The sequence below is a fragment of the Leucoraja erinacea genome, chromosome 26 (assembly GCF_028641065.1).
Source record: "Leucoraja erinacea ecotype New England chromosome 26, Leri_hhj_1, whole genome shotgun sequence".
Lineage (NCBI taxonomy): Eukaryota > Metazoa > Chordata > Chondrichthyes > Rajiformes > Rajidae > Leucoraja > Leucoraja erinaceus.
In genome coordinates, this window is record NC_073402.1 from 19,348,216 (window position 1) to 19,420,304 (window position 72,089).

General features: G+C 42.0%; 2 protein-coding genes across 4 annotated transcripts; one reads left to right on the plus strand and one right to left on the minus strand.

The window, feature by feature from the left end:
- Positions 1-689: 689 nt before the first annotated feature.
- Positions 690-46,929, minus strand: stpg1 (sperm-tail PG-rich repeat containing 1). 3 transcript variants are annotated; one of them, XM_055656306.1, is made up of 10 exons: positions 46,499-46,929; positions 37,584-37,712; positions 30,366-30,444; positions 27,475-27,596; positions 16,385-16,486; positions 15,172-15,351; positions 13,813-13,924; positions 12,109-12,289; positions 9,531-9,721; positions 690-1,311 (listed from the first exon to the last, which is right to left on the minus strand). In XM_055656306.1, exons 3-10 carry the CDS (start codon positions 30,442-30,444, stop codon positions 1,238-1,240), a joined length of 1,041 nt encoding a protein of 346 aa, XP_055512281.1. In that variant the 5' UTR covers positions 37,584-37,712; positions 46,499-46,929; the 3' UTR covers positions 690-1,237. The 3 variants fall into 3 exon arrangements, with proteins under 3 accessions (XP_055512281.1, XP_055512279.1, XP_055512280.1); XM_055656304.1 differs by having other exon boundaries at positions 30,366-30,513; positions 46,499-46,928; XM_055656305.1 differs by lacking the exon at positions 37,584-37,712 and having other exon boundaries at positions 30,366-30,513.
- Positions 46,930-49,815: 2,886 nt separating this feature from the next.
- rrm2 (ribonucleotide reductase M2 polypeptide) lies at positions 49,816-65,109 on the plus strand. Its single transcript, XM_055656307.1, has 10 exons — positions 49,816-49,954; positions 49,999-50,103; positions 52,545-52,691; positions 53,018-53,134; positions 53,648-53,781; positions 55,007-55,101; positions 57,487-57,620; positions 59,939-60,043; positions 61,793-61,906; positions 63,498-65,109. The coding sequence occupies exons 2-10, from the start codon at positions 50,020-50,022 to the stop codon at positions 63,648-63,650; spliced, it is 1,083 nt and encodes a 360-aa protein (XP_055512282.1). The 5' UTR covers positions 49,816-49,954; positions 49,999-50,019; the 3' UTR covers positions 63,651-65,109.
- Positions 65,110-72,089: the final 6,980 nt, after the last annotated feature.

A 72,089-nucleotide genomic window follows, 5' to 3' on the forward strand; every position in this document is an offset into this window, starting at 1 on the left:
AGCTTACAAGATGCACCTCAAAGCATGAGAGAGGTATCACCAATGCTCCATTGGCAAAATCTTCCAAATCCATTTGGCATCCTTCCTCTTCCAGGGCAACACTCTCAGCTTTGCTCAACCAACCTCGATAAGGCCGGTGTTCACCAGAGTTTAGCAGAATGAAAGTTGATCACATTGAAAGTTTCAAAATTCTTATAGGAAATCAATGCAGCAGGAAGGATTTTTTTGGGGACATATTTAGAACCAGCTAATCAAGCTCCAAATGTCAAAAGATTATGTGGAGACAGAACAAATTAGGTTCTTATAACCTCACTGAAGAAAGGTAACATCCTTGTTTCTCATGGTCCCTGGCCCATGACTAATTACAATGGAGAAGGGAATGCACTGAAGACCAAGTGTCTCTATTTGTTGGGAACGCCAAACCCAGAAAAGACAAGGGAAGAGTGTACCTCCTCGTATACTTCCTGCAAACCCACCTGCCCATCTGTGGCAAAGTCTATAACTTCAGGCATCTCACAACCTAAAGAAATAGATTGGAGTAAGTTATCGTCACCCAGAAGGGCCGAGGAGCACACTCTGATGCTTTTACTTTCTTCTACCCTGAAGCGAGATTTTGTTTCCTAATCACTAAGGCTCCTATTTGTGTTTTTCTTCAAGGATAACAGGAGTGATGAGAAGAAATGACGGAATACTGTATTCATATTTATTAATTTCATATTATACATTTTTGTTCCTTGGCTACTGGGCGCGCTTGTCAGGTTTTTAAATAATTTACCTGCAATATATAAATTGACCAAACTTGATTGCGACTGCCTCGATTGTAGCAAAATACAAGGGGATCGTTCAAAGAACTTGAAAGCTTAAAGCTTTTCTTAGGGCTAAACTAAGCCATACCTTTATAGCTTCAATACATTGACAAATGTTAAAAATAATAGCTTCAGTGAAATATTGCCAAACTGAGCATAATAACTGATTGCTACAGAGCTGTACATTTTACCTGGAGGGATTCCTATACAGTCCATGCAGGAACAACATATTGCAGGTGATGCAGCCTCCAATCCAAAATCATGAATAACCTTCAAATTCTGATTACGATCATTTTTTTTCTACAACTCTATCTAGTTCAACAAAAATAGTACATGTCCCATGTGTGATGTAAACTGATTTGAAGTACAGCCAACAGTAAGTAGTCCCATCTGCCCTTGAATGGGCTCCAGCCTGGTTTTTCCATCCATATCTACAATGGCACCCACTTCCTATTAACATTGTACAGGAATGAATGTTTTTCTTTTTTCTTTGGCACATACGAGGCTGTGAAATGCAGAACAGATAAACATCCCATAAATACATGTTGTTTTCATATATATACACATTTAAATTAATTGACTACAGCCCAGTGGTATGAATATTGATTTCTCTAACTTCAAGTAACCCCGGCATTCTCCCTCTCTGTCTATCCCAACCCCACCTCCAGCTTCTTGTTTTCACCCAACAAACAGCTAACAATGGTCTGTTTCCTTCATCAGCGTTACTTTTTGGCATATCTTTCATTCATTGTTCTTTATCTCTACATCATCGACTATATCTCTCATTTCCCTTATCCCTAACTAGACTGAAGAAGGGTCTCTACCCAAAACATCACCCCTTCTCTCCAGAGGTGCTGAGTTACTCCAGCATGTTGTGTGTTTATCTTAATTATTTCAAGGTTGGCAGATATGGAAAATAACATCTAGGATTAAAGCAATCACCACGGGATAAAGGCACTTAATTCAAAACTGTGTTTCAATCTCAGTTGGGAATAACTTTTCTACTTAGCCTATGAATGTTTGTTTCAGATTTTCTAATAGTGGCATGTTTCAGAGGTTATTTGCAATATCGGGTCCCAACACAAATGTGAAAGGTTTTTTGAAGTTAATGCAACATCCCACTAAAGACACGATGTGTTCTGAAAAGTCAAGGATCGCTTCAATTTCTAATTAGGAGAGAAGATCAAAGTGAAATGATCCCAGTCACTCTTTGTCACCCTTCATCTCTCTGAAATGTGCAACGATTAGCAAATCTGAAAACCATTCAAAGTCTAAAGTAGAAAGGTTATTCTCAGCTGAGAGTGAAACTCTGTTCTCTTAGATAGAATTTAAATGCCCAAAATATGTGACTATTGCTTTAATCCTGGGTATTATATTTGCTATTTGCCAACCTTGAAATAGTTGGCAAATATCAAGTATATATACTCAAATTAATTGACTAATTATTTCCAGGTTGTCAAATATCAAGTCTAATACCTAGATTTAAAGCAATAGCCGCAGGTTCAGTGCAACAACCCCTAATTTAAACTCACTTTGTTTTCTCCATAGATGCTTTTTATTTGCTGGGTATTTCCAGCATTCTCTTATGTTTCAGATTTCCAGCACCTTGTGTTCTGCGTTTCACAGTTCAAAGCTCTCTGTTCCTCTCCTGTTCCCCTTTGCCTTCCTCTCATTGCACCTGCACTGGACAGATCAGCCAACAGGTCTTCACCACTCTGTCTCAGTTAGTGCAGCTTCTCTTGGCCTCCAGTCAACCTTAAACATCCCCTTTGTTCTCTGCACCTCCACACCCTTCTCTGTAATTAAGACATGCTTGTTTTCTAACTTCTCTCACTTCTGATGAAAAGCCATTGACCTGAAACATTAAATGCGTTTCTCTCCTCACAAAACACTGCCTGTTCAACTGGGTATTTCCAACATTTTTACTTCAGGTTTCACATATTCACAGTTTTCTGCTGTTCACCCGTGCTAATTTTGTCATGTCATTTGGCATGAATAAATAAACATAACTCTTGAGGCCTTACAGGTATACCTCAGTGAAACATAAGTATTAGCGGGGGAAGTTGCCAAGGGACTGTGTCTCCTGTTCAAGGAGTCTAGATCTGACAATCAGAACTTAAGATAAAGTATTTCACAGGGAGACGGAATTGTGAATCTTTGAAATTTCACGTCCCAAATGGGTATGCATGTAAACAAAAGCTTTTGCGCATGGAAAGCACACAAACAAAAGCTTTTCACTGTACCTCGGTACACATGAAAATAATAAACAAAACTAAACTACGCTAAATAACCATGAATGCAAAGTCATTATACTCAAAGCAGAAATAGATTGCTGCAGTTTTAAGAATCAAGGATTGTAGGGCTGGGCTGAAGCGTGCAGTCAAGACAAAAGATCAGAACAGGCATTGAATTATTGAATAGCAGAGGAGGTAGGAAGGCCCATGAAGCCCATTCCTGCTCTTATGCCTTACGATTATATATTCTCAGGATTCATATTTTCATTCCAATATTGGAATGTGATAGCCTATCCAGCTACCCAGACCATCACATAAATCATGAATTATGTCTCTAAGAGAACAAAAATAGTGAATAGTGAAAGGCCTGGATAGAGTAGATGTGGAGAGGATGTTTCCACTAGTGGGAGAGTCCAGGACCAGAGTCCAGCCTCAGAATTAAAGGACATCCCTTTAGGAAGATGAGGAGGAATTTCTTTAGTCAGAGGGTGGCGAATCTCTGGAATTCATTGCCACGGAAGGCTGTGGAGGCCAAGTCAGTGGATATATTTATGGTAGAGATAGATAGATTCTTGATTAGTACAGGTGTCAGGGGTTGTGGGGAGAAGGCCGGAAAATGGGGTTAGGAGGGAGAATAGATCAGCCATGAATGAATGGTGGAGTAGATTTGATGGGTCGAATAGCCTAATTCGACTCCTATTACTTATGAACAAAAGTAGATAGAAAAGGACCCTGATGTCCATTTTAGGATGTCTTCTATATGTTGGTCTTCATTATGCAAAATGCTCTTGTATAAACCTCCAACAATATTTGGAGGTTTGCTTTAGAAGCTCCTGCATGCCTCTAAGACCAGCAGCATTGCTGAAACTGTTGCTGGCTGTCTTTTGATTGCAGTTTTGCTCCTCTTCCAGGAACTACTTCGGGGTCATGTTGGGAAGGAAGGAAACCTAAAATTGACACCCTTACAATAAGCAAACTGTAGCAGAAGGCATAACATGTCCTTTACTCAACAGTTATCAATTTAAGACCTGAGCTTTAGGATGGAGGCATGTAGTTGCCTTTGAGCCAGATGTAGTAGTATTTCCAATGCAAATATTATCCCATGAAACTTACTTGCATTGAGCAGTGATGTGAAGGTTATTGTAATTTTCCCATAACAATAATACGCTGTTACAAGTCTGATTCTGTGCAAATGCTACAATTTCTCTGCAATAGGTGCAAAGCTTATCTGCCTCTCCCCACACTGTTGTGTTTAGGATGTGAGTCTTATGTTGACAAAGGATATGGGTAGGGATTTCCTCAATTAACAATGGCAGGAGCTAAAAGATGGAGTTGAATTCAGGTACATGCTGGGTTTGCTGTGATTTCCAGTCTCTTGACCAGAGATTTGTCTCAGTGAAACATTGGACATTTATTGACTTCCTTCCCAACACTGCAAATTGCAAGTAAATATCTAAAAACCAAAATGTTCCTTGATTTGGTGCTAATATGGCAAGACAGAGACCAATAATTCCATGCCAAGTTGCCATATTATAGGTATGTTGCAAAACCTACCTGAATCGTCGCTGAGAATCTGCCCCAGCCCGTGTGCGCGATTTTGGCGCTGTTTAGAGGGGGCGGGTTTAAAACGCGATTTTTACTAGGCTGTTCCAATCGAAGATGTTCAGCCTAGTAAATCATTAACGGAAAATCGCTGAAAGACCCCGTCGCAAAATGTATTATTAGTTTTATAGGCCTCGAATAATAGTTATAATAGTTTTAAAATCACTCTCTCAACCCGCGACCTCTCGCAGCCCCAGGGTTTTATAAAGCAAACAATTAAAGGTATGTACCTTATTTTTACATTAAAAGGGGCTTCTTAAGACCCCTTTATACAAAGTTTACTATAGCGAGTAGTTCATTTTGGGCTCTTTATATCCCGCAGTATTTTTCTGGGCATTTGAGGGCACAAATCCAGCGCAATGTGAACGTTCTAAACCAGCGCGTTCACAGGAACCCACTAGAAAGCTGATTTAAAATGGACTTTAATTTACAGCAAGTGAACACTAAATTCCTTCCATTTGGCCTATAAATTGATGTAAATGAGATTTAAAAATCATGTTTTATTGTGAATTATTTGTGAACATTATTTGGACACTTAGGCTATTTAAAAATGTTAATCATTTATTAAGAAATGGATAGATGTTTAGATCTAGTAATTGAAGTTTGAAATTAGCTACAATTGGGTAACTAACTAATTATATGGTAACTAACTAATTATTTTGGTTTTTAGATATTTACTTGCAATTTGCAGTGTTGGGAAGGAGGTCAATAAATGTCCAATGTTGGGAAGGAAGTAAATCTCAAGATTTATAATGAATGGTTCAGAACAATAAATGTCTTCAACAATTTCACACTACCCTGTAATGTTGTTAAACCAGAACCACTAGTTTCCCTTTTCTAGCTCAAGCTAATTCTAATTTGCTTTAATATAACCTCAGCACTCCGCAAAATCCTTCTGCTATATTTCAGAAATGCAACTCATTAGGTTATATGTTTTAGTAAACGACTTATCTTCTATACAAAAGAAAATCAGGGTCCAAATAAATGTCCAATGTTTCATTGAGACAAATCTCTGGTCAAGAGACTGGAAATGTATGTGGCACCTTATCGAAGGCCTTCTGAAAATCTAGGTAAACAACATCTACAGCTTTGCCTCTATCTGCACTGCTATTTATTTACTTCCTCAAAGAACTTCAGCAGATTCATCAGGCAAGATCTTCCCTTCACAAAACCATGCTGACTTTGGCCTATTTTATCGTCAACTGCCAAGTACAGCTTCTCCTCGACCTACGATGAGGATAGGTTCCTATAAACCCATCGTAAACCGAAAATATCGCAAGTCGAAAATGCATTTAACACATTGTGATCGCTTGACCGGACGTGACATGCGGCTCGCTGCCATTGCCGAGCATTTGCCGATCGTAAAGTCAAAATATCGCAAATCGAAGCATCGTAAATCGGGGAGCATGTGTACTGTGTATCCTCATCCTTTATAATTGGCTCTAAAATCTTATCAACCACTAAAGTCAGGCTAACTGGCATACAGTTTCTGCTCTCCTCCTTAGCCTCCTCTTGTACAGCGAGGTGATACTCGCACCAATCTTCAGAAACCACTCCTAACTCTAGTGACTCGAGATATCATGCAGTCCTGCCTTATAACCAAGTCTACTGCAGCAAGTTTTGTGTGCAGAAAGAGTTGGCCTGGTGTGAAACAAATTTTCAAACTGACCACTCTGTCCAGGCATCCTCCATTGCCAGAGTGAGGCCACATGCAAACTGGAGGAACAGCACCTCGTATTCCTGTTTGGAGGCTTACAACGCAATGGTGCAAATGTTGAATTCTCCATTTTAGATAACCTCTACAAACACCCCCTTTCCCCTTTTCTTTCTTCCCCAATCCCCCCACGTCCCTCACATGAACCCTGGCTGACTTTGCACTGGTTTCTCCCCTCTCCCACCACCTCCGCATGCATTCCTTCCTCCGGTTTCATAATTCACAACTTTTCTATCGTCCAGCTTCACTCTTACCCTTTTGGATCACACCTATTTTTTAATCTCTGGCCTTTGTCCAACAATGTGCCTATCATGATAAACCATAGCTTGTGTTTAACTATTACCGTCCATTCTTCATCCTGCCATCCTTCATCCTGTCTCTCTTCTAGCATTCGTTCCTATACCCCCCCTGCAATCAGTCTGAAGATGGGTCTCATCACAGACACCTCTCCATGTTCTCCAGAGATGCAGCCTGACCCACTGAGTTACTCCAGCACTTTGTGTCTTTCTTTGACCTTGCGTGAGTTAGCGTGATTAGCTCACTCAATGCACTGATTGAACACATTGGAAAGGAATTTGTCACAGTTGCACGTTATCTCATCGTCCTTTGTCCCAAAGTGTTGCTAAGAAATTCGTTAAAGAATAGGCAGCTCAAGGCTTTTTCCTTTCTCCCTTCTAACCCTTTTTTCAGGAAATAGTATTTGAATATTCGAGAGCCATTCCAGACTGTGCGGCAGGAAATAATTGACAGGTTAAAACCATAGGGAAATCAAACATGAATCATCAGGAGACATGAAGTACACTTTGGTGAGGTATCGCTTGTAATTCCTCCTACACTCCAAAGATGTATAGGTCTGTAAGTTAATTGGCTTGGTAGAATAATAAATTGTCCACAGTGTGTGTAGGATAGAGTTAGTGTGCAGGGATTGCTCATCGGCATGGACTTGTTGGACTGAAGAGCCTGTTTCTGCACTGTATTGCTAAATTAAACTAAAAAAAGGCAGCAAAACCGAAATTTTCCCAAGATGCAAATGACTTTGGAGGTGAATTAAAATAAAGTGCTTCCTCAATACAGTTCCAAAATACAGAATTTACATATTAGCTATATTTACACAATAGATGGCAACATGTAAAGGGAAGATCACTGAGGATCTACTACAGTAAACACAAAAGAATGACAAATATATACTGACTATTTTCTTTGTGCATTGACCTATCCTTGCAGCTGCTTTGCCTCGTGAAATAGCTGTGTTGAGATACCATGCAAGATTTTGGAACTTTCCAGGTAAATTGGAACAATGAGTTTTGATTCCTTTTAATTTCTCTTTATTTTTGCAGTCCTTCTTCTTGTGACAGCTCACAAAATATGAATTAATTGTTTAATTGATTGATTGATCAATTGAAAGATGCAGCGTGGAAGCAGGCTCTTCGGTTCACTGACCATCGATAACCCATTCACATTAGTTCTATGTAATCTCACTTTCACCTCCATTCCTGACATGTGTTGGGAGTGGATTTGAAAGTGGGATAACATAGAACGGAGGTGAATGAGTGATCGATGTTCAGCAGGAACTTGTTGGGCTAAAGGGCTTGTTTCCATGTTGTATCTTTTAATTGATTAATACAATCAAAATAAAATTGTGATCCTTAGTAAAGCACTTATGATTGTCACCAATGATAGAGCTATGTTTTCATGTTCATAAGTAACAGGAGCAGAATAAGGCCATTCGGGCAATCGAGTCTACTCCGCCATTCAATCATGGCTGAACTATCTTTCCCTCTCAACCCTATTCTCCTGCCTTCTCCACATAACCTTTGACACCAGTAACCAATGTGCATTCTGCCTTTCCCCCAATTTTCCGTCTTTCAATAAGGTGCTAACACTGCCAACAACACTCATTCAATTGTGCCAATTTGTCAGCATACTTTTTATAGATTCCTGAGATATCATAAATCAACTCTAGACTTTAAACTTTGTCGCAGTGTGATGCCAGTTTGGTCGTGAGTAGTCGCCCAAAGAGTCGTACCTTTTTCTGGTAACCGCTGGATTTTGAATATTTGGATATTTGGTAACATTTTGAATATTTTCGGCAACCTGCTGTGACTATGCCAGATGCCGGCAAGTCGCCGAAAAAATTGCGTAGGTGGGACAGGCCCTTGACTAATCAAGAACTAAGAATCATGCTGAGACTGAGGTCAAATTTTATTCGATGGACCTTCTATTATAGTGGTGATCTCATTATTTACTTGACTTTGGGCAGTTCCGGGGGACTGCTGAACACTAATAAAAGGTTGGGGCATAGGTAGGTGGAGGAGCTGGGGGTTGGTTGTAGGAGTGGGGGTGGTATCTGTCCCCACCTCCTCTTCCAGTGGCTTTGCTTTTAATTATCTTCCCAGGAAATACTTCTCTCAGACTCCAACGCACCCATTAAAATCTTCTACTTTCAAAAACAGCCCAGTGGTGCAGCTGATAGGGCTGATGCCTCATTGTGCCAAAGTGTGAAAAGATGTATCTCCAGACTCGGGGACAGTTTCATCCCAGCTGTCATCAGGCAACTGTAATATTCTATCACCAACTGGGGAGCTATCCTGACCTACCATCTCCCTCATTGGACATCTTCGAAATATCCTTAATCGGACTTTACTGGACTTTATTTTGCACTAAATATTATTCCCTTTATCCTGTATCCGTATACTGGGGGCGACTTAATTGTAATCGTATATAGTCTTTTTGCTGACTGGATAGCGCGCCACAATAAAGCTTTTCACTGCACCTCTGTATATATGACAAAAATAACCTAAACTAAAATGGTGCTGAATCAACTGATTGTGTGGAATGAGAAAGGAGGCACAAGAAACTGAAAGATGTACTCCTGCTAAATAATTGATTGAATTGCTAGAAAGATATAGCATGGAAACAGGCCCTTTGGCCCACCGGGCCCGTACCAACCATCCTGTTTAAACAAAGACAATATTTGGATGGTGTTCCATTCATGGCTGAAACATGATTCCTCATGGAAGCTAGAGTGGAGCCCTGTGTCTGTCACACTGAAGCTTGGGAAGTCGCCTCTCATTAATTTCTAAGAGTTCTATCAGCAATGAAAAACAACATTTTTTTTTTAACAGTGATAGATTACCCTTTTGTTCCTTATCTATGACAGCCAGAGTATCCTACCTGGCCCTGGAATATCTTTGTCTTGGACATTTCCAGTCCAGCGACTAGTGTTGGACACAAATGCTGCGCTGGTCATGTAGTGCTTTGGTGGATCATGAAAATTGGCCACTTCATAATAGCCGGGGCCCGGGGGAGTTGGGTCTCTGTTCATTGGGAACGGAGGTGCAGAAATACACATGTAATGTTTCTTCCTGGAGAATAAGTGAAATGCAACAGAACAAAATGATGAACAAGAAATATTCAGTCACATCATAATAAGCCCACTTGACGAAAGTAGTAAATTAAAGTCAGAGACTTGTGAAGCTGTTCACAACTCATTGGTTTTGCACTCAATCCGAGCTGTAGAATTTATACAACATTTATTTCACGGCTGTGCCGTTCTCCAGTGAACGAATTAGTAAAATACAGCAGGATCGTCACACTCCATCTGTCACTCGATTCTCTCTTCAGTCACAAGCTGCACACTGCACCAGAAAATTCTGGGGTGAGATTTTCTGCCTGTCTCCTGTTCCTTAAAAAATCTCTTTTAGTCATATGGTGGTGAATCTCTGGAATTCTTTGCCAGAGAAGGCTGTAGAGGCCGTCAATGGAGAATTTTTAAGGCAGGGATAAATAGATTCTTGATTTGTACAGGTGTCAGAGATTATAGGGAGAAGGCAGGAGAATGGGGTTAGGAGGGAGAGTTAGATCAGCCATGTTTGAATGGCAGAATAGACTTGATGGGCTGAATGGCCTAATTCTACTCCTATCAATTATGACCTTACGATCTTATCTTGTAACCCTATCGTTCCCGCGGGTTTCTGGCATGTTGTAGATGCAGAGCATCTGCCTGCTCCAGGGCTTTCACTATCTCAGGGTCAGTCGTGATTTGGTATTCTTGATTAAAACGGGTGTCAAGGGTTATAGGGAGAAGGCAGGAAAATGGGATTAGGAGGCAGAGATCTGCCTTGATTAAGTGGCGGAGTAGACTCGATGGACCGAATGGTCTAATTCTACTCCGATAACTTGTGAACGTCACTTGTGTACATCTTTCTGTGTGCCAGGTATACTGAGTAAGTTGATGTTCAATGGCCTTTAGAATGGTGATAGAAAAGATCCCACTAGTGGAACGACAAGCAGGAAAGTGATCTGAATCGCAAAGGAGGTGATATTTTATTTTCAAACATTTTTTGTGCTTTCCCCTCACCCAGCTCCACTCCCTTCCACTCTTCATTCTAACCCTCCCCTAAAGGGCCTGTCCCACTTGGGCGACCTAATCCGCGAGTTCTGGCGAGTTTGCCCTTGATTCATACTCGCAGTATGGTCGCCACGAGGTCGTAGGAGGTCTTCATAACTCTCCTTGACGCTCGAGAGTGATCTCCGCGTACTTGAGACCTCAGCTAGGTAGCGGCGTTTTTTTCAATATGCTAAAAAATGCCTGTGAGTAAAAAAAAAAGGTCGCATTGGAAAAAATCGATACTTTTTTTACTTGTAGGTTTAGTCGTAGTAGGTCGACATGTTAGATAGTCTTCATCATAGTCGAAGGGAGGTCGAAGGAGATCGAAGGAGGTCTCCACTATTCCGTGTCCAATTTTCCCGAAGTTAGTCGTGGCTGGTCATAGCTAGTCACAGTTTATGAATAAGGAGTTGGCCATTTAAGACTGAGATGAGGAAAAACGTTTTCACCCAGAGTTGTGAATCTGTGGAATTATCTGCCACAGAAGGCAGTGGAGGCCAATTCACTGGCGGTTTTCAAGAGAGAGTTAGATTTAGTTCTTAGGGCTAACGGAATCAAGGGATATGGGGGAAAAAGCAGGAACGGGGCACTGTTTTTAGATGATCACCCATTATCATATTGAATGGCGGTGCTGGCTCGAAGGGCCTAATGGCCTACTCCTGCACCTATTTTTCCATGTTTCTATATTTGTCTAATTTACCTGATCACTTACTGAAATGAAGATATTTTTGATGCCTATATACTTAGATACTCCAACACCCATTTGTTTTAGATACCCATGCAAGGCACTGTATTAGATTTTTAAATTGTTTCATATTTTCAAATATTGTACAATTCATTCTGTTTTACTTTTCACATAATGTATTACCTATTCATTTGAGGTGCTTGCATAAAATATATTTTATTTTATACTATATTTAATATAATTAAATCCATATATAATCCACATTGCACTGTCCATATATACAAAAAAGTTGAAAAGTAAATCAGATGTCATTATTAAGATTGAGATTAATATAATCTTTGCTCACATTTGGGCATCCAAGTACCTGGAACAAAGGCAGGTAAATGGAGTTCAAGTCTAGTTCAACCACAATAAATTTAAAAGGATAGATGGTGTGAGTTTCTATGCCATGCATATACCATTGACAATGTGGTTTTGATTCTCATGAACTGTACTGTGTACTTGGTCTACGCCATAGTTATTCTACACAGTTCACTAACTCCCAACCCCCAAATATTTAACATACACAAACAATAAAATCTTCTCCCCTTGAGAAAACTCATTGCACACAATTGTTTCTCACAGACCATTGTATTCATACCGAGAGCAACCACAGAAATGGAGTCAGTCACCCATACCAAGGATGCAAATATGCAAAATGTGTCCTGGCTTCTGTCATTGATTTGTACGGTTGATAGGTGGCCGGCCCTGGGCTCCTTGACTCGGTTGGATGCTGCAATCGCATGGTCTTGGATTTGAAAGAAGAAATGATTGCCTTTGGTGACTCTCTGGTCAAGGTGTGGTTGATTCTGTAATGGCCTGAAAAATAATTTTACAGCTGACGCAAAACATTGGAGATGATTAAAGCAGATATGTTTTGTTAATTATTGCCGAATAATAATTACAACAAAAGAATCTTATTATGCATAAAACTTCTTTAGCCTTTAGAGTTACAATGCGGAACCAGGCCCTTTGGCCCACTGAGTCCATGCCGACCAGTGATCACCCCGTACACTAGTACTATTCCACACAATGGAGACAATTTTTTACAATTTGCACCAAAGCCACACATCTTTGGACTGTGAGAGGAAACTGGTGCACCAGGAGAAAACTCATGCGGTCATAGGGAGAACGTACAAACTCCATATAGATAGCATCCGTAGTCAGGATTGAACCCGGGTCTCCAGTGCTGTAAGGCAGCAGCTCTACTGCTGCGCAACTGCTAGTAAAACTAGAAAATGTCTAATGCCTAATATCTTGCCACACAGAGGCAAAAGATTTTCCTGTTCAGGAACCATTTTGCCTGAGGTATAAAGAAGACCCAACGTGCTGAAATAACTCAACGTGCCAGATAGTATCTCCAAAGAACATGGATAGGCAATATTTCAAGCCAGGAACCTACTGAAGAAGAATCCTGACTCACAAAGTCACCTGTTCATGGTCTCCAGAGATGCTGCCTGACCTGCTGAGTTACTCCAGCACTTTGTGCCTTTTTTTGATAAACCAGCATCTGCAGTTCCTGATGTTACGTTCGCTATACACGGGCAATTAGTACACCCTAGACAATGTCATCCACATCCCAAAAACAAACAAAAACCCTCCAGAAAACTGATGTTATTCTCCATGGACTTTTCTTCTGTCCAATCTAACAATGATGCATTAATAACTATAATCAGCGAATGAACAGTCCGGCAGCAGAGATTAAGTAGTCAGAAATGAATTGACAATTTTGTAATTTGGCTCAGATTTTTGGCAAGTTTGGGTTCCTGCTCATTAAGAAACCAAGTAAGGAAAATAAAAACTGTTTATATTGTATCAGTGTGGATTCCAATTTTATTTAGGCATTCAGGAGAGATTAATGTTGGCCATCTGACTTCACAGTCATGTTCCATGAAATCATTACAGATAAAATGTCAAAACATTTCATAATGGGGGTTCTTATTGATTTAGTGTGAAAAATGGCTTTCAATCCTTTGCCACTTGTCCAATTTCTCTCCACAGCTCTACAACTCCCTCCATTAAATGGAAAATGGTTAGCAAATTTATTCTCACACATAAAAAAGTTACTGTGCAATAATTATTACTTTGTGGCAGCAGATCTGCATCCTTTTTCATACCATTGATGACAAAGATTGATAGCTAAAGCGAGAAAAGCACGCAATCGGACCGAAACAATTTGATCATAAATATGTGCTATTATTTAACACATCATAATTCATATTTTTGCTTCTTCAGCAGCTCAGCTGGTTCCACCAGTAAGGAATGCAGTCTTGTCATGTTACCGCACAAAGCCACGTACCTTGTGATTTTTCCTTTAGTATTTCCAAAATGTGCATACTTACATGGGGAGGGTCCGATCAGCCCCCGTTGTGGGTCTGTCACTCTCCTAGATTTTGATAAAAATGCTGACTCAGCAGACATATTGTTAACTTTCCCCAGAAAAACGTTGGAAATCTGGGAAAGAGAGTTGCAAAAAGTAAATTAAGTTCACCCAGTCCAACAATTACTCTCATGTGTGTCTCTCAGACACCCCACCGTCTGTTGAACTGAAGACATAATTTGGAACAACATCATTGTTTGGTCACAAAGGCAAGGCATTGTTGACTAAATGAGTAAAATAATATTAAAATTTACATTTTGTACCAATCAATTTATTCAAGAAGAGCAAAGAATCTCCATCCCCAACCATCACCACCATACGCAATATTGTTTTTTTTTTTCATTATTACAATAATGACAAACGTTGATTTTATTCCAAAAGTGGGAACAAATTACTGCTAACACAGTGACAAGTCACATGTTATTGAAGCAAATAATGATATTTTCCAGCATTGATCACGGACGCCTCCAGTTGTTGAGCTTCCTTGCACATTTGGATACTATTACATGCTCATTGGGTTAACGAGCCACAGTCATGTAAACCAACTAAAACAAAAGTTAATCCGAAGGAGAATTCCATGAATAAGACATTCTTTACTGGGCGGGAAAGTATGTTAAACAGGGTGTGTACAGTGGCCCAAAGAACATTTTTTTCCTAAGGGCCCACTGCTGCAAATTCTACTGCACATGAGACTGAAAATAGCATGCTACAAAAATATCTTGACAATGTTAATGGACTGAAAGCCTTTTCTCTGTGTAGACTGCCATCGTGTCACAGAGTTGTTTAGTGTAGAAATGGGCCCATCCAGACTGACCTTTTCACTCATCCACACCAACTAATCCCATTTGCCTGCATGTGCTCCTTATTCCTCTATGCTTTGCCTATTCAAGTTCCTATCAAGTTCATATCTAAATATCCCTTAAACAGTAATTGTATCTGTTTTCATCACCTCCTCTGGCTGTGAGATCCAGAGATCAACTGCTCTATGTATAAATCTTTCCATTTTGCATTCACTAAGAATAAGGGGTAGGCCATTTAGGGTGACAGATTGTTTAACCTAATCAGTAGACAGGCAGCATCTCTGGATAGAAGGAATGGGTGACGTTTTGGGTCGCGACCCTTCTTCGGAGTCGGGTCGAGACCCTTTTTCTATCCGGTGATGCTGCCTGTTCCGCTGAGTTACTCCAACATTTTGTGTCTATCTTCGGTGTAAACCAGCATCTGCAATTCCTTCCTATACATTAAAACATCAGTGGCTAGCTTGATCCTATTAAACAAAATATTAAGCAAGCATTAATCTTTCTTGAATTTCACAACTCACATCATATTCACTAGGGCCAGGTGTCCTGTTTTTGCTACTGTCCACTTTCATAGCGATGGGTGGATGGAACATGCTGCTGTTCCCTAAGTGATAGTCCATCTTTGATAGAATTGTAGAAGGAATGCTATATGCATTTGCTCCCGGAGTGTGGATAGCTCTTCTTCGTTCCGTACGGGGTGCCTAAACAAACAAAAACTGTAACAAATGCAGGAATAAGGTAACAACAGATAAGGTTTGTAATGGCCCCAGTCTGCACCTTAATTCAAAAACCTTTCCTATCGCAAAGCTAGCCCGTGGTCACAACTAGAACATAGAATAGTACAGCACAGGAACAGGCCCTTCAGCCCGTAATGTCCATGCCAAAGATGATGCCAAGTTAAATTGATCTCCTCTAACTACACGTGATCCATATTCCTCCATTGCCTGCATTTCATTGTCCTTGTCCAAAAGCCTTTTAAAAGCCTCTTTGCAGCTGTGCATCTCCACAATATCCTCCCACTCCTTGTCGAAGCTGCACTGGCCCTGATGGTATATAAGAGCCTGTGGTGTAAAAAACCTCATCCACTGTCTCTCAATATCTCTGACAATCACAGACATTTAGAAACACTTGACAACAGTGAATTTATTATGATTAAAACTTGCACTCCCACAAAACTACTTTCTACTCCTATAAATTAACTCAAAAATAACATCTTATTTGAAATAAAGAAAACAAATGATTTATCTCGTCTTATCTTTTTACTGAAGGTTAGCAGCCCATTACCTAGACTGGGGTCATGCAAGGTGTGCCAGCCACGGCTGGAGTAAAATGGACGGGTCGGAAGTACATCCAGTCCCTTGTTTATTTAGCTAAGGGATTCTCCTGGACTCTGCGGTGAGCCAGAGTCAGCGAGAGCTCGGGTGTAGACACATCAAATCTCCAGCATGTCCTTCAGTTCTGCATCACATGACCATCAGCGTGACCTTGCCCATTGTGGGAAAATAAAACTTAATTCACACTAATTGAACGAACCCTTTCGACACAAAAACCCGAGCAATCTGTGGAAAATATGCCTGCGTTTTTATTTAATAAAGGCACCTCTTTGACTTTTCCAGGAATAACTAATCATGTGTGGACCAGTTAGCAGAGGGTAAAGCTTGACACGCAAGTGCTTAATATTTTTTTTTTAAACGGGAGAATTGCATTAATATGAGAAAATATATAAAAACTTACTTTGGATGCAAGTCCACCCATTCCTCTTTTGGAGAAGGAGGTGCTGAAACTTTCAAGTGGCACGTGAGTGTAATCATATGTACCTGGTCCTGGGTTTTCCCTCTAAATAAAAAGTTAATATTACAACTTACTGAAATCCACAGCATGTATCTCACTCACTAACCTGTATCACATAAGGTGATTATAAAATATTATATATGTGCCCAAAATCAGACCTTTCTGTATTCCTGCTATTTAATGTTTCTCTTTTCTTCTTCTTCTTCTTCTTCTTCTAACAACTTTATTATTTTTTTACAATATAAAATACCGCGTGTCTTCAAACACTGTCAACTGATTCTTCACTGTCCCTAATACAATGAAGATGATGTTCCGTCTGCAGTTCCGTGCGTCTACAATGAGGATGGTGATTGTTTAACACTTAATTTCAACTTGGACAATCAGATCCAGATGCACTACGGATCGCTCCATTCCAGGAAGGGTGTGGAGACTTTGGAGAGGGTGCAGTGGAGGTTCACCAGAATGCTCCCTGTATTAGAAGCCGTTATCTACAAGGAAAAACACAAGGAACTGCATATGCAGGTTTATTTTTTAAAAAGCCACAAGGTGCTGGAGTAACTCAGTGGGTCAGTTAGAATCTCAGGAGGACATGGATAGGTGCCATTTCGGTAGCAACCCTTCTTCAGAATGATTATAGTGGGGGGTGGATGAGAAAGCTGAAAGAGAGGCGAGGGTGGGACAAATCCTGGCCAGTGATAGGTGGGTACAGATGAGGCAGATCTTGATTATCAAATGGTTGGATAGAAGCCAGAGATGAAACGCCAAAAGGTTGTGAGATAAGGAGATAAGGAGCATGATAGATAAAACCAGAGGAAGGAATACAAGTGGAAGGGGAAAGGGAGAAAATTGGTGCGCATTCATGTGGGGCACAGGGAAGAGAGAAAGAAAAAAGGAGGAGGGGGGACAGTATTTGTAGGTTAGTGACCTAAAATTGGAGAATTCAATATTCATATCGTTGGCTTGTAAGCTTTTCACCTCTGGCCATGGTCAAACCATTTGCCAATTAAAACCCCATCACCAGTGTCCACCCTTCACTTGCCAGGCTTTGTCGCGCCCCAACCTCTCTTCCATCACCCCTCCTCTGCCCCATCCACATAAGTCTTGCTTGACAGATAAATACTTCGCCCAACTTTCCAACGGGAAGCAGAAAAGGACATTCCTTTTCACCAAATGCAATTTCTTGAAAATGTAATTGTATCTTTAATGGCTGAAATTAATAGAGAAAGATTCAGCACAATATATTCCATGGGTGGCTTACAACCTCCAATTGAATTGAATTCTCCAATTTTAGGTAACTAACTTACATGCACCCCCCTCCCCTCTTAACCCCCTTCCCTGTGCTCCACCTGGACTCACACTAATTTCTTCCCTTCCATCACCCCTTCCACCTACATTCCTTCCTCTGGCCTCACAATTTGTGCCTCTTCTGTCCACATCTCACACATTTTGTCTTTTCATCCCTGGCCTTTGTCCAAAGATCTGTCTATCAACACCCCCCCCCCCCCCCCCCCCCTCCCTCCTCACACGTATCCACTCACCAGACTTGGCCCCGCCTCTCTTCCACCTTTCTCCCCCTCCCCCACCAGTCTGAAAAAGGGTCCCAAACCAAAACATCAGCTATCCATGTTCTCTGGAGATACTGCCTGAACCACTCCAGCACTTTGTGTCTTTATTTGTAAACCAAAATCACATACATACATGTACAGTAACAGAGAGAGAGAGCTGGCAGAAGAAAAGGAAAATGCTGATAACAGGCGTGGGAGATAGTTAAGTGAGCTGAAAATTGTCATGAGTGCCAGGATAATGTGGGAGAAGGGATAACCCTCTGAGATGGAGAGGAGTTGTCATAATTCTCCTGTAACATTGAGGAAGTCCTCGGATGCGGCGCGGTGGCACAGCGTTAGAGTTACTGCCTCACAGCGCCAGAGACCCGGGTTCGATCCTGACTACGGGTGCTTGTCTGTACAGAGTTTGTACGTTCTCCCCGTGATCTGCATGGGTTTTCTTCGGGATTTCCAGTTTCCTCCCACACTCCAAAGACGTACAGGTATGTAGGTTAATTGGCTTGGTATAATTGTAAATTGTCCCTAGTGTGTGTAGGATAGTGTTAGCGTGCAGGGATCGCTGGTTGGTGCAGACACGGTGGGCCGAAGGGCCTGTTTCCAACCAAACTAAAAGTCCATTCAGCCCCTAAAGTTTATGCAAAGCATTCCCATTTCCTTCACTAATTTCCCTCTAAACCACTCTTTCTCATGTTCCCATCAACTCATCCAAGTTTTCCGGCCACGTACCCACACCAGGGATAATTAGCCTGAAGGCAAATCTCGCGGACATGAGAGGACAGTGGAACTCCTGCGGGTACCCACAGTCACATGAAGAATGTGCAAATCACACTCAAACACAGGTCTCCAAAGCTGTGTGGCAGAGGTTCCAATTGTGTCAGTGTGCTGCCTAATATTAGTAATGGTTTCATCTATCGTCAGTTGGCAAATGTAGTACGCTGTACCTTTAGCAAAAATTGGGCCTATTTTACAGACGTTTTCTTATTCAATCCCTAACATGGTTTCTAACATGCACGAAACTGGTCAGCTCAAGTCCCTTCATTGTGGTATGTTTCGCCATCTGGTGGCTTACACTGCATGTTACTCTGCTCCTCATATCGAGAACAATGATATTAATGGCATAGAGTATAGTAAGATGTGTAACTACCTAGTCTGTTCGCATGTGATGACTAATGTGCTGGCCACTAACTAAACACAAGTTCAAGATTACCACTGGTAGCTAGTTGGATACTTAGGAACTCTCTGCATTTTTGGCCATGCTGTCATCACAGAATTGTAGCGAGATACAGCATGGAAATGGGCCCTTTGCCCACTAAGTCCATGATGGCCATCAACTATTTATTTACACTAACCCTAAATTAATCCCAATACATTTTTACCTGCACATTCTCATCAACTTGCCCCAAATTCTACCACGCAAGAGACGATTTACTGAGACCAATTAACCAACCGAACCGCGTCTTTTGTGATGTGGGAGGCAACCCGACAACCTGGAAACACATGCAGTCGCAGGGAGGACTTGCAATCTCCACACAGACAGCACCCGGAAACAGGACTGAACATGTGTCTCTGATGCTGTGAGGCAGTGGCTCAACAGGCTACACCACCCTGGTTCCATCCTTGGTTACCCTTGATTTCATGTCATAAGTGATAGTAGCATTAGGCCATTCATATGTGATAGTAGCATGAGGCCATTCGGCCCATCAAGTCTACTCCAACATTCAATCATAGCTGATCTATCTTTCCCTGTTAACCCCATTCTCCTGTCTTCTCCCCATAGCCCCTGACACATATCACCTGCAGAGACATAATCCACATCTCATGTCTTCTGCTTGTGTGGTCCCCACCATAATTTCCCAAGTTCATTGCAAGGACAACCAAACCAATGTCAGTGTTCCCTCTCAGACCAGCATTCCCAGCAACTTCAGCTTCATTGCAGAAGACCCTGGATTTAAGAATGATATACTTCTAATTTGCAATTGTGGATCCAATGTAGCTAATGAGACCATTGTGGGTCTGCAGACCCTTCCACAGCTGAAGTATGGATGACCGGGTTTGTTGGTAGCAGTTTGTAAGTTGTGGTGCTCTTTCTACCTTATACACTGAGCCTGTACACAATCCAATGCATGGCATAAAGGTTCACAATAACAACCCAAATACTCCGTCTCCACTTTGGGTGGTTACCCACCGGATATCCCCAGGAGTCAGATTTCTTCAAGAAAGCTTTGAACACATCGCTGAATCTTTTTATCTGTCCCCTGGCAATCTCTTCCCACGACCTCTCGGAAGTCGGTCTTTGGGTTTGCAAGTAATGTAGTCTCGGTAATATAGCTGACCGAGGGTAACCTCAGTGCTGGGGACGTTTGCCTGGGAGAGGACATTGGTCAGCTTGTCCTTGCAGTGAATTGAAAGTATTTTGTCAATAAGCGAGTTCGGTATTCCGAATAATGCAAGGAATCACGGGATATGTCAAAGGTCATTCGTGATAAAGTAAAAGGGGAACGAAGCTCTGGCTACATAAACTGTATATAAATTGTCAAGTATTCTACCAATTAATTAATCTAGAATTCTGTCAACTCAATAGCGGACAGGCGTCGTTATTTTATGAACATTAATTTGATCTTATTTCTATCTCACTTCACAAACCCACCCTCTGGAAATCCGCAGAACCTCAGGCACACGTTCCAACCCAGTCCTTTCATTCTTCAGGTTAATTTCCTCATCTCGTTGCTCCTCTATTTCTGACTGAAACCTTACCATTTAGCTCTTCCATTACTGCCCTTTAGACACCCATGTACAACAATTTCAGCTCTGGAAGCCCAGTGAATAAGACATAAAAAGCAACATAATCATGATAGATGCTTCTGAAAATGTTACGTTTACATTGAAGAGCAGAGGCTGAAGTATTGACTCCCTCTGCTCCGATGAACATGACAGATTGGGAGAATCAGACAGGAATGATAATGACTGATGTGAAGCCTTAAGTGGAGAAGGTTTTAGATCAGTCACAAGCCTCTGGATAAAGGCTATAATGCCCTTCACCTGCCCCTATTTCCTTCATTCTTTCTTACCTTCTTAACCTACACCCTTGTGAAAAATTGTTTAATTTGAGGTTTGAAAGTTCGAAATTTTGCAGATCATTGTTGCAAATTTGTTTGATCATTTTACTGCACAATGCATTTGGGAAAGGGGTATATCTTAATAAAGCTCAGATAAAAGATTGGTAGCGGTGTGGAATGAGCTCCCAGTGGAAGTGGTGGAGGCAGGTTCATTGGTATCATTTAAAAAGAAATTGGATAGGTATATGGATGAGAAGGGAATGGAGGGTTATGGTATGAGTGCAGGCAGGTGGGACTAAGGGGAAAAAAATTTGTTCGGCATGGACTTGTAGGGCCGAGATGGCCTGTTTCCATGCTGTAATTGTTATATGGTTATATGGTTATTGATAAAATGCAAATGAACTTTGCATTTAGTTTTGCTCAGAGGATTAATAATGAAAAGTAGTTCATTATCCAGTTTCAGAAATTTAAGGCACATCCTCAGTTTTGGAAGTCAGAGGATCTGGATTTTCCGGAACTAATTGGTGTAGCATGTTTCCTTCAGTTGTTTTGAAAACGGGGGCAGAAATCTGAAATGAAAAACAGAAAATGCTGAAAATACTCAGCAGGTCCAACTGCATCTGCGCAAAAGAGAAGCAGAGTTAACATTTCAGGTCAAAGAGCATTCATCTCTTTCCTACCACAGATGCTGCCTGACCTATTAATGGTTTCAAGCATTTTCTGTTTCAGATTTCGAGCATCTTTATTTTCAGGAGCTGAAATAAACACTACAGTCGACTTTCTAATGGAAAAAAAATGTTATGATTGGCATTCATTAAAGTTTTTTATGCAAGAATTTTGTGTCTTGATATCAAGTGATCAAAACAACAGCTTATTCAATTTCCTGGAAATAAACTTGATGTTTCACATGTCTGTCAAATGCATAAACTGTCCACCTGCGCAAAATCTAGTGAAATAAATAATATGCTCTTTTTTGATAAGAAGACAAGATTGCTATATTCTTGGTTTCTTGGTTAATTGATCCTCCAAAATATTCCAAATGGAATTTAAACTGGAGGTGGTGGAGGGAGGACTTGCAAATCTAAGACTGAGAACAAGACACCGGTGGGAGATGATGGGTCTTGTTTAACTGCGCGGTCCAACTTGCATACAAACTATAGAGATTAAACTGTGACTTTCTACAAGTTCCATTGTTATCAATCCATGCTCATTTCACCTTAAATATCACTATTTTGATACTGGAGAGACCTGATGTCGGAACATGGAACATGGAAGAATTTTTTTAACAGCAGCATATATGACTTGTAAGCGAAAGACGTCTTTGGGAGGAAATACGTTTTTCATTCCTCTGCATAAAATAAAGTCCTTCATTGTGTCACAGCAAAAAATGCTCCTGTATTACATAATATGTAACTATATATACATATATTTACAAAACTTAAAGTGAAGAAAATACAAACCATTTCTCTTTTCGTCTTCCAAATTTGATATTTTTCCCCCTAGAATTTAGCTGTCATTTCTAAGCATTGCTGAAAAAAATGCAGCAAGCTGTCTGGAACACGCAGCTATTGAGGGCAACTGTTCATTGATAGACGCTGTGGAGAGCATTGCTGAATCAGGTCAACAATATTGTTGGCATGCATTGCCTTCATCAGCCATGGAAACAGATAGAGAAGTTGGGACATTATGTTACAGCCCGACTTGTCCATTCTAAGCAAGTTGCACCAACTTAGCTAGTCCCGTTTACCCTTTACCCGCTAAACCTTTCCAAATGATCATTAAATATTGTTACAGTGTTACAGTTGCTCCTCAGAGATTGACAGACACTTGTAAGTACGGTGCCAAGTATTATGGGGAGAAGGCAGGAGAACGGGGTTGAGAGGGGAAGATAGATAGAGGGTTTAGAGGGTTAAAGGCCAATCGCGGGACTAGCTTAGTTTAGCTTAGTTTGGTTTAGAGATACAGCGTAGAAACAGGCCCTTTGGTCCACTGAGTACGCGCCAACCAGCGATCCCCGTACACTACGCTGGGACAATTTACAATCTTTACCAAAGCCAATTACCTACAAACTTGTACGTCTTGAGTGTGGGGGGGAAACCAGAGCACCCAGGGAAAACCCACGCAGTCGCAGGAGGAACATACAAACTCAGGTACAGACAGCACCCATAGTCAAGATCGAACCCAGGTCTCAGGCGCTGTAAGGCAGCAACTCTACCCCTGCAGGGATAAAGTTGCAGCCTTATAGTGCCTGAGTTTAATTGGGGCAATTCGGGGAAATGCCCAGCTCATTGGGGCAATGTGGTCAGCATGAGCAAGTTGGGCTGAAGGCAGGGCCGGATAGAGGCCCTAAGCACTTAAAAGATTTTGGTGCCCCCATATATATGTAATTCAAAATATAAACAATAATAAATTTTTATTTTTCAAAATGAAACAAAACTACCAGTAAGATGGAAAATAATGTTTATTTTTGTATACTATGAACCACTTTGAATATTATTTTAGCAAGTTTAAAGTGATTTATTTTGTGCCGTAAACCATTTACCATTTCTGTGGTGCCCCCCTTCCCTTGATGCCCTAAGCACGTGTTGGTTTTGCTTAATGGTTAATCCAGCCCTGGCTGAAGGGGCTTGTTTCTGTGCTGATTCTAACCTGTGGCATCATATATTACATCATTAGTTAGATCTGAAATGCAAAGGTTATGGTATTTATTTAAAGCTGTGTGTGACACCCCTAAATCAATCCAAACAAATCTTGAACTCTGACTAGTTTCTATAATGTAAGTGTTAAGGAGGACCCTTGCCTCTGACATTGCGTTGCCACTCTTTGAGGTAGGAGCAGACCCTGGGCGGGAATGAACTGGAGCAGAGAATTAATTATTTTGTTCTTGCCCCCTTCCTCAACCAAGGTGGCTGCCTCCCACGATGAGTATCTTAGTGCTTGCCTTCATCAAGCCAGACATGTTCACAGGTTAGCAACCATAGTCCCGCAGTGATGCTTGACATACTTTAGATTTCTATAGCCATCGGCTTACTTGTAAATTAACATTCCATGGGATTTAGTAACACAGTTAGTTAAACCAGTGGGCAGAAAATTGGAAGTCATAGAGCCCATTGTTTGGGTGCTACACTATAATGTGAATGAAAACAGCATCCAAAGCATTGGTGCGTACGTGACTTTAACTACTTTAACGTTAACTGTGGAGTCTGTAGCGTGGAGGCTGTGGGCCTGGAGCTCAGCCTGGACCTCAGCCTGAGGAAGGATCTCGATCCGAAATGTCACTATTCTATTCTCCAGAGATGCTGCCCGACCCGCTATGTTACTCCAGCTTTTTGTGTCTACTTTTGGTTTAAACCAGCATCTGCAGTTCCTTCCTACACATAACTTTAACCACTTACAGGTTCATTGCTGGTTGAGTTTTTCTACTTATTGCTGTGGTTCAAATCTGGAAGACCGTGACCATTTTAAGAGTCACTGTGCATGTTACAATCCTTTCCCTGGAAGGCAATAATCCAAATTATCCTAGCGCGAGTGCAGATTGAATCTTCTTTCAATGATTAGACATTGCTTGTGTTGCGGTGCAAGCTCTGATATCTCAGATGCTGCATCCAGGTTGCATCCACAAACCTGTGAAAGTGATTGGCACAACGATATACACAATAAGCTGGAATAATTCAGCGGGACAGGCAGCATTACTGGAGAGAAGGAATGGGTGATATTTCGGGTCGAGACCCTACTTCAAACTGGATGGTCCTCAAGTTTTGGACAAAATCTTGCTCTAACGGTGCAGTCTGCCTCCAAACTCGTTGGGGTTAATTGTTTAACTTCTGGCATGTGCACCATGTAACAAGCATTTCTAAGTGCATAACGTCAACATTCTTTGGTCCACAATTGTAATGAATCCTGTTGCAATCTCATTGTTTAGTACTCTGGCACCAGAGAAATCCTTGACCCTGTGCTAACTGAAAGTCATATTTGCTCTGTGTCTACCACATGCAGATCATATCTCTGTGCTATTCTTTAACTGAAGTGTCAATATTTGGTGGTTGTGAGCTTGAAGTTAAGAGACAGCGTGTCTACATCAATCTTTGTGCTAGTCCTTCCATTGCCTTATTGAACAAATTCTTGAGCATCTGAAAGACAAAGCCTAAAGGGCCTGTCCCACTTGGCATTTTTTTCGGCGACTGCCGGTGTCATATCAGTGTCGCCAAAAGATTTTGAACATTTCAAAATCCAGCGGTGACAAAGAAAACATTGCGACACTTGACAAAACACCGCGCATCATATACGTCCTCACGCCGCATCACACCGCAACACTTTCGGTGACCTGATATGCCAGTCAATGATGCCAGCAGTCACCGAAACAATCGCCAAGTGGAACAGGCCCTTAAAGCTGCAATGAGAGGAAGGAAGATCCTGCTCAAGTTATCTGCAGCTTGTAAATCAGAACACATTGTGGATAGGGTTGGAGTAAGACATAGAAATGAGGACTAACAAAGAGGCAACAATCATCTTTGAAAATGTGATCCATGTCTTTGACCATGCTCCCGGCTATTGGTATTCCAGTCACATTTAGCACCTCCATGCCACTTTTTAGGGCATGCAGGCACCTTGCAGCCTCTGATTGAGAGAGACACATAGGCTGTCACTCAATGCATTTAATGATGTGAATCTCATGGTTGAATGACTCCCAGTGTGTGCTAGCTGTGAGTAGAAAGAATGAGGCTTGTAATAGCCTACTCGCTGTAACCTTTGATGCACTTACTAATCAATAACCTGCCAATCTCTTCTTTATAAATACACAATATCTTGGCCTTCACAGCAATGAATTCATTATTCACCACCCTCTGGTTAACTTCTCATCCCAATTCTAAAGGTATGTCCATTTACTCTAAGGCAGTGCGCTTTCGTCCCAGAGTCTCCCACTAGTTTAGTTTAGTTTAGAGATACAGCGCGGAAACAGGCCCTTCGGCCCACCAAGTCTACACCAACCAGCGATCCCCGCACACCAACACTATCCTACACATATTAGGGACAAATTACACTTCTACCAATCCTATTAATCTACAAATTTGTACGTCTTTGGAATGTGGGAGGAAGCCGAAGATCACATGGTCATGGGGAGAACGTACAAACTCCGTTCAGACAGCACCTGTAGTCGGGATCGAATCCAGGTCTCGGGTGCTGCAAACACTGTAAGGCAGCAACTCCACTGCTGTGCCCATGATCCCTACTGGAAACATCCTCTCAACATCCACTCTATCTAGACCTTTCATTATTCAGTAGGTGTCATTGAAGTCCTCCAGGGCAGCATGGTGGTGCAGCGGTAGAGTTGCCAGAGACCTGGGTTCGATCCTGACTATATGTGTTGTCTGTGCAACGTTTGTACGTTCTCCCTGTGACCGCGTGGGTTTCCTCTGGGTGCTCCGGTTTCAGGCCCAGAACTATCGAATGTCCTAATTGATAAGAGATTGGTGGCAGAGTTGAAGATTGTGGCAACTTATTCAATGTCGGATATGATCGCTTGGGCAACTTCTTTCGTGATAACATCCGTGCTTCTTGGAATTGATTTTCATAGAAATGTTGCCCAATTACTTTGGGAGCATCTATCTGCAGACACTCTTGGCCCGATTTATATCGCTCCTAATTTTTACCTCCTCCATCCATCAATGCCTCCAGTGCTGTGCCATAAGACCTTGAAGCCTGTTCCCCCTGTGCATGCCATCCTACACTGGCTTCCAGGTAACATGGGTGCACATTGGTGCAGCGGTAGAGTTGGCGCCTTATAGCACCAGAGACCCAGGTTCGATCCTGACTATGGGCACTGTCTGAACGGAGTTTGTATGTCCTTCCTGTGATGATCTGGGTTTTCTCTGGGTGCTCCAGTTTCCTCCTACATTGCAAAGACGTGCAGGTTTGTAGGTTAATTGGCTTCTGTAAATTGCCCCTAATGCATAATAGGATACACTGGTTCTATGTTATCCAGTTTTGTATGTGCCATCATTGGTCGGCATGGACTCGGTGGGCCGAAGGGCCTGTTTCCAGGCCATATCTCTGAAAAAGAGTAATTTCCTACAAAACCACTTGCTCCAGCCACCATATACTTCCCCTTTAACGGGTGCTGTCTATCCTTGACCGGAGCCAACAAGTCAAAGGGTGCTACTAACAAAAAGTATAGTCAGTTTGGATGCTTGGAGAAACATTAAAATAAGCAGGAAGCACACCTTGCTGTAACACCATGTCCATTAATCTGGGTTGTATAATTTACCCATATTTTGTTTTCTTCTCATAAACATCGATTTGATCTGACAAAATGAATATTACAAACTTCATGACTGTAGGATTTCTTGTATTAACAACTGAACTTTGACGAGTAAAATCTCCAGTGAGACTCAAGAAAATGCAAATTTGTTACCTGGTTTAAATCATCATCGAACCTTTTTGCTCGAGAACCAAACCCTTTCTTCTCTGAGATGTCACACACCACAGTTTGATATTTGGTTGGTATTGTTGAGGTGAATGAGGTGCTTTGCCATCCTACAGTGAAATAAATGCAAATCAACAATGGAAAATCTATTTAATTCATCAACTAGCAAAATATATCCTTCCAAGGAATCAGGATTTATTATAACACTGCTGTTTATTATAACATTTATGCCTGCTATTGGAACAGACGTCTTAGATCTGTATTATTCATTGATCGATTGAGATACAAAACAATTATCGCCACCGTACTAAACTATTATGACAAGCAAATACCTTAATGTATTTGCGTGTCATCAGTTGCAAACTATTTACCTAGGATCAAGTGAAGTACATGTAATTGAAAGTGTACTGATACATCTTAAGCATTAATGGAATTATAATACAAACTGTTGAAAGGATGTGGATCCGTTGCCATTAAATGTAATGCAAAGCTTTTGTCTACAGATAAGTCCTGACTAACTGCTTATTGATTGATGATGTTCAACTATTACCTGCTACGCTTTGTTCTTCCCTCCCCTCTTCCAACTGTCTTCCCCTCCCAACAAACAGTCTGAAGAAGAGTCCAGACCCAAAACATCATCTATCCATGTTCTCCAGGAATGCAGCCAGTACTGCTGAGTTACTCCAACACTTTGCGTCTTCAAATCTAAACCAGCAGACGTTAGACGTTAGACTGAGATAAGGCAAGGAAACAGGTCCATCTAAGTCCACACTAACTATCGATCACCCATACACTGGTTCTATATTCTATGTTATCCCACTTTCACATACTACACAATCGGGTCTTTGGAATGTGAGAGCAAATACCAGAGCAGCCAGAAAAAAAACCCACACGGTCACAGGGAGAACGTACAAACTCTGCACAGACAGCACCCATTGTCAGAATTGACGCTGTGAAGTATCAGCTCTACCACTGACAGAGAAAGTGGGTTAGCAATTTCTGCTGTCAAATGTTCTATTCTTTGGGCCTGGGTCTATTGCTCTTGAAGGTCTTTAGTCATGATTTTCACTGCAGCAGAAGCATCCCCATATGATACAACTCATATTTTCTTTGGTGGCCAGGTAGGTGAAAGTAGCACTCATCGTGGAAACTCATGTGAACAGGTGACCTGCTCCACTGGAACATCATTGCAAAGAAGGTAACCCGGCTCTGGAGCTGGGCCAACCAGCCATCTCGTTGAAACAAAGAACCCCTTTCTCACAAAGGGTGGTACGTGTAAGGAACAAGCTGCCGAGGTAGGTAGTTGAGGCAGGTACAATCGCAACATTTAGGCAGGTACATGGATAGGACAGGTTTAGAGGAATATGAGCCTAGTATTGATGGGCCATATTGATGGGCCTAGAATTTTATTGACCTATCTGGGACACATGATAATAAACTCTCTTGAATCTTGATATGTTGGTCAGTGTGGGCAAGTTGGGCCGAAGGGCCTGTTTCCATGCTGTAAGACTCTATGACTCAAATAAGTCTCAAGAAGGGTCTCAGTCCAAAATGTCACCTATCCATGCTCTCAGGAGATGCTGCCTGATCTGCTGAGTTACTCCACTTTGTGTCCTTCCAGCCACCTTGTTGCCAGTTCAAAGAACTGTTTAACATTCAAAAGAGGATGACTTTCTTATCTACTCTCATTGTGAATATGAATCATGTGATGAAGTTGTGCATTCATCCTGCAATATAAACATTGATATAGCTCTTGGCACAATGCTCAAAAACAAATGCAGCTATTCTGATTTTATTATTAAGTATCGGAAGGAACTACAGATGCTGGTTCACACCAAAGATGGACACAGATTGCTGGAGTAACTCAGCTAGTTAGGTAACATCTCTGGAGAAAAACAATAGGTGACATTTTGGGTTGAGGCATTTCTTCAGGGAAACTCGAGTTTTTTTAGTTTATGTATTAAGTATTTGTTTTGCCTGAGCATCATTTTAGATTTAGTTTGGTTGATTAATATGCCATTTATTAGTGCAACCCCTGTTTTAACACAATCTGTATGTAATATAAGCTGAGCTTAAATAGTTTCCACGTCAATAACAGCCAAGTGCAATCCTCTCGGTGACTGCTTTATTAATAAGCATGTCAAGGCTTACTGGGAGAAGGAAAGAGAATGGAGTTGAGAGGGAAGGATGGATCAGCCATGATTGAATGTTTGGACTCGATGGGCTGAATGGCCTAATTCTGCTTTTATAAATGATGAACTTTATCAGAAGAGAAGAAGATAGTATCTTATGAAGAAATGTTCACTTAGATTTGTCCCTTCTTCTTTTGCACCGATCAGGATGATAGTTTACACTGTAAATGACACTATAAATGAGCATCTCTTTTACAATAAACCAAAACCAGATTTTTATATTTGGTTTGAATAAATCTGACCCAATGACCCAACCCCAGCTCTTGACCCAAAGCGTTGCCGCGAACGGGACGATTCAAGCTCCGCTCTGTGATCTTCCCTTCACGAGGACATTTCCCTCCTCCAATCATCGCGCTCTATCCTCAGTCCTACCCCCCTCTGACCGACACCTCCCTCCTCCAATCATCTCGCTGAATCATCATGGTTCCCTCCACTGCCTGCTGACCGATGTCTCTCTCATCTCTCTCAAAACATGGGGGGGACGTGTTCACCTGTTTCCCCCCCCCCCCCCCCCCCCCCCCCCCCCCCGGATTGGATTTCCGCCCATACGACTACCACATTAGAAAGTCAGCAGTCTATGGCAGATTAAACCAAGTTTGGACTGAGAATTTCCAATCAGAGGGCTTTGGATACCGGGCATAAAACAAACAAAATAACAATGAATAAAGCCAACATCTTTAGTATTACCTCTACTGGGATCTCCTTTTGGTACGTATGTAAATATTTTGTGTTCGGGCTTGTGAATTTGCTTGTTCCGAGGCTCCATCTGTTGGATATAATCCACCATAATGTACTTGATGATAGTCAAAGTATTCCAGTCTCAGATTGTGGACATCTAATCAGACAAAAGCAAGAACAGAAGAACTGATTGACCTGTTCATATATTTTAGAACTAATAACCTCCTGGTGACTTCTCCGTGTTAGCTACCAAATCTCGCCCAGGGGTAGAACGAAATATAAGGATTGACAAATTTAAGATTCCTATATTCTCCTTGCAATTGCTTCCAGTAGAACAGCATCAGCCGTAGTCTGGGATAAAATGTACCTGATATAACAAGGGTCGGTGGAAAAGAATTAGCCTGGGATAAAAATAAAAACAGAATTTTACCACAAATGTTCTTTGCAGTCAAGATGGCTCAAGAGTGTCACAGGAGGCCACTAGAGTTTATTAGAAAAAGAAGATATGCAGCAGCTGTCTGTCTTTTCACCGTTTTATTTTTATTTTTAGTTAGTTAAAGTGTTTTGTGTGGGGGGCGGGGGAAACTACCTTTCAGGGTCCCTACCTGGTTGGAGAGGCAGCTTTTCTCCGGGCTGCAGCTTCGACCTGTCCTCGCGGCCTACCAGCGGGCCTGGAGCGGCGGTTCCTGTCGCGGTCCGCCCAGAACCTCGGCTTCGGCGGCGGCACAGCGCTGGAGCGGGCGATGCCTTGCCTGGGTCGCCGCGCTGGAGCTCCCGTGAGCTGAGACCGCCGGGCAAAACATCGCGGAGCTGCGGGACTGTGGAGTGGCCAGCTGCGGGCGGCAGCGCCGAACTTTACACCGGGAGCCTGGGATCTCGCGACGAGATCGCCAGTTGTGGAGCTCCAAACGGCGCGGCCTTGTCGGCTTCTGAAGCCGCGGCCTCCAGTACGGAGGCGGCTGTTCCAGGGTTCCCAAGCCGCTGTGAGGACTCTCCTGACGCCGGAGCACCACCACGCAGCGAGAACGGCCAGGAACATCGGGCCTCCGTAGAGGCAACTGTGGAGGCCTCAATAGGCCCAACTATGGGTGAACTGGGGTTGGGGACTGGACTTTGTGCCTTCCCTCATGGTTGGAGCCATTGTGGGGGGATGTTCTTTGTGTTTAAGACTCTCATTGGTGTTATGTAGCAATGTTACAAAATTTTGAGATTTTAAAAATCAAGTCTGCAATTTATCCCATCAGATAAAGCATAACAATAAGTTTAATTTGACACCAAATTCACTTTCATATCTCAAGTATTAAAAAAGTTATGGCCATTTTCATACTCGGAAATTAGCATCTTGTTCCCTATTGATTTTCAATGGACATTACAAAAAAGCTGTGTTCTTGGATAGTCAAAAGCCCATTTCTTAAGGAAAGATTAACATTTTTAAATGGCCTAAGTGTCCAAAGATTATTCACAAATAATTCACAATATAACATGATTTTTATATCTAATTTACATTAATTTATAGGCCAAATGGAAGGAATTTAGTGTTCAATTGCTGTAAATAAATGCCCATTTAAATCGGCTTTCTAGTGGGTTCATGTGGAACGCGCTGGTTTAGAACGTTGACATCGCGCTGGATTAGTGCCCTCAAATGCCGAGAAAAATACTGCGGGATATAAAAAGCCCAAAATGAACTACTCGCTATAGATAACTTGATATACAGGGTTATATATATGCCCCATTTAATGTAAAAATAAGGTACATACCTTTAATTGTTTGCTTTATAAAACCCTGGGGCTGCGAGAGGTTGCGGAATGAGACAGTAATTTAAAAACTATTAGAACTATATTATCGAGGCCTATAAAACTAATAATACCTTTTGCGACCGGGTCTTGCAGCGATTTTTCGTTAATGATTTACTAGGCTGAACATCTGCGATTAGAACAGCCTAGTAAAAATCGCGTTTTAAACCCGCCCCCTCCAAACAGCGCCAAAATCGCGGACATGGGCTGAGGGCAGATTCCCAATGACGATACACCTAGATGTATGTGAATGTGACTAATAAAAACCTTTGAATACCTTTGAATACTTTGATATGGGTTTGACCCCACCCTTTTGATTCATGCAAACAGGTACTAATCTACAGGGGCAGCAAGTTGGAAGTGAGGTGCCTGAATTTCTCACTGGCCAGCTGCAAAACTGCACTAGTAATTGTGGCAGGGGGTTGTATAGAAACCCACACTGATGACGTGAAAATATGCTTATTTTAAAAATATACGGCCCAGTTTCAGCTCACAGCTCCAACAGAGTAATTACCACTGCACCATCTCCCTCATAGAAGGACGAGAGGGGATCTTATTGAAACATATAAGATTATTAAGGGTTTGGACACGCTAGAGGCAGGAAACATGTTCCTGATGTTGAGGGAGTCCAGAATCAGGGGCCACAGTTTAAGAATAAGGGGTAAGCCATTTAGAACGGAGATGAGGAAACACTTTTTCACACAGTGAGTTGTAAGTCTGTGGAATTCTCTGCCGCAGAGGGCGGTGGAGGCCGGTTCTCTGAATACTTTGAAGAAAGAGCTAGATAAGGCTCTTAAAGATAGCGGAGTCAGGGGATATGGGGAGAAGGCAGGAACGGGGTACTGATTGTGGATGATCAGCCATGATCACATTGAATGGCGGTGCTGGCTCAAAGGGCCGAATAGCCTACTCCTGCACCTATTGTCTATTGTCTATTGTCCCCTCACTGGTATGACCTAACCCCCTAACCCTGAAACCCCACCCACTGATTTCCCAACGCCAGCCTTCACATCTCCTCACATCCAGGGCCATCATCACTAATCTCAACCCTAAATCCTAGATCCTGCAAACCTTGTCCACCATCACGCCTGGTCTGATCACCCTATGTTGATTCCCAATCACTGCCCATCTCATCCTCCAATCTAGATGGTTTACCCCCAACTGCTGGACCACCTTCCTTCATGAACCCCCCCAAATTGGTCCTACTCACAACCTCAATTCCCATTGCATAATCTACAATAACATCGGGTACTATTACAGAGTACTATACTAACATATCTGTTGTGCTGCATCAAGTAAGAACTTAATTGTTCTGCTTCGGGACATATGACAATAAAACGCTCTTGACTCTTGGCCTCAGGCCCTTCTCAACATACTAGCAGCCGACCAAAAGGATCAAGAATCTGAGCAGGGCAACATCCAACAACACCTCCGTGGCCACCGGTCAAACTCTATGCTACTGTTTTGTGAATCTCTCATTGAGTCCCACACGTCCATTTACTCCGTCTTCATCATATTCAGAGGTTCTCCAACAAAGGATCTTAGACCTGAAATATTAGCACTGTAACCCTTTCCACAGATGCTGCCTGACCTGTGGGTGTTTCCAACATTTCCTATTTGCATTTAACACACCGCTAGAACTATACAGAAGCATTAAGTAACAAAATAAAGGTTTTTTTTAAATAAGTTCCTATTTGTCCCTCACTTCCAATCCCTGCACCCTACCACCTGAAACCCCACCACCCTCCATCCACCCAATATTAAATTGTGTGGTCATTTGTTTTTCCCCCCCAAGGTCCATATCACTTACATAGAAACATAGAAAATAGGTGCAGGAGTAGGCCATTTGGCCCTTCGAGCCTGCACCGCGATTCAATATGATCATGGCTGATCATCCAACTCAGTATCCTGTACCTGCCTGCTCTGCATACCCCCTGATCCCTTTAGCCACAAGGGCCACATCTAACTCCCTCTTAAATATAGCCAATGAATTGGCCTCAACTACCTTCTGTGGCAGAGAGTTCCAGAGACTCACCACTCTCTGTGTGAATTTTTTTTTTCTCATCTCGGTCTTAAAGGATTACCCCTTCATCCTTAAACTATGACCCCTTGTTCTGGACTTCCCCAACATCGGGAATAATCTTCCTGCATCTAGCCTGTCCAACCCCTTAAGAATTTTGTAAGTTTCTATAAGATCCCCCCTCAATCTTCTAAATTCTAGCAAGTACAAGCCAAGTCTATCCAGTTTATGGTTTATATGGACACTAAGCAGATCTATCCTCTGGAAGTCAGACCTCATGTCAAACCCAGAGCCTTCTGGCTGCAACTGCTATAAATGAAGACCTACTTTTGCCACGACATCAAAACTAGATACAGTACCTTCTGACTGATGTAGCATAGCCCAGATCAACCCAACATTCATATTCCTGACTGCAAAAATCACTATTTGCCTCTGTAAACAACCTCCAATTAGTTGTAATGAACCCTTTCCCTCTTCATTGTGTTGGTTTTAGGAGGTATGTATTTAATAAAATCTCATTCAAAGTAACTGAAAACCCGACAGCATCATTCCAGCGACCCCACCCAGATCTACAAACTTCAATCTTTTGGTTGCTGCCAGGTGCAATTCTGGAAAACAAAACATGGGGCCCAATCTAAAAATTGCTTATTCATTTTGTTCAAAACTATTATAGTCAATGACTCCCCATCTCCCCAGCTTATTTCATGTCATTCAGCTTCTTTCAAGCAGAAATATTTAAATTTCATTCAATGAACAGCAGGAAGTACTGTAAATGTGCATCAACCATAAATATAGCAGAGGCTTGCCACAGTGGGTCTCTCCCCTCATTGTTTTGTTTTTATGCAAAGTAAATTGGTGCTCGTGGGGGATTAAGCCGAGAAAAACATCTACTTGAGCAGTTCTAAAATTACGACACAAGGTGCTGACCTGTGCTAAATATTTTTCATTCCTGTAAATACTTATCTTTTTGAATCCCTGAACCGAGTTGAATGATGAAAGCTTTTGATTTCTTAGCTAAGGGAACTTTATATTCATCGTTGTAGAGGCAATTACATACATTGAGTAAATCCACACTGCTGTTTTGGAACCTAGATGGAACTCTCTCCCGGATCTATAGTTTAGTTTTGTTTAGAGATACAGTGTGGAAACAGGCCCTTCGACCCACCCAGTCCCACCTACATACTAGGGACAATTTACAATTACACCAAGCCAATTAACCTACAAACCTGTATGTCTTTGGAGTAAGGAAGTAAACTGGAGACCCCGGAGAAAACCCACGCAGGTCACTGGGGGAATGCACAAACTCCATACATAGAAACATAGAAAATAGGTGCCGGAGTAGGCCATTCGGCCCTTCAAGCCTGCACCGCCATTCAATATGATCATGGCTGATCATCCAACTCGGTATCCTGTACCTGCCTTCTCTCCATACCCCCCCTTTAGCCACAAGGGCCACATCTAACTCCCTCTTAAATATAGCCAATGAACTGGCCTCAACTACATTCTGTGGCCGAGAATTCCAGAGATTCACCACTCTCTCATCTCAGTCCTAAAAGATTTCCCCTTTATCCTTAAACTGTGACCCCCTTGTTCTGGGCTTCCCCAACATCGGGAACAATCTTCCTGCATCTAGCCTGCCCAACCCCTTAAGAATTTTGTAAGTTTCTATAAGACAAGCACTCGTGGTCAGGATCAAACCTGGGTCTCTGGTGTTGTAAGGCAGCAACTCTACCACCTGATCAGGGTGCCGCCTCTAAATGGGCGTTTGTTTTCATGATCGGACTGTTGAATGGGACTTTGTCAAATGTCTACATCAAATATTCTGCCATCATTGACCTCCTTTGCTATCACCTCAAAAAAATCCAACTTTGTATCGAGGCCTAGATAAAGTGGATGGAGGGTGGATATTTCCAGTAGGGGGAGAGTTGAGGACCAGAGGAAACAACTTCAGAATAAATGAACAAACCTTTAAAATGGAGAGGAGGAAGAATTTCTTTAGCCAGATGGTGGTGAATCTGTGGAATTCATTGCCAAAGTGGAGTGGAGATTGATACCTTCTTGATTAGTAAGGGTGTCAAAAGTTACAGGGAGAAGGCAGGAGAATGGGGTTGCAAGGGAAAAATAGATCTGCCATGATTGAATAGCGGAGTCGACTTGATGGGCCAAATGGCCTAATTCTACTCCTAATGCCTTGTGGTCCTAAAGCTTGAAGCACTGATGTTTGGCAATTGGCCTTAATGCAAATTTGTTTCTCACTTTCCCAATTGACAAATGGTCTTCAGGCTGAAATGTTGTTTGTTTCTCTTTCCACAGAGGTGCCTGCTGTGGTTTCCCAGTATTTTCTGTTTCTATTGTCTATTAATAATATAACTGCACCCCCACAACTAAAAGATCCTCATTACAAAATGATAGTAGAGCATCAATGTTCTGAATATTCTGGCAATTGTTTCTTCAGTCTGAAGAAGGGTCACGACCCAAAACATCACCTATCTATGTCCTCCAGAGATGCTGCCTGACTGGCTAATTTACTCCAACACTTAGTTCTAAGCTGGATTCCAGCATCTGCAGTTCCTTTTGTCTGCAAATGTTTCTTATAGTTCCCACAAAGAGCATATTGATTTCCTTGCGAATTAAGCTAATCAATATGATGAATGGGAAGCTACAGTCAGTCCAAACCCAGCCATTGAGCTGCAGTACACAGATAGTGATTTTGTATGGGCACTTGCGGAGCTGAGCTCCAAGACATCATAAGCTCATCCACTGAAGTGTACGGGAAAAGGCACACAACACCAAATATTCACAGAACAATTTCCCCAATAGCACAATGCTAGATTCACAATGTTAGATGATGATGAAGAAGGATTATTATAACTGCACCAGCAAAGACGTTGAATGTCTGAGGAAAAGGGTGTTCAAATCAAGAGCGTAAACCTGGCAAGAAAATGTATGGTTCCTCCCCTCCTGTACTTTGCTGAGTAATAAACCACTCATAGCAAGGGAAAAATACTTCTTGCTTTAGCTCTGCAAAATTTTCCAAACCTATTGAGAGCATCAGAGAACCAATGTCAGTGTTCTCTCCTTGGTCAATAATCCTTTCATCAAGCTTGTAACTACATTCTGATTCAGATGGGCAGGCCATTTCATCTACACATCAGTCACCAAACTCCAGGAACAGGCACATTGTTCGACGCTTCATCACCGCAAGAGAATACCAGTGAGCAAAGGAAACGATTCAAGGATTCCTGAAAGCCCTTTTGGTAAAAGTTAACATACAGTACATAGCCCAAAACAACGCCAAAATCAAAAATGGAGCATCTGGGATGGTGCTGAGAACACATAAAACTGGAGAATACCAAAAAAAACACACTACCAAACAACCCACACATCCACCCAATGAAGAACCTTCTGTTGCACCTGTAGCTGAGTTTGCAGGTCTCACAGTGGCCTCATCAGCCTTCACATTCCTCACAGAACTGGAGTGAAAGCAAATCATTCACCATCCTGAAGGACTGCTTGAGAAGGTCACGGAAGAGGATGATGCTTCTTCATCAAAAGGAAAAGGAAATAATTAGACTTTTTTTTTGCTTCGTTTTAGAAATCGCAACACATTATTCACATTTATCATCTAATTTTTGCAGTTAACGAGCATAACACAAGAGGGAGCACGATATCCAACCCCAAAACATTGAGGACATTAACTAGCTTATTACTGAAGGACTTTCCTGTCACAAATTTACAACAGGAAAATCAATAAACATTTTGTGCCTTTTTTGGCAATTAGCCCCAATTTTTCACATGCCTTTGCTGACGAGTTTGTTAATGATGACTAATCATTACAATCAAGTTGACAACTAATCCCAAAACAAGAACAGATCTGTGCAGCATTTCTTTGGCATAAATTGCTAAATTTGGTGGCATGGCTGTAGGAGTCAGTCAGTGTCAGTGAGGAACTAGGGTATTGATCAGACCAAAATAAAGAGGATAAAAGTAAACAAGTCAGAAAACAAAAATAACGAGACAACTGAAGAGGAGTCAGCTCATAATTGACGTCAGTGGACACCACAGGACTGGAAGGGCCTGATTTAAATCCAACTGAGTATTGTGAAGAAAGGAACTGCAGATGCTGGATTATACCAAAGATAGACGTAAAGTGCTGGAGGAACTCAGCAGGTCAGGCAGCATCGCTGGAGAAAAAGCATGGGTGATGTTTCAGGTCACGATCCTTCTTCAGACTGATGGCAGAGGGGAGCTACTCTCTACTCTTAGTCTGAACAAGGGACCCTTTTTTCTCCAAAGATGCTGCTTGACCCATTGAGTTACACCAGCACTTAATGTCTATCTTAAATATTGTGAATGTCACCAATTCAATCATTGTTTTCAAAATAAAAATATTATAGGTACTGGAAATTTTGAAATGAAAGAAAGAAAAACGGGGTAAGCAAAGTGAGCTATGCAACGTTATCATTTCAAGCCAATGAACTTCCTTCAGAGTATGGTAGACAAAAATGCTGGAGAAACTCAGCGGGTGAGGCAGCTTCAGAGTATTATTTATGATTGGAAAATAATCATGTTAGAATGGAAAATAAGAAAACAAAACTGTTAAATCTAAACATCACTTGCAATTAGTGTAATTAAATAGTATGCAAAATAAATACTATGATATTTAATAGAGAAATAGGAGCTGTGTAGCAGTTTTACAAAAAATACACACTATTCACCTTTACTGAGGTGTCGCTTAAGTGATTTTACCAGCGTAGAAAACATATCACTTATTTCTGGTTAATTCCAATCACATGTTAGCGTAAATAGGGTAGAAGTTGAATTGGAATGGTCTAGTGAACACAACAGAGGAAACTATCCCTCTATATGCATTCTGGAGGCCTAATCAAAATTATTCCTTGCTGTTATCAGATGACTGAACAGACCTCTCATAAATTAAGGATGTAGCCCCGATCTCCCAACCTACCTCAGTATGGACTTTGCACTTTTTTTCTTATTTGTACTTTTTCTGTAGCTTTAATGCTATAATGCTGTAACACAATATTCTGCACTCTGGTATTTTTCTCTTTGCACTACCTGTTGTACTCATGTACGGCTAGCTTGTACTCATGTATAGTATGATCTGACTGGACAGACAGCATGCCGGCAAAGTCTTTCATTATATCTCAGTACACGTGACAATAATAAATCAATACCAATACATTCAAGGCCTATATAATCAATTATTTCACAGAGAATTGTTACAATTATTACAGAGACTGAGGAAAACTGTACATGTGCCTTTAGATATATTTTAAAAAAAAATCCAATTTATGTTTTAAAAGTGAGAAACTTGTTTTACTTTTTCATTATTTTGGTCCCCATCTATCAACACAAGTGAACAGGAGAGCTACATGGTTTGAATGGGCGTAGGTCAGCATAGGAACGGGCCTTTTGGTCCACAATGTCTGTGCCAAATGAGATTTTAAACTGCAGATGTGTATGTTTATATGCCTCTGAAGCATTGCTATTATCTGCTTCCACCACTTCCCATAACTGTAATTTCCAGGAATCCACAACCCTCAGTGTAACAAAATCCCGTATAAATCTCCTTTATACATCCCCCTCTTCCCTTAAAGATATTACCTCTGGTATTTGATATTTCCACATTGGGAAAAAGATCTAACCATATATCATATCTGTGCTTCCTATAATTTCACAGAAAATCCGTCCGATTTTCCCTCTCTTCTTGTGGATAACACACAGCCTCACTGCAATCTCCTCTGCTGTTTCCACCTTTCCTCGCCCCCCCCCCCCCCCACCCAACCCCCCAGACACACTCACTCAGCAGCAACATGATCAAAATAGGCACTTGAGTGTATCAGTGAAATTTGCTAAGCTTGCACCGAGCTGTGCCCTGCATCAGCATGACTACTAAAGTTCTGTCACCTTGTTCTGTTGGCATTCTTCTGCCTTCAGTTTTTAATAAAGTAATTCCTTGTGAAAATTACCACTCGATCAAGTCAGTTCTAGTTCTAGTTCTGGTTCTGGTTCTGTTTGATCACTGCGCAAACACCTCATCAGTGGTTATCTCGCACAGGTTGGAGTGAGTAGAGTAGTGATTAAATTTTGAAGTGGGCCTTTTTGACCAAGTTGAGGAGATCTAGTTGCTCAATCCCCTTTTTAAATGACTTAACATCGGGAGCAGCACGTGTGTTGGGTGGTAACATTCCATTCCCTTATCGTCCTTGGGTCAAGGGAATATTGGTAGCAAAGTTTATTAAAATTTAGCCAGTTGAAGATGTAGGGACCATTATTTTGTCTTGTTTCATGGCAGTTGGTGCTCTGGGATGACGGGAGATTTGATGGCGTGATTTTGTGAATCTCCTTGTAAATTGCAATAAGTCTTAGCCTGAAGGGCCTGTCCCACTTGGGCGTCATTTACGCGTCATTTACGTGACATCATTTACGCGTCACGACGCATGACGTGCATATGATGCGTGCATGGTGTGCATTACGTGCGCATGGTGCGTGGTGATGTAGGCGGTGACGTGCGGTCGAGCGCGGCGCCCCAGGATTTTGGGATTCACAAAATCTTCGTGCGCCATCTGCGTGACGCGCAAATGACGCCCAAGTGGGACAGGCCCTTGATTCTGCGGCGCTCTAGGGTATCCCATCCGAGAGAAGTCAGCATATTATTCACGCTTGATTTGCGTTTGTAGTCATTACATACAAAGCGGGCTGCTCGGCGTTGTACTTTTTACAGGGTGATCTTGTTGTTGAAAGGATCCCATATGGCTCCACAATATTCCAATTTGGGCCTGACCAAGGACTTGTAGGCATTCTCTTTGACGGATGTACCGCATGCGTGAAAATTTCTTTTGAGAAGGCCAAGAGTTCTATTTGCTTTGTTGGACATTTGACCTATATGCGTCCCCCAACTTAAATCTTTGCTTAATTCGACTCCTAGATACGGGTGATGGTCAACAGTAAGCAATGTATGGCTACCCATGTGATATTTCGATAAAAGTGGTTTAGTTTTGTGTGAGACATGCATGGTATTACATTTGCTTGTATTGAATGACATCTGCCAGGTTTTTCAGATTCAGATTCAATTTTAATTCAATTTTTAATTGTCCAGTACAGAGACAACAAAATGAAGCTCTCCCTGGAAAGCGACATCTGATTGCTTAATTGGCGACTACGTTGTTGAGTAGAGTGACAGCCGCCGGGAAGAAGCTGTTCCTCGACCTGCTGGTTCGGCAACGGAGAGACCTGTAGCGCCTCCCGGATGGTAGGAGGGTAAACAGTCCATGGTTGGGGTGCTGAGCGCCCTCTGCAGACAGCGCTTGCTTTGACAGACTCAATGCAATGTGGTGCGTGGGCAATTTTCACCCCCTCTGCAATGCCTTCCGGTCGGAGACAGAACAGTTGCGATACCAAGTGGTGCAGTTGGTAAGGATGCTCTCGTGGTGAGCGGTAGAAGTTCACCAGGATCTGAGGAGACAGATGGACCTTCTTCAGTCTCCTCAGGAAGAAGAGACGCTGGTGAGCCTTCTTGATCAGAGTTGAGGTATTGTGGGTCCAAGAGAGGTCATCGGAGATGTTGACTCCCAGGAACCTGAAGCTAGAAACACGTTCCACCTCCGTCCCGTTAATGTGGATGGGGTGTTGTGCGTGCCGCCTCTGGACTTCCTGAAGTCTACAATGAGCTCCCCACTCACAGAGAGCATCCACATCCTTCTGTAAGGCCAAGCTATCTTCTGGTGTTTTAATCCCACTATAAATTATGGCATCATTTGCGAAGAGTCGAACTCTGGACCAAACTGCCCACATGTTGCCTACATGCAGTCCACAGGCAAGGTCAGCAAGACTTCACAGTAAATGTGAGATATATTTTGAAGTCAAGTCAAGTTGAGTTTATTGTCCAATACACAAGTGTGGTGAGAGACAAGTACAATGAAAATCTTGTTTGGAGCAACATCACAGGCACACAGGCTCAGACAAACACACTAAACAATGTATACATAAATTACAGGTAAAGGTTCTCAAAGAAAGAATACTACGAAAAAAAACATTAGTGCAAAACACAATTTTAAAAATGTCCATCGTAGCAGTTCAAGACGTTTTTAATTTAGTTTGGTGAAACTGCGTGGAAACAGGCCCTTTGGTCCACCGAGTCCACACCAACCAGCGATCCCCGCAACTAACACTATTCTACCCACATGGTCCATGGTGAACCATTGTTGAGGTAGGACAAGGGTTAAAGTAGAGCACAGGAATAGGCTCTTTGGCCCATCATGTCTGCCCAACAAGATAAACTAACCTCATCTGTCTACACGTGTTCCTTTCCCCTCCATTCCCAGTATATCCCTGTGCCTGTCCAAAAGTCTCCTGAAAGCCACTGTTGTACCTGCCTCCACCACCACGGCAGCACATTTAAGAACTCACCACTGTCTGGGTAAAAATCTTGACTCTCGCGTCTTCTTTAGACTTTGCCCCTCTCACCTTAAAGCTATTTTTGAGAGTTTTGCAAGTTGGTTCAGGATGCTGACCTTTGCGGGAAACTAGCTGTACCTGAACCTGGTGTGGTGAGTGAGACCCCCTGCCAAATGATAGCAGTGAAAAGAGGGCCTGGTCTGGATGGTGGGGATTTTGATGGTAGAAGCTGCCATTGTCAGCACCTCATGTGGATCCTTTGATGGAGGGGAGGGCTGTGCTCATGATGGACTGGACTGAATCGACCACTCCCTGCAGCATCTTGCATTCTTGAGCATTGGGATTGCCGTCCCAGCCCATGGTACAAGTAGTCAACATATATGAAAGGTGAACTGCTCAAGCACATTCCTGGCTTTGGAGTCTGGCATTGAGAATCATCTACAGGTAGGTCCTGTTTAAGTTCTTATACCTTAAATCTGCCATGCGACTCACAAAATTATATTTTAGCCTGATCATGATCCTGAACCTCACCTCCGCCAGATCTTGATCACTGCTTCATCATGACCGGCACCGTTTCCAGCAGCTGATGAATGATGCCAACCACCAACTCAATGTGAAAGGATAGATTCAAAACCCTGCAACATACTGAACAGGAGTCCAATGGTTCAATGTTTTCTTTATTAGCACATGTACCAGTGAAATACTGTAGTTGTTATTGCATGCGACTCAGCAAGGCTATCACCATGAGCATAATCTCCTGGTTAGACCAGAATGTACAGAACAGCCCACGGAGTCTGTATGCAAGAGATGTCATTTTGGCCCCATTTGACAGTCCCAGCTGCAGCTGGCCACAAGGGCCTGTTTCAGCCATCACCTCCATCCTGGTCATCCTCGAACCATTGTCCTCTCCTTACACGGCCCTCTTCAGCCTGTTTCCTGGGGGCACCTCCCTCAGCCAACCTTGAGGGCACGGAAAGTGCTTCTTGCCAGGCCTTTGTTCAGCGACCGCCATCGTCTCCCTCTACCCTCTTGAGGAGAAATTTATTTAGTCAGAGGATGGTGAATCTGTGGAATTCTTTGCCACAGAAGGCTGTGGAGGCCAAGTTAGTGGATATTTTTAAGGCAGAAATACAGCGATTCTTAATCAGTACAGATGTCAGAGGTTAAGGGGAGAAGGGAGGAGAATGGGGTTAGGAGGGAGAGATAGATCAGCCTCGATCAAATGGCGGAGTAGACGTGATGGGCCAAATAGCCTAATTCTACTCCTATTCCTTATGACCAAATGACCTTATGACCTTTTTTCGCAGCGGGCGAGCCACGCCTGTTGTTAAGTTGGGCGGCGGCTAATGGCCTTATAGTGGGTTTCTGTCAATAATCACTCACCACACCTGATCGCCACACAACTTACTAGAGTTGCCCTGATCTGTCTGTCATTGGGGAAAGAGCAGGTAGGGGTTTTAATGCATATATTCCATGCAAGCCCTGTTTTACTGCAATGAAGCTTTGGGAAATTAATTTTGCAGCACCAAACCTCCTACAGAAAACATGCATTAGCTCACTGCATTTGACCAATTTAACATGCCTTTGCCAACATGAAATTCTCCTAGGCCATTAACATAGTCAATCAATTATTAAATTTTGTAATTACTAATTATCTTTATTTTTTCTAATGCATATTGATACCCTATTTAGACCATGCATCGCAGTTTGGTCTGATTACAACAAAATTAAAGACATGAGCTAAAAGTCACTGTGAGTGCTGTGATTTTGTGTCTGATTTCAACCTCTCAGCAGTACAAAGGGCAAAACAGAAAGGTATTGTTAGGTATTTCATAAAGACATGGATCAATGAAAGATGTCACCGTCGTTGCTGCATTCTCCCGAGATTGACAACAAAACAGTGTCAGTGAGCAGTCCTTGAGTGTGGGTCAATACTGCAGGCTGTAGATGTTGAATAGTAGATAGGGTGAGGAATTATGGCAATGGTGTGCGCAGCCAGCTGATGAAATGCACCATTGCATTGCAGCAAATAATGATTTCAATTATTTTCCATTAAAAATCTGCATTTTTAATAGTTAGCTGATGTATTACAATAATATTGCTATTGCTATATCAACACATTCTAATTCAAATGTTGGATCTATGAGGTAAAATAATGAACTAATACAAAAGACTAAACTTTATATAATAAATGCACTTTAGCTGTCAGGAATAATTAGCTGATAAATACAGGAGACAACTAAGAGATAAAAGAGGGAGAATAGCCAGAACCTCTGGATTCCCGTATTTTTTCGCTATAAAGGCTGTTCAGAAGACAGAAGCCGGAAATCTCCTGTACCGGACAATGATCCCCCCCTACTCTCAAGCTCTGTGCCGAAGAACTGGCACTGGTCTACACAGACATTTTCAACCCGTCCCTGCAAACCTGTACTGTCCCTGCCTGCTTCAAAGTCTCCACTATTGTCCCTGTACCCGAAAAGGCAAGGATTATTGGTCTTAATGACTACAGGCCTGTTGCACTGACCTCTGTAGTCATGAAGACCGTTGAAAGGCTTGTGCTGGCTAAGCTGAAAAATATCACTAACCTACTAGACCCTCTGCAGTTTGCATATCGGGCCCATAGATCTGTGGATGATGCAGTCAACCTGGGCCTGCACTTCATCCTCCAGCACCTAGATTACCAGGGGACCTATGCGAGGATTTTGTTTGTTGATTTTAGCTCTGCATTCAACATCATTGTGCCAGAGCTACTACACTCCAAACTCTCCAAGTTGACTGTGCCTGAACCCCTCTGTCAGTGGATCACCAGCTTCCTAATATACAGGAAGCAGCATGTGAGGCTGGGAAAGCACATCTCGGACGCGCAGACCCTCAGCATGGGAGCACCGCAAGGCTGCGTACTCTCTCCTCTCCTCTACTCTCTCTACACCAATGAATGTACCTCCACAGACTCCTCTGTCACGCTTCTCAAGTTTGCGGACTACACAACCCTGATTGGACTGATCCAGGATGGGGAGGAAACTGCCTACAGACAGGAAGTGACACAGCTGGCGTCCTGGTGCCATCGCAACAACCTGGAGCTCAATGCTCTTAAGACAGTTGAATCGATTGTGGACTTTAGGAGAGCTCCCCCTCCCCTCACCCCACTCACCATCAACAACACCACATCTGTGGAATATTTTAAGTTCCTGGGAACCATCATCTCCAAGGACCTTAAATGGGGGCCACCATCGACTCCACAGTCAAAAAGGCACAACAGAGGATGTACTTCCTGTGGCAGCTGAGGAAGCACAATCTGCCACAGGCAATGATGGTCCAATTCTATACGGCCATCGTATATCAAGCAACTAAAAGTTAAGATGTACAGTGATGATCAGCTTGTTTTAGAGGGAAGACGAGAGAAGGCCATCTAAGAAACAGCAGGAAGCACTGATGATGGTGGAATTAAAGTGAGCACCAGAGTAGGAAGGAACTGCAGATGTTGGTATACACCGAAGATAGATACAAAATGCTGGAGTAATCTCCAGAGGTGCTGCCTGTCCTGCTGAGTTACTCCATCATTTTGTGTCTACCATCTCTTGCATCTTATGAACAATACCTGGGGAAATGATGAACAAGAAACTGACATTCGCCCTAACTTTCATGTGTAGAACTTTCTGGACGGGTTAACTAGTTTATATAAAATTACGGTGATAAATTCCCAAGGAATTGAATTTGCATTCCCTGGACACTTTCTTTATCGTCATGTGAAAGGGGGTTTATAAATAAGAGAAAATCGACATTGAAATCACTTGAACCACGAGAGCTTCTAAAATGTGCTGCTGCCAGGTACAGAAGTCGGGAACAGTTGTCCGATCGAACAGCTGTATTGTACAGTCAGCCCTCCCCTCCACTCCCCTCCCCTTACTTACCCGTGGCTGTGCGGCCTCCGCCGACCGGCTCCTCTTCCCACAACGCTTCATATCTGGGCGGCAGCGACTTGTTTACACTCGTCTCCCGGGTAACGGCGCCGCCTCCCCTTCCACTCCATCCAGGCAGCTACTTGTCTCCTCTGAAAGGCGAAACGCCTTCCCCTCTCTGCAAACGCATTCAGTGCCGGGGTCAAGGCTCTCTGCTGCCACACATTAGGGAGTGTGGTATAGTTCAGCTTCCTTGCCTATTGGTCAGAATAAGTTACATTGCAAGAACTACAATGTTCTGTTGTGTAAGAAGGAACTGCAGAAGTTACACAAAAAAGCTGGAGAAACTCAGCGGGTGCAGCAGCATCTATGGAGCGAAGGAAATAGGCAACGTTTCGGGCCGAAACCCTTCTTCAGACTGCAGATGCTGGTTTAAACCGAAGATAGACACAAAGAGCTGGAGTAACTCTGGAGAGAAAGTTTCATGTCGAGACCCTTCTTCATTTTAGTTATAGTGCAAGAGCTACGGGTGTCAGGGGATATGGGGGGAATGGGGTTAGGAGGGGGAGATAGATCAGCCACGATTGAATGGTGGAGTAGATTTGGTGGGCCGAATGGCCTAATTCCACTCCTATGACCTTATGAGCTACGAACTGTCTTGGCAAACACAAAATGCTGGAATAACTCAGCGTCTCTGGAGAGAAGGAATGGGCAACGTTTCAGGTCGAGACCCTTCTTCAAACTGAGTCAGGCTGGAGGGAAATTGGAGATATGGATGGGTACAGAGAGAATGTAAGGTGTGAAAATGACAGATCAAAGCAGACCGTGATCAAGGAAATGTACAATGTTTCAATGCTAGATGAAGAGAAGGTGACAACAAGGCATCCAAACAGTAAAATTAATCAGGATGACAGAGAACTGTCTTGGATGCACTTTCTTCCCAATGGTAGGTGTAAAATAAGAGTATAGGCCAGGGTGATGTGGGCCTCTGATGAAGCTGGCTGCATTTTTTGAGGCAACAGCTCCTGTAGGTCCCTTTCATGGTGGGGAGGTGTGTACCAGTGATGGACTGGACAGTGTTCACCACTTTTTGTAATCTTCAAATTGTTTTGGACTATATATTTTGTTATTTCTTAAACTTTTTTGTTGTTGTTTATTGTGTTATCGGTTGAGTAATGTGTTTACACCACTGTTGTGCTGCTCCAAGTAAGAATTTCATTGTAGGACACAAAGTGCTGGAGAAACTCAGCTGGGTCAGGCAGCATCTCTGCAGAACATGGATAGGTGATGTTTCTGGTCGGGATCCTTCTTCTGACTGATGAAGGGTCCCTACCCGAAACATTACCGTTCCATGTTCCCCAGAGATGCTGCCTAACCCGCTGAGTTACTCCAGTCCTTTGTGACCTGTTGTCTGAACCAACACCTGTTCTAAGAACATTCTTACATTCTAAGAATTTCATTGTTGCATTTCAATACATCTGACAATGAAACTCTTTAGACTCCTGACTCTTGGCAATAATGAGGCATTCATCCCATTGCTTGCTCCAAACTCCGTACAGACAGTGCCCAAAGTCAGGATCGAAGTTGTGTCTCTGGCGCTGTAAGGCAGTACCTCTCCCACTGCAACTGCGCCACTATGCTGCCCCACATGCATAATGCAAAAACGTTTTGAAGAGTTGTACAACATAGAAGCAGGCCCTTTGGTTCAACACATCTTTGCCACTGCCATGCTTGTCTATATTTATCTAAATTGAAGGCATAAATTCCACGTTCCTCTTTGGCCTGCTCGTTCGATAAACTGTCCAGAGGCCCCTTAAATGTTGTTGCTGTTCCTGCCTTCACCACCTCTGCTTGACAATTTATCTTCATGTTCAATTTAATTGCCACTTATGCCATTAAGTTATTTCTAACCTTTTTTTGTTGTAAGAAAATATCCATGGTCTCAAAATTGTACTCTTACTGTGAACAAAAAAGAACGTAATCTTGAATATTGTTACTGCAGTTTTAATACGTACACTGCCAGAAAATGAAATGCACCACTACATGCAGTTATTAAAGATAATTAAACACTTGACCATGAAGAGAATCAGAAGTTGCAAAGGGGGGGAATAGAATGAACAATTGGCTCTGCTGTGAAATTCCAGCAGCACGACAGACAATATACCTCCTTCTTTGTAGTTATTGCTCTGACTTATGGTTATGAACTGATGAAGCTGATCTGAGAAAAAAGAATAATGCACAAAGGAATGGGAAAATTAAATGGTCTGCTGTGCAATTTGCTAACCCAAAGCCCAAAGCACGATGGGCCATGACTCCTTCTGAGAAACATTTTTGAGATTCCTCATAATTTCATTAAAAATGGATACAAGGAATTATGAATGGAACATTAAAATACAAGACAAATGTTGTGTTGGACATTTTGTGTATCTTTCTTGCACAGTTCCAGTTGTTTTATTGAACCTGAATCAACAGAGTACTAAGTTATAAAACATTTTTGCATAATTATAGCAAAACCGAAGCAAATGCAAATACCTGGAGTTAAATTGGAGGCAGCTCTCTCCTCTCCTAACTTTAAAACCTATTTACACTTTCAGCAGTTGGGCTGATCAGATCAGAAGGAAGAATTTCAAGGTCAGGTCAGGCATATACTATAGTTGTGGTTCAAAGTGAAATCGTTTCACATCTTAGGCTCTACTGATGATATAATTGTAGTTTTAGTGCACAGTTACATGTTTGCAAGGATGAGGACCTGAAAATGCCTGACATGGAAACAACTATTAGTAAATTTGCTCCATTAAAGTTAAAAATCAATTTTTAATGACAAATAAAGTGACAATATGACTGCATTCTTAAATGTACTACACTGTCAATCCTCCCTCAATCACCGATGGTATTTTATTTGGAAATAAACAAAAAATAACGACAATCTAACTTTAGGAGAATCATAATTTTCTTTCCTTCCAGTTAACTTTTAATACCAATTCTCTTTAAGGGTATATTTTTTTAATGTACTTAAAATTATGATAGGTTTGTGCAGGCTTGTGGGATAATTGGCTTCTGAAAATTGCCCCTAGAGTGCAGGTCTCAAAAGTGGGAAAACGATTGATGGTCGTTGTGGACGCGGTGGGCTGAATGGCCTGTTTCCACGCTGTATCTCTATCTCTAATCTAAACTCTTGGCTTGTCTGGATGAGTGCAGCTCCAATTCACCCAAGAAGCTGAAAGGCATCCCAAAAAACATAGCTTCTTTGACATCCTATTCATCATCCTAAACATAGACTATCCATTTCTGTTATATTGCAGCAGAATGTTGGATTATAGCAATTACATGCTCACGCTTATTGAACCTGAGGCAATGATATGTATCCGCATGGAATAGATACAATTGGTTGCGAAGCCAATTGGGGGCGGGATTTGAAAACATAGTGCCGACCCTGCGCGGGAAGGTTTAAAACCGCTAGAAGTTCCGGTGAGTAATTTGTTTTTGGAAGTAATATTTCTTCTTTTGGGAAGCTGTGTTTTAGTAGTCCTGCCATGTCTGCTCGAGTTGTCCTGTGCCAGAAAAATCAAAGACTCGGCTGTTCTTCAGAACCTCTTCACAAAGACCATGAGCACTCGGTAAGGCGTTCATTTTTCAAAAAAAAAGAAAATCCAGGTTTGTTGCAAATCCAGAGTAATTTGCAAAATAAGAATATTATGCCAGTGGAAATAATGAAATCTGTAAATCGTATTAATTCACCGGCGATCAAATCGGGTTCGAAATCGGAGTGAAAATGTGTTTCGCCTTCCAGATATTGTGTTTTGTAACCTTTTGTTTAACATGCTTGTAAAGCCATTTTAGCAGCATTTAAGACCCTAGCGGCTCAAGCGTGCAACAGATGGTTTATTGAGCCCTCCCCCCCCCCCCCCCCCCCCCCCAATAAAAAAACACTATTCAGAATTGTTATTAAACCAAAACAAAAATGGTGTAAAAACTCTTCATACATTCTCGGTATATACATTCAACGGCGTCATAATGGAATGAGTCTTTCTCTTGTGTAGCAGTGTTCAAAGTGCAATGTAAGAATAGCAAATAGGGTTGGAGCACAGCTAACTGTGCACTCTTCATTTCTTTTTACAGGCCCACTGAAATACCTGCTATAGGTGCTCTTAAAATTTGCAAATATTTTTCATATTAAATCTAGCTTTATATTAAAGATAGTGGTCATGAAGAATAATTTGGTAGTCTTTTGTTTTATTTCCAGAAAATATTCAACGATGAGGCCAATTACATTTTCAATGGGCAGAAGTTAATTGGCTTCTATGTTTGCCATTAGTGTGAACCCCATGCTTGGTTCCAGGTTTGGGGGTGATGGAATGAAACGTATAACGGGCATGACCAAAGGATTGTGGCCTGTAGAAAAACTGCTGAGTAAGAAATTGTTGAGCTTGAATGAGACCTGGTGAGGCCATAGGTTTCTGGTCATGTACCCTTGCTTAACGACTGATGCGATGTATGGGAGAACTATTTGTTACTTTTTGTATGCTGATTTGCATGAAGGAACCAAATGGATAACTGCAAAATTTGCTGCTGATGTGACTTGGTGAGTTGTTAAGAGGCCAAGAGGAAGATGAGATAGTGAGTTGTAAGGGGCATAAGTAGACTGCAAAGAGAAATATGTGGAATAAGTGAGTGGACAAAGGTCTGGAAAATAGTGTGTGATGTGTGTAAATGTGAAACTACTTTTTGCCAGGAAAAATAAAAATCTACTAATTGCTGAGTAGCAGAACTGAGGTGTATGTTGTGGTTACAATTGGATTAACATTACTGTAAAATGTTTGAGTGGCCCATTTCTAGTCCTAACATATCCTAACTCTGAATAATTTCAACTATATCACCAGACTGATTCCTGGGATGGCAGGACTTTCCTATGGCAAAAGGCTGGATAGACTCGGCTTGTACTCGGCTAGAATTTAGGCTAGAATTTAGAAGATTGAGGGGGGTGTATAGAAACGTACAAAATTCTTAAGGGGTTGGACAGGCTAGATGCTGGAAAATTATTCCCGATGTTGGGGAAGTCCAGAACTAGGGGGTCACAGTTTAAGGATAAGAGGGAAGTATTTTAGGACCGAGATGAGAAAATAATTTTTTACACAGAGAGTGATGAATCTGTGGAATTCTCTGCCACAGAAGATAGTTGAGGCCCGTTCATTGGCTATATTTAAGAGGGAGTTAGATGTGGCCCTTGTGGCTAAAGGGATCAGGGGGTATGGAGAGAAGGCAGGGATAGGATACTGAGTTGGATGATCAGCCATGATCATATTGAATGGCCTACTCCTGCACCTATTTTCTATGTTTCTATCAAGCAAGCACCACCATACTTGGGAATGGTTTCTTCTCTGTTGGCTGTCCACTATCTAATTAAAATAGTTGACTCTCCTTTGGAGTAAAAGGTGAATGCGATAAGTGTAGCAATATATATATATATATAATTGGAGATATGTTTGCATACCTTGGTTCAGAGTAAAGGTGAATTAGACATGAGCAAATATTTGCTTTCTTAAAAAAAGACTCCAGTGTTTTTCGCACATCCCTCTGTAATTGTTCAGCTGCTATTGTCCTGCTGTTCTCTTTTCGTTTTGCCATATTTCAAGCCAGTGGAATTATATTGGTAACTGTAAAACTAATCATATTGTGAGGGGGGGGGGGGGTAGTAGGGGAGGTTAGTATTGTGTTTTGCGTTTTAAAACTTTATTTTAATAGATAATTTTGGGTACCTGTAATGCTGGATGAAAACACATTAGGGAATCGTTCATCTTTTTTACAAATTCTAATGTTTAGCTGTGTCTTAAATGCTTAATGTTCCAAATGTAGATATATGGGACCATGCACTTGGGTGGGGTCAATATAAATTTGCCTGGTAAATTAAAACTTGCATGAAGTGGTCAAAAGTGCAAGCTGTCCAAAATACCATATTGCCTAGATGTGATTAGCATTGGATCTTTGCCACTCCTATAATCATTTGTAGCCTTGGCGATCTTCTCTATACCAGTTTTGTAATGAAACTTTGAATTTGCAGACCAGACTGAAAGATAAAATTGCAAGGATTCAGGATGAGCCCCTTCTTCGTGAAAATCCCAATCGGTTTGTCATCTTCCCAATTCAATACCATGATATCTGGAAGATGTACAAAAAGGCAGAAGCATCATTCTGGACTGCTGAAGAGGTATTTACTTTAAGGATTGTAACAGGCAATATCCATGTGGGGAAGTTGGGGCAGTATCTGCATGGCAAGGTTTGTAATTGAGTGGTTTATTTTGCTTAAATTAAGTCTTTTTTCCATTTAATTATATGGATGATATTGTAAAACGTTAATGCCTTTGTAGTTTGAATCTTTTGTGGTACAATGGCCAATACATTTTCAAAATAATTCTTTACTTCAGGAAATAATTGGTACAATAATTGTGAACTGTTTAAGTTGAGATGCCAGTGTTATTTTGTGCAGCCTGATGCATTTGGTGGAGACAAGTTCTAATCACTTTGTTTTTGTAGGTTGACTTGTCAAAAGACCTGGCACATTGGCAATCCTTGACACTGGATGAAAAACACTTTATCTCGCATGTATTGGCATTCTTTGCTGCCAGTGATGGCATCGTAAATGAGAATCTGGTACGCATGCGTTCTGAATTGCTATTGAGATGTTTGGCATTGCTGCTGTGTCACAAAACTAATTTTCTTAATGTGACTTTATTGCAAAAATATGACATAATATGACTTATTATTATGACCAATTAGGGGGTTAAAGTCCAAGCTGAGTTTATTACTATGTACATGGGTATGGTGAGGTAAAGGTGCAATGATTTTTTTTTTAATCTACCTTGCGATGGCAACATGGGCACATTGAAAACACATACATACATTCCACACAAGTTTAAAAGACTAAAAACCAGGGCATGAGTGCAAAATTATAAACAAGTCATTAGCAGTGTAAGGGGTAGGCTGTAGAATTCCATTGATGTGGGATTAGCACTGAGATTGATCATTAAAATTATAAATCTTCAAATCGAAGGCTTATTGCCCTACAGACCATTATTTTGCATTCTAAAAACAATGAAACTAATCTTAAATCCTGAATATATGATTCTGCAGCAGCTCAAGTAGTTATTCTTTTGTCTTTGGTAGGTGGCACGATTCAGCCAGGAGGTCCAGATCCCTGAAGCTCGTTGTTTCTATGGTTTCCAAATTGCTATGGAGAATGTTCATTCAGAGATGTATAGTCTCCTCATTGATACCTACATCAAGGATCCCAGTGAGAGGTGGAGAACCGAGATTTTTTTTATTGGGTCTTATTCAAGCTGGAGGCTTGTCTATGAATATGAAATTTGTAAAGTTTGGGTGGCAAGTTTAGTTTTTGCAAACTTTACTGTGATTCATAACAATGTTTGTGTGGTGTTAACTAGCTGAGACAAGATGTAGTGTTTTAGTGAATACCGAGTGACATTCTGCTTCAAGAAATGTGTTTGTCAGGAAAAGACCATCCAGAAGAAAAATGGATGAGAGCAGAGGAGAGAATGGGAGGTCCTGAGCTAAACAAATAGATTTGGGGACTGTGGGATCCAAAATGTTAGTTCCTGGAAATGAAAAGTAATAGTTTAATTTAGAGAAACAGCGTTGAAGCAGGCCCTTCGGCCCACTGAGTTTGTGCTGACCAGCAATCACCCGTACACTAGTTCTATCCTATATACAGAAGCCAATTAATCTACAAACCTGCATTTTTTGGTAATGTGGGAGCAAACCGGAGTACCCAGAGAAAACGCATGCAGTCACAGGAAGAACATACAAACTCCATGCAGACAGCACCTGTAGTCAGGATTGACTTGGGTCTCTGGCAGTACTTCTACCACTGCCACCCTAAAATAAGAGAATAAAAAATATCCAGCAATATATGTTAGTACCTGTGAACAGCAAACCACTTGTTTGACATAACTCACTTTTTCCGTCACCTGTTTAATTTTTGAGCCATGTTGAGCAATGTTGGGTCTCATGAATGTTAATTCCCAACACTGTCTGATACTGGGACGTTTCACAATTCTACCAAGAATGGATCTCAACAAACTTGCTAGCCCCTCCATGCAATTGTAACGCAGATACTCACTGCCTAGACTTTTGAGTGATTACCCATTGCAGAATGTGAGAGTGATTGGTTCCTATTATCCATGACCACCCTGAAGAAGGGGAATGAATTAACACAATTTAGCTCAATTGTTTAATAGACAATATTCTTTTTAAACTGAATACAGAATGGAAGGTAGTTTCCAATCTCTGTTAAATGTGTTTTGAATGCCCGATCAATACATCATCTGTAATTGCTGAGTATGGATTTCTCTGCAATCTGCAGATTCTGTAGTCAATGAGAGACATTTGGAATCTGTGGCTTGCAGAAGTAGCATGAATAAATCAGCAATAACCTATTTATTAAAAAGTTGTCCCATTTTAGAGAGACTGGCGCTTATTCTAATTTGCTTCTATCTTTCTCTTTAGGGAGTTCTTGTTTAATGCCATTGAAACAATGCCAAGTGTCAAGCAGAAGGCTGACTGGGCTTTGCGATGGATTGCTGATCAAGAATCCACATTTGGTAGCTATCCTTATAAAATCAGAAAAATATTCAACATCAATGCACTCTGCTTAACATTTAACACTGCACATTCTTTACAATGTGAAATATTTCAAAGCCTCAAGTTTCATTTTTACTTGTGCTTCATCCTTGTATTGAGTTACATAAATTGTCTGCATGTTTTAATGTTTTCCATTAATAGAAACTACGACGAAATCTCCTGGGTTCCTTTGCACTATATTTCACCCACATTTGACACTTTCAATGCTGAACATATGTGGATGTAAGGAGTTGGAAGAATATTGCAGGACTTGAGCTTCAGACTGTATACCAGTCCACTGTGAGACTTGGCTACATGTAGCATTATACCACTGAAGACCTCTGCTTTTCATCTACTGAGAAACCTTTGTGTCCCTCTAGCCTTTATCTGTATCTTTAATCTCAGTCTTGGCAGACTGTCTCAATCTACCTGCCATTAATTTCAGATGACCCAAACACAGTCGGTATCCTTTCTCGCACATCTACACCCATTTGTATCATCCCTGTGCTTTCTGGTCCGTTTTAATATTTGTAAACTTCTTTTTGATCTATAAACAAAATGGTTGAGGTACTTGGTGGGTCAGGTAACATTTGTGAAGGCATTGGAAAGAGTGTTTTGGGTCAGGCCACTTCTTCAGATTTGCTTTTTAATGACTTTTCGGGTTCACTTCCAAGCTCCTATAATCGGTACACATGGATATCAGGTTCCACCTATTCTGGCCACAGTCATCCCCAAATGTAATTGCTATCACCAGTGGCCTTGCTGCGAGTTCCTAAGGCTTGCCCATTCCACCTCCACTTTTCAAGGATGTCCTTGTGACCAAAAACACTGATCAAGTTTTTTCATCACAAATTCCTCCTTGCAAAGCTCGATCAGTTCTGGATGTGAAGTAGTTTGGGATTTTCTTTGTGCTACTGTACTTGATAACTAACTGCAAGGTGGTAATGGTGTTGGCAGTCAAGGGACAAGCAAACTGAATATGAGCGTTACTTTTTCCAAGTGAGTTTCCCTGCACAAAACCACCTGTTGGAAATGACGGGTTTATCATTTTATTTAAAAGGTCCACCTCCACCTGACCTCTCGGCTTGGTTGCCTAAAGCAGTTGAAAGCTGAGCTAACTGGCCGCTGAAAATATTAGGAAAATCTTGTATTTTGTATCATGCTTTCAACTGAATAACTTAACCCAAGGCACGGTGCAAGAACCTAATCAACTGAAATTCAACTATGCAGAGGTATGATTGACCTGTAGTTGATTCTTGGAGCATTGAAGAGTGGAATTTCAGAGTTCATTGCTGACAACTATGGCATTTTAAATCCAAGAGGCCAGAATTGGAGGAACAGGCCTTGTGAATATAGTTCAGGGTTGGAGAAGGGCTCTCTAGATTGTGTGACTATGTTAGTTAAGACGCACAATTAAACTGGGTTGGAGGTGAACGTTCTTGATAATGGAACAGTTGAGGGCCGGTCCCACTTTTCCGAGTTATTCACGAATTCTCCCGAGTTTTCAAACTCGCAGAATGTTCGTAACAAGTCCGTGGGAGGCCATAGGAACCCAGTGGATATATCGTAGCGGCTCGTTATGCCAGCCGTAGGTACTCGAGGCTATTTTTTTTTACTTGTGGACATTTTTCACCAGGCTGGAAAAAACGTCCCGATTTACCTGATGCCCTGAGTACCAACGGCTGGCATAACGAGCAGCTACGATATATCCACGGACTCGTTACGAACATTCTGCGAGTTTGAAAACTCGGGAGAATTTGTGAATAACTCGGGAGAATTCGTGAATAACTCGGGAAAGTGGGACAGGCCCTTTAGGTGATTGAAAACTTTGCTTCTGACCACATGGTTTGCTATCTTGGCATCTTAACCAGTTTCACTTTAACAGGTGACCAGAGGAATGGAGCTGCAGGTTTGGGAGCTGATGATAGTTTCCAATCTATGTATTTGGTTGGCAAGCAATATCTTTAATTTCTTGAAACGGATAATAGTGTTGAAATCATATGCAGGTTGTTGAACTTTGGTTAGATGAGAATCTGGCTTGAGCAACAGAATGCCTTTATTCAAAGATGAGAGCTCCATCAGAACATATTTAAATGCTAATTAATAACGCATTCTCTCATTTTTCATCTAATTCCAAAGGTTGCTATAAATGTTCACTGAAACGCAGGTGCTAGTGATGAACTAAGGATGATCTCAGTGTTATGGAACACATTTGGTGGTATTGAATCTCTGATTTACTGAAGTGTTTGGCCATAATATTGATGCATTGTGTGTTCTGGCTGAGATGTAGTTTATGCACTTAAACTACAAGTTGATTATTCTCTCAACTCCTCCAACACAATTCTCTTTGCCTTCTTGTTAAATAGGGGAGCGCCTGGTTGCTTTTGCTGCTGTTGAGGGAATCTTTTTTTCTGGTTCCTTTGCTGCAATATTTTGGTTAAAGAAGCGAGGTTTGATGCCAGGTCTGACTTTCTCCAATGAGCTGATCAGTAGAGATGAGGTAAGTATTGGGTATTCTGCTGATGAAATGCTGGGTGAATATGGATTAGTGATAAAGTAGCAATTGGACTTTAACCAGTTCTGTATCAACTTTTTTTTTCCCCTCAATTATTTACGCACTGGACAATTGAATGAGTACACAAACTTCCATTTGCATTCCAATGTGTACCTTCTTTAGACATGTTATTGAATAATTTAATACATTAAAGGTACAATGGTAGAACAAAAGGTGAATGAAAACACCAATAGTTTGTCAAAGTTTTGGTCATTCTAACTTTATGACATCCATTCTTAAGCTCCATATAAGCATCAAGTGCTTGCTTGCCTCTATGATGACTAAGAACTAGCAGAACTTTAGACATCCCTTTCTTGCTCTGACATCTGTCTTCAGTCTCCTCATTGTTCTGCCCAAGGTTAGGAACAGCACTTTGTCTTTATCCTGAAACCCTCGGGACTCAATATTAAATCTAACAGTCCTCTTGTTGTCTGTCTGTTCTGCTATCGTCTCCAGGGACCCAGGTTTGGTCCTGAACCTTGGTGCCTTCTGTGTAAAGATTGTACTATACTCCCTATAATATGTGCTGGTTTCTGCTGGCTGCTCTGGTTTCTTTCCACACCCTGATGTAGTGTTGGTAGGTTCATTGTAAAAGAACAAACTAACTTCATGCCATCTGCTCTTAAGTTCCATATCAGCATCAAGTGCTTGCTTGCCTCTATGATGATACAGAACTTAGCAAGACATTAGACTGTAAAGTCCACTGTGGGGGGGGGGGAGAAACAATCCCTTTAGTGTAGACTAGACTAAGTGGGACCCGTTGGGTCCCAGCATCACACGGGAGGGCTGGTCACCAACGCAATATTCCACCTCTCCACCAATTCCACTATTGCTCGCCAGTGGCGTGGGGTGGGGGAGGGGGGGGCTTTCTGTTGTGCTAGTATGGGTGCTGCGGACCGAAGGTACTGGTTTCCAGAGGATTAGTATAGACATTGTGGGTCAAATGGATTCTTGGGCCGGCAGCCAACTGTTGCAACGATTTTGAAAGCCAAGCCAAGGCAAACAATTTGGCTGCAGCCACCTGACAACCAAAATTCATTTTGTGAACACAAACTTTTTTTAAAAAGGCGAGTCAAACAATTGGGCAGCAGCCACTTTACAGCTGCATCGAGGGGACTCACCGTAGAGTAGACGTGCATTCAGTGTTATTCGCAGCTTAGAGAGCCGTGACCCTCTCGCTTCCTGGGTCTGGCAGAGACTGAGTGAGGGACTTCACTTCCGGGTTTTATAGTCCCTGCCGCCAGCGGGGGCAGAAGAGAGAATGATGAATTTTTAAAAAACATTAATATCTCTGATTTTTCATCGATGGGAAAAATCCTCCCGTCCCGGAAGGCGGAGGGGAGCTCTGAGCGAGGTGGCTAAAAATGATGGCCATAGGTGGCAGCGTTCTCTCGGAAATCGCAGCACAGTGGGCCAAAAGCAGTCAAGATCAGACTTTTAGTAATATAGATAAGTGGCAAAGAACCAGAAGGGGAAGGTTGGTTGATGGGCATGTGAGAATAAGCTGAGAGAACAGAGCGAGGGGAAATGAGACTGATGGAATTGCTCTTGTGAGCTGGCATGAGTCCTGGCCTGAGGTTGTGCTATATATTTCTAGTCATCTGTCTGCTTCCTTGGTTCATGCTGTAACTTAGCTTTGTAGTGTCAGTAAACATAGTTGCATTCTATCTTTGCATCCAAGTTATTTGTGTAAATTGGGAATACAAAAGGCCCTTGTGGCACTCCTGAGTTACATCAGTCTGATAAAAGCCTATTTAGGGGAGAGGAAATGGAGGAATTAATCAACCTCGATCCATGTTTATTGTGTTACCTCTAACTTTTTTCTATTGCAATCTTTCATACAAAAACTTATAAAGTATTTTAAAAATTGGAGATACTACATTCACTGGTTTGTCTTCATCTTTACATGCATGTTATAATCAAAGCTATTGATGTAATTTTCTTTCACTGGCAGTCTCTAAGACAATTATATACTGGCATCAGTGTTTCTCAAATGGTTTTGACCTGGTAAGTGGCTGCATGCAAAGACAGACAAACATAAATGGCTGCTCCCACTTACACATTCAATTGATTTTTTTCTCTCAAATTAGCACTTTAAAATTGCTGCAATGCTTTTTTTTCCACAATGGTCTGTATAACTAGATGGATGTAATGCTGTATGAGAAGATGCTTTTGTACAAACATAGCTTTCACATTTGGAAAATCAATCCAACTGAAATCTCAGTAGTAAACTCGCTTTAATATTTTGTTTCCTTTCTTCTCAGGGTCTGCATTGTGACTTTGCATGTCTGGTGTTCAAACACTTGGTTCACAAGCTGTCTAAAGCAAGAGTTGTAGAGATTATTTCTGAAGCAGTGAGGATTGAAAAGGTAATGATCGTGGGATTTAAAAAAAAAAGGAATAGTACCTGTCTGTTCCTTCATCTTCTATTTTAACTTGGAGTTTATAGCTTTCACCTTTTCCAATTCTGTATGCCTCAGACATATGATGGTAGATCAATCTCCCAGGCCTGATTGGATATATCCAAGGACTCTGGGAAGCTGGAGAAGAAATTGCAGGAGTCCTGCCTAGGGTGTATGAATCATCGTTAATCACGGCTGAAGTGCTGGCAGACTGGAGGATGGCTAATATTGTGCCTCTATTTAAGAAAGTCTGCAAAGAAAAACCTGGGAACTATAGATCAGTAAGCCAAACACCTGTAACAGGAAAGCTACTGGAGAGAATTCTGAGGGATAAGATATTCAACTATTTGAAAAACCAGGTTGTGGAGTGATAGCATGGTTTTGTATGCGAGAGGGCGTCTCATGATTTCGTGTTTTTTGACGTAGTATCCAACAAGATTGATGCAAGTAGAGCCGCGACTATCTATATAGACTTCAGCAAGGCCTTTATGGTTCTGCATAGTAGGCTGCTCCATAAGATGGCTTGAGTGGGATCCAGGGAGAGCTCGCTATCTGGAAAGATAATTGACTTCAGGAAAGGAAGTAGATGGTGGTGGTGGCGGTGGTAGAAGGTTGTTTTTCAGACTGGAGGCCTGCGACTAGTGGGGTGACTCAAGGATCAGTGCTGGGCCCATTGCTGCTGTCATATGTACCAATGGTTTGGATGAGAATGTGCAAGGCATGATAAGCAAGGTTGCAGATTGTACTAAAATAGTATCATCGGTAACAAAGATAGTGATAATGGTTATCGAGAATTACATCAGGATCTTGATCAAATGCTGGACTGACGAATGGCTAAATGAGTTTAATTCAGATAAATGTGAGGTGTTGCACTTGAGAAAGTCAAACCAGGACAGAACCACCTTGGTTAATGGTAGGGCCCTGGGGAGTGTAGCTGAGTGGAGGAATCTAAGAGTACAATTTCATAGTACAGGTACCCTGAAAGTGGCACACAGATATATAGATGAAGAAATATTTTGGCCTTCAACAGTCAGGGAATTGAGTATAGAAATTGGGACATTGTAACAAATGTGCAAGACACTGGTGAGGCCACACACGAAGTATTCTTCAGTTTTGATCACTCTTCTAGCCCAACGGCACCTTTCCCCGTAGAAAGGGCCCTGACAAAATTTGAGGATTTTACCAGAACTAGAGGGCCTAGACCACAGCGATAGTTTGGGCAGGCTAGAATTCTATTCCTTGAACACATGAGGCTAAGGTGTGATCTTGTAGAGGCGAAACATCATGAGGGAAATGGATAGGGGTGAATGCACAATCTTATTTCCCAGGGTAAGAGAATCAAGAACTAGATGGCATAGGTTTAAGTTGAGATGGGAACGATTTAATAGGAAACAGAGGGACAGCTTTTTCAGTGAGTCGGGTATATGATGTCAACTGCCAGAGAATGCGGTTGAGGCAGGTACAATAACATTTAAAATAATTAGATAGATACATAGATAGGAAAGATTTGGAGGGATATGGGCAAATGTAGTATCAGTTAAATGGGGTATCATGCATGCATTGAGCTGAAGGGTTTGTTTTCACAGTGTGTCTCTAATGTAATACTTTGATTATGTCCACTGAATAAAAGGTTGGGTATTTTTCTCACATTTGTCACGGTCGGTTGCACAAAACGTTGTTCTCATTTCCACTGCCTCAATTTTCTTCTTTTGGCAGGAGTTTCTGACTGAGTCTCTACCTGTGAATTTGATAGGCATGAATTGCACCCTGATGAAACGTTATATAGAGTTTGTAGCTGATCGCCTGTTATTGGAGTTGGGCATTAGCAAGGTCAGTATGTACTTGTTCTCTATTTATCCCTGAAGGATGTGCTGCAGAAGCAAAGTAAATCATTGGTGAGCTGCAGTAAATATATTTGGAGCCATGGATACCTTGAGGCTAGACTAGTGTTCTACATCTAGACGATGGAGAGAAAGAAATGGCTTGATTTACTTGTCTGATGACCATGTCGGCAGAACAGGAATGCTTGGAGTAACTTCATTTTTAATATGCTTGTTAGAGAATCGGTATGTAGGTGGCCCTTCAGCCCACTGACTATTGATCACCCATTCACACTAGTTCTGTTAACCCACTATTGTATTCACTCTCCACTAGGGGCAACTTAGAGGCCGATTAACCTACAAACCCCTACGTCTTTCTGATGTAATAGGAAACCGGACACAACCCATGCATTCATGGGAAGAACACACAGATAGCAACCAGGATCAGAATTGAATCTGGGTCCCTGGCGCTGTGAGGCAGCAGCTGCACCAATATGCCCAATCTCCAAAATGTGTTCATGTATGCGATACATTATGAAGGAACGGGGGTTGAAATTAGTTTACTTGGTATTCAGTTGAAACTCTACATGTGTTTTGTTTAGTGCAGAATAGAAGTTTGCAGCACATTGTCATGCTGCTGCTGAACAGCTCCATCAGATCTGGTGTGATATTGTTCACAGGTGCTATTGGTGTGAAATTGCCACCACCATCCAGTGACTGGGTTTCCTTTAGGATGCTGTGCTTTCTCCTCCATCCAAAAAAATGGCAGTAAGTTAATTTGTTCTGTAAATTGCCCCTGGATGGTGGATAATGCAACATTATCGCATTGACCAAACTCTTTAGCTCCCAATGTCTGTAACAAACATGATACCAAGATAAACTAATCTCATCTGCCTGCACGTCATAAGATCATAAGGGATAGGAGTCGAATGCCATTTGGCCCATCAAGTCTACTCTGCCATTCAATCATGGCTGATCCATCTCTCCCTCCTAACCCCATTCTCCTGCCTTCTCCCCATAACCTCTGACACCCATACTAACATGATCCATATTCCTCCATTCTCTGCACATCCACTTGCCTATTAAATGTGCCTCCATCACCCCCCCATTGGCAGCATATTCCAGGCACCCACCACTTCTTTCATTTAAAAAAACCCAAAAAAAACTGCCCTACACATCTCCTTTAACTTTGCCACTCACACCTTCAAGCTGATGGGCATGTGAGGGAGAAAAGGTTGAAGGAAGGTAAGTGGTGTCGTGGGACTGATGAGTGTTCTCGATGGGCAGAAAGGCCCTCCAATTTTATGAGGTAATTGTTTCATATAACTGAGCACATTGTAAAAGCAGGGGGGGTAAAACCATTGTTCCTTTTGGAACTGCATGCTAAGCACATGGCAGTCGAATGCCTCAGAAATGCTCAGTTCATTCGCACTGTGTTGGGCATGTGGAACAGACACGTGTCTTCACCCTGGTGTTGAGGATGTGGTGATTAATTCCTCTGGGTTTTGTGACCCGCTATTCTTTGCCCGCTAACTGTCACTGAAAACAGATGTTTGGAAAGGCTGAACTGCAACCTGCTTGACCCAGTTCTTTCACTTCAGATTTTTAATGCAGAAAATCCTTTTGACTTCATGGAAAACATTTCCCTGGTGGGGAAGACCAACTTCTTTGAAAAGCGAGTTGCTGAGTATCAAAAGATGGGAGTGATGTCAACTGCAGAAGAGAAGATCTTCACACTGGATGCTGACTTTTAGTCTGCCTGTTTAGATACAAACTCAACAATTTGAAAAAAATGTTTGTTTTAATGTGTTTGGTCACTATAGCTCGTATCGCATCTAACCTTGGTCCTGCCCTTGACTGTACTGCTGAGCTTGCGATCTGCCATGAGAATTTTTGGTTTACTTTGGATAACAGCCGGATTTGCAACACTTAAAATATTGTGGGAGGTAGAGGCTTCTTATAAAGGCTAATGGTAGTCTGCTTGAGTGAAAAAATAATTCAAGTATGTGTGGGCTTCCACTTTATTTACTATCCCTGAATTTTATCTGGGCCAGTGAAGGTGCCTAAAGCCATTGTAAGCCACCTGGATCTCTCAGTGATAATGCACATACAGATAACAGCTTTCTAAGCTTAACTGCCCTTTATGCAAGAGATTCTATTCACTTGCATTGTGGTAGATTTCTAAATTCTACTTGTATGTGTATGAGCGTTCCTGGTTTAGCAACTGCGGTGTAAGTAATGACTTGCTGCATGTGGGATTTTTGATCAGTATAAAAAAGAAAAAGGTTTGATGTTCAAATATTGAATTGCTCTGAAGTTTATTTTAAAAAAAAAAAAAAAAAATCTCTTGCATCCAGCAGCTATCAAAATAATACTGCTTCTTGGATTTCAGTAACCCTTGGTGATGAATCTGCCTTGGAATACTGGGATCCCATTTTTGATATCAACTCCAATTGAGAACATTGATTTAAAAACCTTGATTCTTGGAGATGGTGAGATTAAAATTTGTGCTTTAATTGCTCTAAACATACTATACAATTATGGCATTATATTGTATTTTATAAATAAATTAACTACAACGGAGGACACCATACAGCTGCTACTGCATTGTGTGTGGTTATGATAACTATTTAATTCATGTTTTGGTGCTGTGTATTAGGATTTATTTTCTGGTTTTAAAAACCCACAAACCATGCTCTTAAGTTTATTTGTTCTAGTGGTCAAACACAATTGCCAATGTGGCCCCACCAGCCTTACTTGGTTTGATGTCTAACGTACCAATTACTGAAATAATTTTCTGTTTTGATCTTCTGCCTGCATTACCATTATTCATGGATGAACTTGAATTTAAGACTTTGGGAACTGCTGTAAAATAGTTTTTAAAATTGTGCTGAACAAAATTACTTAAGCATTTTATCACAAGAATATTGCACAATACAAATTGGGTTCTATGAACAGAACTGTACAAATGTTTTTCCAGCTTTGGTCTCCAGGGCTCATTTTAAATCTTTGATTTGGGCAGAGAATGAAATTAAATTTTGCGCTCGTCCTTGAAACATCCTGGAACTTGCAAGGAAGATCTACCTGTGAAAGAAATAGGAATTACTCTAATAATATGTCTGTCTTTTCATTGTTTGCTATGCTCATGAATTTGAGACTTAACTTGTTTTTAATTTGACCTGATTGCACTTTAATAAAGTCAGTATTAAAAGCAATTGAAATAGTCTTTCTTATTACTGAATGTTTATGGGATAGATCATTGAATGTGATGCTTTTCAAGCATGTATGGCACATAAATTAATAGCATTGGTGTGCTATGGCTGAATTATTGTAGCAGATGTAAGAATACTTTTTAATGAAGGAGCTAATTTATGCTGGGGGTCCATTGACTAAGGGATATGGCACCGATACCAGAATTCTGCTACTTCCATATTGATCATAAAAAAAAAATGATCATTAAAAATCCCAAGCTACAGTTCCGTGCCAAGAAATGTAGAGTTTGAACCAAATATGTACTTTGCAGTTAGTGATGCTCCAAGATTATTTGGAAATAGTTGGTCCCTCTGGGCATCAACAGAACATGATTATGTAAAATGATTACTGCAATTTGCTTAATTGGTTGTATGTAGTTTGTGTAGAAGATTAAATTGTATGAATTCTGAGTAACAAGGGTCAGACTTACCAGAAAAGCATGATCTCTCGGTGGGTGAGGCTCTTTGTCATGTGGGTGAATACGGCCCTTGTTTGGGTCAAGGGTGTCATACGGCAGGAAAATGGACCTCTGGCTCACCTGTCCACACCTGCCATCAGACCCCTGTTTGTGATGATCCATTTTACTCTCCATACATTTCCCCCCCCCCCCCCCCCCGACTCTGCCACTCGCCTAATACCTTGGGACTGATTTTACAGTGACTAATTAGCCTGCCGTTGGTCATCTTTGTGAGGAGACTAGAACACCTACTATCACAGGGAGAATGTGCAAGCTCTCCAGACTGTTGCAGTTGTCAGAAATGAACCTAGCGACAGTGGAGTTGTGAGGCAGCAACTCGACTACCGTGTACCTTCGTACTGCCCACTAGCAACAAAATCTCCCTTGTCCGTGGTTTGGATTATGTAGGGAAGAAATAATTAGCGGCCTGTCTCCTGTGAAAGAATAACAAAACAATAAAATGAAGTTGCATTCCAACAGTCAAAACGGTGGTAAAATATTGAACTATTTTTTCATAGGTACAGTTCTGATCGGAGATTATGAATTTTAAGGACCAGGTTTTATTTCCAATTATTTTCTATAATTACAGCATTTATTTTTGTTAACTATTTAAAAATTCGACCTCCATTTCTATTTTATAAATATGAACTTTAATTCCTCTACTATTGTTTATAATTGTGGGCGATTTTTGGTGCTTGATTCTCACTGCCATGGGTATTTTTGTTGGTTTAGATTCATTTTATTTCCTTAACGATAGTCCTGTAAGGTGAAATGCTTATTTTCAGGAGATGCAGACTGCAGATGGAATCTGGAGGTTAAAAAAAAAAATCCTAGTGAAGGAATTCAACAGGTCTGGCAGCTCGACACATAGAAGGACATAGATGGTCAGTATTTCTGGTTGTAACCCTTCCTCTGGGCTGGATGGTGGGGAGGTCGTTTGTATAATGGTGAGGGGTGGGACAACATCTGGCATGGAATTGGTGGGTCTAGGTGTGGGGTGGATGGACTTAAGTGGAAGGGGCTGGTAGAAGTGTGGTGGAGATGGCAATATAGGTAACATGATGGAATATGATGGGTGGGTCAATGAAGTTGGGCGGGCAGATGGGAACAGAGCAAGAGGCGTTTCCATTGGTAGGTGACGGGATAACAGGCAGATATAGATTGCATGGGGGAGAATCTGGATGAGACGTGGAGAGGGTGTTTTGAGCAGTATGTGGGAGGATCAGCATTGATAAAGAGGAAACTAGATGGTTACCTGAAATTTGATATTTCTGCTATCAAGTTGTAGACCACCAATGCAGAATGAAGTGCTTTAGTTCGTACTTGGCCTTGCCCTGGAAATGGCAGAGGCTCAGGACAGACATGTTGATGTGGGAATGGGAATTGACTGGCATCGGGTAGTTCCAGATGTCCATGGTGGACAAATCTATGCTGTACAAGACCAAGTGCAGACTGGGTCCCCAACGTGCAGTTGGGTGGGGTTGGGGGGGGGGGGGGGGAGAGGCGGCGTGCAGCGTCACACACACTAACTATCCCCCCCCCCCCCGCACTCGCGCTAATTACCCCCCCTTGATATTATTTGCTCCTTTTACCCCATAACCACCCTATCTACTGACGCATAGCCCCCAACTTGCAGTCACATCTAGAGGGGGGGAGGGGCGGGGGTAGAGAGTGAGGGCAGAGAGAGGGTGAGAGTGAGGGAGAGAGAGGGGGGGTGCTGTGAGGGGGGAGAGGTGGGTAGCGGGGGGAGGGAAGAGGGTAGGGGATGTGGAGGGGGTTTAGGGGAGGGCGGGGGGGGGGGGATGGAGGGGACAGAGAGGGGGTGAGGGGAGGGGGGGAAGAAGAGGAGGTGGGGAAGAGAGAGGAGGTGGGGGAAGAGAGAACCCAACCCCCCCCCCCCCCCAAACAACCATTTGCAGGCAGTGCTTTTTTGCTTCAAACTAACCATAATCATATTTTCTTTTTCAAACCAAATTAAGGGTACTTACTCACAGCTGTGTAGACATTTGTTCAGTCATTCATGGCTCAGACCTCCATGTTGTAGAGACTGATTGGGGCACACCACTTTCTGGTTTTATAGTCCCTCCCCCATCCCACCAGCAGGAGCAGCAGAGAGAATGGGGAATTTTGTAAAAACATTAATATCTCTGTCATATTTCATCGACGGGAAAAATCCTCGGCACACATGCGGCGGAGGGGGGCTCTGAGCGAGGTGGCCAAAAATGACGGCCTTAGGTGGTGGCGTTCTCTCGGAAATCGCAGCACAGATCGCCAAAAGCGGTCAAGAACAGAGTTTTTAGTAATATAGATAAAGCATGCCGTGATTGTATGGGGCAGTATAAGCGTGCTGTTGTTGAATGGTCATAGTACAAATAAGTCCCTTGTCTCTTTCAGCATTCTGCCAGAACACCTAGTTCCAATCACCTTGGACCATTTGCCATTATATTTGCTAAATTGTCCCTGCTATATATTTAACCAATTTCCTCTTGAAGGCTAGAGTGGAACCTGTTCCTTCGTCATAGCAACTGGCATTGCATTTCAGATTCTAACTGCTCACTGGAGCTGAGATGGAAGGGGGGGTGGGGGATTAGTGATGTGGAGAGTTTTTATGTTCTATCTGTTCTTTCCCTCTTCATTTTATCTGTGACCTTTCTATCATTGAGAATTGTCTTCCTTCTCCAGTTTATATCTGACCTCTGCCATCGGGAACTTCCTCTGCCCTCTGTCACCATGGTCCTGACACTGGGCTGGCAGTAGATCATCCTGCTGTCACGTTCACAGGGCCAGAGGAACCCGTCTGTCCTGCTCACTTTTGAATTGCTGTTATTGCTCACACTTGTTTCTTCCTTCCTATAGTTGCAGCCAAGCCACAGTTGCTGATTGTTATGTTTGATCTGACTTGTGCCCTCTATTCCATATGTCTCTGGTTATCCCTGTGTGAGAATTCAGCAATTGCCATGTTAGGTTACAAGAACTTCTTGGAGGCACAAAAGCTAGCCAATGCAGTAAAGTGGAGCAAAAACCAAACTGCCAGTGAGACTCGAGGAAGCAGGTTGTGTGGTGGGGGTGGGGAGGAGAAAAAGGATGTCATTGCATCCACTTTGCAGTTTCATCCTCTTCAAATCTGCCCCTCCTGGACATTCTTTCCCCCCCCCCCCCCCCCCCATGTCAATCACATGAAATGACAGGCACACTCGCTTCCCCTCTGCAGCCTCTATCAGCAATTAATGCCAGCGTCTGCAAGGAATTTCTATGCGCTATGGCACTTTCTAAATTGGTTAACAGATGCCAAAAATAAAGTGCTTAATATCAGTACGGGATACTGAGTTGGATGATCAGCCATGATCATATTGAATGATGGTGCAGGCTCGAAGGGCCGAATGGCCTCCTCCTGCACCTATTTTCTATGTTTCTATCTAGAAAAGGTAGGATATCTGAGTCGCACCTTTCTAAAATAAGGCTAATGTTGCAAACTATTTCAGTATTTATTTAATGGATTGGGCTTTGATTTGTCTGGATTCCAGTTGCAGACCTATCTGAAAGAAAATCCACTGCTACACAAGGGTATATAGTGGTGACAAGTTAGATGGGAGGTAACTTGAACTGACCTGTGTAAATAAAATCAAAGTTTTGTAAAGGTTATGTTATGATATCTCATTGTTTTATATCTAGCAGTATATCTCCGGGTGCTGAGGGATACTTTTTAGGTCAGTCGAGTAATTTGATAAATGTCATTGAGTCTTGACATAATAATAATAATCCAGGAGTATTAAAGTTACAAGTAGGCTAGTCACTTATCAAGTACCATTTACATAGAAATTATACAGCATTTTCAGTGTAGGGATGGGTAGTTAACATAATGAAACCATGCATGTGTCTCACTCTACAAAATGCCCATTATTTTTCTCATTCCCCCTGTGCGCAAGTCAAGAATTTTCTTAAACATGCCAAAGCAAAATGCTGTAACATTTTCCCTTCTGCAATTGTAGCAAAAATCTGCAAGGAATGGATATTGGAAAATCAGAAAGGGCAGGTCGGGCATCAGAGCGAGAGAGATGTTGGTCGATATGGGCAGGTTGGGTTGAAGGGCCTGTTTCCCCAAGCTATGATTTTACTTTTGCCCGTTCTAGAATTAAATGTATGTTTAATGTAATGTTATGTTATATAGATATCTCATAGGCAAAGACAGCCCTGTTGTCCTTGACTGGATGATTATGGGGATTCCTGCAACCTATTTAAACAGCTTCATTGTAATCTTGGTATATTCAGGACCTGATTCTCTGTGACCCTGCTGAAAATAGTAGCACTCCTGACTTTCATATTACCCTGATCGACTGAAACTGCAGGACATATTATTGGTCTTATGGAAGAGTCTTGTTTGAAATGCAAATAACCCAGCACCAACAGATGATGCAGAATCAATAAATTGTCCAGGATTCAAAGAAAAAGTATATTTACGTGCGTGTCTGGTGTGGAAACATTCAGGTGTGCAGCAATGGACCAATGTACAATGTAATAGCAAGGATCTAAATGAAAGGAAGTAAAGGGCCTGTCCCACTTGCGTGTCCTTGGCACGCAAATTACGCGACCTCGTGGTCGCGTTGAGGCGCACGTGCATCGTATGGCTGCGCGGGGCCGGTCTCACTTAGAAGCGCGGAGGGGTATGTAGTTGTGCGCGACATTACACGGGGCTCCGAAATTTTTGTAGTGAACGAAATCTTCGCGCGCCAACGGCCGTCGCGAAACTGACGGACAAAGTGGGACAGGCCCTTGACCCTGGTGCGACGCAACATTTCACCTTCAACAGCAGCAGAAGCAGGCAAACGATCGCCGAACTCGGCCTGGGGCTCACGGCCGTTGCGGTCCGGATCCGCCCCCACTTCTACACCCAGAGTGGGGCCAAGAAAATTGAAGATGGACACAAAATTCTGGAGTAACTCAGCGGGACCGGCAGCATCTCTGGAGAAAAGCAATGGGTGACGTTTCGGGTCAAGACCCTTCTTTTCAGACTGAAGAAGAGTCTCGACACGAAATGTCACCCATTTGCTTCTCTCCAGAGATGCTGCCAGTCCCGCTGAGTTACTCCAGCTTTGTGTCCATCTTCAAATGACGTCACGAGCTCCAGACGGCTGTGCGTACGCATGTAATAGCACCCGACCTTTGCGAGACCATCGTGGCTCAACACGACCACGTGGTCGCGTAATTTGCGTGCCAAGGACACGTAAGTGGGACAGGCCCTTAACTGAGCTGTGCCAGTTTAGTGCAGGTGCTGAGTAAATCAGGCAATGCTTGGAACATTCAGCCTGCTTTATGGTAAGGAGGCCTTATTTAAATAACCCTGAACAAGAACAAATGAAGCTTGTACACATATTGTGCAGAGATTGTAAGCATTAAATATTTCCCAGCTGCATAGCAACATATTATACTCATTGGTATAGACTGAACTTCATGTTTTCACTATCAGTATTATGAATCAGCACCTGAATAACTCAAGTTCTTCAGTTAATCCAAATTGCCTTATTGATCTCGATGTAACCACATTTTAAAGGATTGAATGAGTCTTAAAACACTAACAACCAGGTATTTATCATCTTTACATTTCTTACAAGTGGACCTGTTCAACCGTGAGTTCATGCTGTAACAGCAGATGCAGGAAATACCAGAACAAGACTGAAGTGAAATCCTGGGTCCTTGGAGAGCCGTCACATGAGTAAATATCAACACTGTCGCAGCTATAGATCTGGAGCAGAATCTCGTAATTAAAAACCGGGTGAATGGTCAACACAAGGAATAGTTTAATTGTCTACTTGTTTTTCTATTTTAGAAGTAAATTTTCAAAGGGATGCAAGCCACCTTTCTAGCGCGCAAGACTTGATCTCCCAAATTCACCCAGATATTTGCTGGTTGATTGATGAGGTTTGATATATTCTGGGGCATATTTGGTGAGGTTCCTGTCAACCAGCAATTAGACCAGACAATTCTATAATAAACTTCCTCCATTTCCTTCATAAGCAACCCCCAGGAGATCGATGATGACTTGCTTCCACTCTGGTTTTGAGTTCTGAGCTGTGTGGTGAGACCACTGTGGAAACCACTGACCCTTCCACAGATGGACCAGGAAGTGCCGGACTGGGTGTTGTGTGGGTAGTTTGTGACATGCTTCAGCTCCGTTGTTAAAGCAAGACCTTTGTTTTGTCCTGATTCTTAGAGTTGAGTTTTCAATACCATGCTGGTTTCAGGCCAAAGATTCCCAGGAACAGTTTTTACTTCTAAAATAGAAAAAAAAAAGTAGGCACTCACCCAAACTATTCCTTAAGTTCTCCCTTTTTTAAATGCAACACTGGAACACTTTTGAACACATTCTTGAACCTTTCCATGAAACAACTCTAGGTAGAATTTCTGCTTCAGGAGTCTGGTGTTGGGCATGTGAATAATGTGGCCTGCCCAACAGAGTTGATTAAGTGTAACTAAACCTCAATACCTG

Excerpts from the sequence above, each read along its gene's own strand:
- rrm2 (XM_055656307.1), top strand. The coding sequence starts at position 50,020 with ATGTCTGCTCGAGTTGTCCTGTGCCAGAAAAATCAAAGACTCGGCTGT. Across the intron at positions 52,692-53,017 it reads CATTCTGGACTGCTGAAGAG|GTTGACTTGTCAAAAGACCT; the intron begins GTATTTACTTTA and ends TTGTTTTTGTAG. Across the intron at positions 61,907-63,497 it reads TGGAGTTGGGCATTAGCAAG|ATTTTTAATGCAGAAAATCC; the intron begins GTCAGTATGTAC and ends CTTTCACTTCAG.
- stpg1 (XM_055656305.1), bottom strand. The coding sequence starts at position 30,465 with ATGGTGGATTATATCCAACAGATGGAGCCTCGGAACAAGCAAATTCAC. Across the intron at positions 16,487-27,474 it reads TCGATGATGATTTAAACCAG|AGGGAAAACCCAGGACCAGG; the intron begins GTAACAAATTTG and ends CTTTTTATTTAG. Across the intron at positions 13,925-15,171 it reads CTGGCCCTAGTGAATATGAT|ATTTCCAACGTTTTTCTGGG; the intron begins GTGAGTTGTGAA and ends TCTCTTTCCCAG.